The sequence below is a fragment of the Rousettus aegyptiacus genome, unplaced genomic scaffold (assembly GCF_014176215.1).
Source record: "Rousettus aegyptiacus isolate mRouAeg1 unplaced genomic scaffold, mRouAeg1.p scaffold_m13_p_12, whole genome shotgun sequence".
NCBI classification, from domain to species: domain Eukaryota; kingdom Metazoa; phylum Chordata; class Mammalia; order Chiroptera; family Pteropodidae; genus Rousettus; species Rousettus aegyptiacus.
The window spans coordinates 56,744,629-56,816,717 of NW_023416287.1; positions in this window are offsets into that span (position 1 = coordinate 56,744,629).

Here is a 72,089-nt window from a genome sequence, read left to right on the forward strand (position 1 = left end):
CACCTTCGCGGAACATTCTCATGCTTTAAGCCATTTAATTATGTACAGTCTTATGGGCAGGTTAAGCTCACCTCCCCATTTGACAGTGGCTGACACTCAGAAAGGTAAGAAACCAAGCCAAGTTTGCACATTTAACGTGTACAGAGTCACAACTGGACCTGAAAGCCTGGCAGCCTGGCGGCAGAGACTTTTCTCTTCCCCACTCCTTTATGCTGCCTGTGTTTTCTGTTTCACTCCCACTGAGATATGAATTACCTGCTTCAACTGGGAAACATGGTATTTTGTGGTAGTTAAGAACATGGACTCTGGAAACAGAATACGTGAGTTCAAATACCAGTTCCGTCACTGTATTGCTGTATGACTTCAAGCAAGTTACTTGACCTCTCTGTGCTTCTGTTTTCTCACCTGTAAAATGGGGATAATAATAGTACCTACTTTTTAGGGTTGCTGTGAAGATGAGTTAGTGCACGTAAAATACTCACCTGGCAGATGTTAGTGTTAACTATTGTTATTATTTCATCTTTTCTATGTCCAGCTAGCCTAGCCCTAAAGAATCTCATTATATGTTAGTTGAATTAGATTAAGCTCTAGGGGCAGGTCACGTTCTCCTTATATAAGACTGTATACTGTTATTCACTGTTGACAGGGACAGCTCTAACAACATTCATGCCATCCTTGCCCAGTGGTGTTTCCATGGATTTAGAGAGTGGCTGCATGTGTGAACCAAATGCTTCTTAACTTCATAACACAATAAAATGAAAAGACAGGAAATCACACTTGTTGACCATCTTATTGCATTCTCAATTCCAGAGGAAATCCATTTTACCTTATTGGATTGTTACCAAATGTTCGTGTATTTTGGTTCTAGAAAAATATCTTTGGGAAGGTGAAAGAGTTAAACTTTTACTTTAAATGCTTTAAATAATTTCTTTTAAATATAGCCTGTTAGAGAAAAGAGGAAAAAAATGAAAATGTCTCACTTTGCAAAAGAAAAACAGGAAGCCTCATTTGGCAATGTTTATGCATGCGCTTTAGAGGCTGAAAGTCAAGATGCAGAAGGCATAGAGAAGGACCAGGGTTGAGGCTGAGCTGGCTCATGGGATTGGTGCCATATTCTGCCTGTTCCTTTTGCATCTCCCCTGGCCAGCCTGGTTCCTGGAACATCTTCTTCCTGAACCTTGTGGAAGATTCATCGTGGGCTCATTGCGTACAAAGGTCCTGTGCAGCTTCCACAACTGAGCTAGTACAGAACTGGCGGAAAGTTTTCAGGGTCACCTATTCTTAAATATTCAGAGGGGAAAAAAACACCTTTGAAAACTACAGAAAGAGGTCATCTTTTTCAATAGACAAAAGTTATATTATGGCTCCTGGAAACCACAACAAAAAACAGAACAAAGAAAAAGTCAACATTCATTCTGTCTTGGAAATTCAAGTACAAAGCGATGATATATGGTACCTTTGTGTTTCTCGTGGGGCTGACTCTTAATAGATCTGCAGTTCTCAAGGACTTTCTGGATGGTGACTCCGGTCATTGGCAGTGGGGGTGGGTGTGGCCAGGGCTCTCCTATCACTAGCAGGCAGACAAGTGGAGGGGGCATGTGCTGCGGTTGGGCCTGTGGGCTGGCAGCCAGCCGGCCTGCACAAACTGCAGCTCTGTCACTTCACTTTGTACTTGTGGGGTTTTCGGTGAGTAATTTATTTTCTCGGCCTCAGTTCCTTGGCTGCAAAACAGTATGCACCTCACAGTGCTGTCATGAGCATCAAACCAGTGAAGATATGCATTTGATACCTTGTACATAATAGCTATCTAGTAAATGTTATTTATTATTGTGTTCCAATACTAGTTGTGCAACCAGGGGAAAGTTTTTAATTTCTTTTAGTCTTTATTTCCTTTCTATAAAATGAAGTAAAAATACTTACCTTGGGGTCATCGTAAAGTAAAAATGGAATATTATATGAACCAGTGTTTATTGAATTGGATTCAATAAATGGCAGCTTTCCCAGTAAGGGTTTTTTCCCGAATCCTCTACACTTTCATATATTCTCCATGACATCTTTTCAAATGCAAATCTGGTAATATTTCCCTGCTTCCTGGACAAGATATGGTGAGATCCTGAAGCAGCAGAGAGTAAGGCAGAGAGCAAGGCAGGCAGCCCTCTACCTGGGAGAGGAGATCTGAATAAAACAACCATGGAAGGAAACATTTAGGAAGTTGCAAATAGTGCTAGGCACTGTACTGAGCTTATAATGTCTTATTTAAATCTCAAGTATTCTTATTAGCTAGAACTAATATCATTTCCATTTGTAGGTGATGAAACTGTGGCCCACAGAGGTTAAGCAGAAGTGAGATTCAAACCCAGATTGGCTCTGAAGACTGTCCTGAGCACATGTCACTCACTGGCTTGACCAGGAGCTTTCTAAAAGAGAAGACTGGGAACAGAGGGGGAGGAATTGAGAGGATAGGCTGGTTTGAGAGTTGGGGACACCAGGCCTGCCTTTGATTTAAAACAATTTCCTCAAGGAAATATAACTCCAATTATTCTTTGTCATCAAAGCAGCAACAGTCCCTTGTCCTGCGTGTCTTCATAATCATCCTTACCCCTCCCCCCCCCCCCCCCCGTGCTTCATTGATAGAGACATGGACGAATGAAGTCAGAAAACTCCAGTGTCTGCACACAATGTCCTTCTTTGTGGGTCACTTGCTTGCAAGGTCAGCACAACAAACACCTCACTGCAAGGATTGTCCCTGGGAAGCTGGGGAGGGGTGGGACATGAGCTGCTGTGTTTCCTCCAGAGGGCTGATTGGAGGAAGAACATTTGGTGGAGGGCAGGAGGGAGTAGAGGAGGAGATGTGAAATAGGCAGAAGACTTCATTTGGGCATTTTGGAAGACAACTCAGAAGCTGTTAATTGGCATGAGCTTTTGTACCTCTGATACTTTATGGTCACTGAACATCTTGTTACCTTGTTTTGGTAACAACTAGAATTTGAATCAAACACTTTAACACTCATTATTTTGGAAACCACAACGTCAGAAATATAACCCTTATTGTTGATGTTCTGTTTTGGAGGATGTGGGGAAAGATTAGCTAGCCTCTGAATCATTCACATGTAGTACATTCTGAGGCGTAACTAGAAGATCTCATGTTCCTTTTGCCAACCAGAGATACTTCAAAAATCATATTGTACATTAGTGTAACACCTAGTTTGTAAATTACTGTATATGCATTTTTAGGAGAAGAGAAATCATTTTGTTTCAGATTAAAAACCCATTCACAGTAAAATTTACATATCTTTCTTCCTGGGCACGGTTTTCCCAGGTCAGGGCTGCAGAATGGGAGGTCTTTCTTCCCTTCATTTAAAGATTATATGAATCTCAGGAAAAGAAAGCCATTGATTTTAGGTGGTTGAGAGCAAAGACTTAGAAAGAAGAAATAAGACTTGTTTGGAAGATCTGCCTTCTTTGGAAACGAAAAATTTTATTTCTCAGAGACCAGAGGATTTATAGATTACTGTTTCCTCTGTAAGACAAATGATCCAAGTAAATTTTTTTCCACCTCTAGGTCTGACCAATTACCTTTATTACTAAAGAAGTAAATAGTCTTTGAAGAAAAGTAGAGTTAAAAATATACTGAGTTCTAGTGTTTGGGGTTATTTGAAACTTTTTTGGAGGGAGGTGTTTTTCTAGAGTTGCACGTCAGCTATTTCCTAGATATGGAGTAAATTTTTCTTTTGCCAGTAGTTCTGATTCATATAAGACAAGTCAGGTTTAGAATCACAGAATGTTAGGGCTGGGGAGGGACCTTGGAAACCCACTCGCCCATGTCGCGGTTTAACAGTTGAGACATGGGGGTCAAGTGAGCTTGAGTGACTTGTCCAACATCGCCCAGATGGGAGCGCCAGGATCCTTGGAGTAGCTTTAGATCAGGGGCTTGCACACCTCCACTTCTCTGCTTTCAATCCTCACCGAGCCTTCTTTTACAGCTTACTTTAAGACAAAACCCTCTTCCTGTTCCCCTTCTCCCTAAAATAAAACAAAAGATGCAGGCATTTGAATATTCCCACACTGGAGTGGACCGGACTGCGGCCACTTTGCAGTTTTGGGGCTCCAGGAGCGCGCGCGGCGGGGCGCGGCCGGGCGTCTGCAGGCGCGCGCGCGGCGACGCCGGCCCAGGCGGCCAGCCTCAGTGCCCGGCTCCAGCGGGGCGGCCCCGGCCGCGCCGCGCCAGGCTCGCGGGGGTCAAGTCCAGGTTGCGGCGCAGGAAGGCGGCGGGGGAGGGGAGGCCCGACCGCGTCCTCACCTCCTCTCCTCTGTGCCGTGCGCGGAATGTTGGTACGGTTCCATAGGCGTGGTGTGTCTGTATAAACATCGTTAGCCTCGGGAGCTGACACGTTGTGCATTTTTAATCTCACTCTACAAATTGCGGCCTCCTTGCGTTTGAGAAGAAGATGGAGACCTTGCTTCTCCGCCTTTCTGTTGCATTCCTGGGCGCCCGACTTCCTAGACACGCCTCCCCGTTTTCTGTACTCAAGGGTAACAACGGTACTGGATTCTTAATGCACCTCATTTGTAACATTATCTTTGGCTCAGGGGAAAATCTTTCCTACTCACCTGGAACTGGCAAAATGGGGCTTCATATTAAAGTTTACTCTTTAATCTCTGGGGCGAGAGAACAAGATGCCCTGACAAGCGGCAGTGGCTGGTGCGCTTGTCTGCGGGCCGCCGTGCTTCTCTACTCTTTCCCCTGAGTCCCTGCGTCATCCTCACCTGGGTCCCTGCGGCTTTACCATCGCTCCCATTCCTCCCCCTCGCCCTCGTGCCTTGCTCATTTCTCAGAGCACGAGCTTCATTCGGAACTTCCTTTAAAAAATCGGTTTCAGCGTCCCTAAATTCTTTGCTTTCTTTGCTCTCGTGGGAGAAGGGAATCATTCTTTTCATTAGGAAGAAGAAACCTCTAAGCTGAGAGGCTTCTTTCAGGGTATGCATTTTGAGACAGATAATACAAATGACAAAGATAAAAACCCTTCGAAACCTATGGCGGTTTTGACTTTAAGCATGAGGCGAGTTAACAAGGACAGCAGCAATAAATTCAGCCCAGGGTATGACCTGGCACTAAATTGTTTCTTACAGTGTCCAGATTTCTGGCCAACTTGTCAATTTGATGGTCCTCTTCTCCATTAGCCTCCTCAATTCCCCTTTCAGATTGTGTGGTTTTGTTGGTTCGCCTTTGTTTTACAGCCAAGGTATTTCTGCCATAACTCCCCTCAACTCTTTCCCCCTTTTCTGACTCTATTTTCCAAGTTCTTTAAGCATGACCAGAATAACACACCCACAGCTTCTCTGTAAATCCTTCAAGTTGCTTCCCTGGTAGAAATTTTGAAACAAGCTCATGTCAGAACATTTTGTTCATCCCTCCCCACATACAAGCTGATGAAAGATGGAAGGAGTTGGTATTTGCTGGAAATGAAAACATGGGGAAAGCTGCTGGAACGATACCAGAATGTTCGTTTTGTCCTTTGCACAAGGTGATCATGTATCCTTCACATTCTACATAGGAACTGCCTTTAAAGAACACGTTCCCCAACTGGAGATGAGCAGTACTGGTGAGGGGTAACCAGCTGTACTTCATGTGCCTGAGTAAATAGTCTGGGGAAGGATTAGATGATGTTAGACTAATAGGCTGATCCTAGTGATAAAGTTATCCCAAAGAGTCTTTCCACTTTATGTTTAACAGTTACTTTTCTTCAAAGGCAATGGGTAAATGGTGTTGGTTTTATGGCATGGAACCCTCCATTCAGACAGCTACAAACAAGCCTGCATTAAACATGATATTATCTTTCTTTCTGTTAGATTTAGAAGGAAATCATGATATCATTACATACACGTCATACAATATTTTCCTCTTGATGTTTTAAAAGTCACAAGTGGAGAGATCAAACACATTCAGCACACCAAATAAGCACTTCATTGACTAAATTTCCCACAAAACGGAGGTTTGGCGCATCAAACAGATAATTCTAACTGCCCACTGGACAATGTAAGAAATGAAAAAAAAAAAAAAAAACCACGAGGATTTTTCCTGAGCACATGAAGATTTCTCAAAGCACATCTCTGTTTAGTGGTATTAGATGCTTCTTTCTCAGCCATAATAACAATGACAGTGATAATAATAATTAATAATAATAATAATAATAATACCACTAATATTTACAGAACACTTACAGTGTGCCAAGCCCTGTACTTAGTGCCTACATACATGATCTCACTTAATCCTCACTTCAGTGAGCTGGGCTCCTCTTATCCCAATTTTATAGATGAGGAAATGAAGTCAGAAAGAGGTTATGTCATTTGCCCAGGCCCACACAACAAGGAAACAAAAAAATTCAGAGCATCACTCTGAACTCTTACACTCTTCTGCCTCCTACATGATATACTGAAAAGCTGTGGCAAAATAAATGAAGAAACAAAATAAGATCTCTCCAATGTCTGATTCTGAGAAGAGCTGCCATTTAGGAAGGGGGCACTAAATATGAACTAGGCACTAATCCTCACAGCTGCCCCTTGAGGTAGGTGTGTAGTAACACCGCTCATTTGAAGACTGGACAACAGAGGCTCAAAGAAGCCGAATAACTTTGTGAAGATCATGTAGTGGCAGAGCTGATGTTTGATTCTCGAGTCTGGGCTTTTCTACTGCACCCTGGCTTGTATGTGTGTATGTGTGTGTTTGTGTGTGTATATGTACACGCGTGCGTGCGTGCGTGTGCCTGTGTAGGCAGGAGAGAGATAGAGAATTCTACTTAGGGTGGGTAGCAAGAAATTAATGACCTGTCATTCTCCTTAAATTCATATCAAGTGATTGCAGTTGCTGTGAAGAGACTGGTGTAGAGTGACTGTAATGAGCTTCAGGAGATGGGGTGTGGAGATTTTCCTCAAAGGGCAGGTAAAGTCTGGATGGTGGGAGATGAAGGGGCACCAACTTTGCAAAGGGCTAGAGCTAGAAATGAGCATGGCAGTGAAGAACGAGTCTGGCTGACCTGGGATTTGGTTCAATGACTATAGCTGAGCCTGACATCACATCTATTTCATCTTGTCTAGCATATGCTTAGCAAAAAATGCTCAGTAAATGTCAAGGTGAATTGAATCAAGATAAATCAGCTGAATCTTCTCGCCCAGCCTGAGACCTCCTTCCTCCCTTGATCCTCTCCTATCATGATCCTGTGTCCTGATTCTTTCCCTCTTCTCTGTCTGCTTGTCATGGATTAACCAGTTCTATGTCACAATCAGGAGACAGTTTAAAAATGGAGAAATGGCAGAGCTCATTGGCCCAGTCTGTGATAAGAGAAGCGATGCTGGTGAGAATGATAAACATGTAAACATAGCTCTCATACTGTGTTAGCCACTATTCCAAGCACTTTATATGCATTAATTTGTTTAATCTTTTCTATGAAGTAAGCATGCATATGATGCTCATTTTGAAGATGAGGAAACTGAGGCATAGAGCTTGAGTAACCTGCTTAAGGTCCTTTTGCAAATTAGGTGCTGAGCCTTGACTTAAGCCCAGGTGAAGGCTTCAGTGTCTGTATAGCACACTGCCTTTTAAAAGCAGCTGAACATTGGCCCAACTGTATCCAAGCCATACACAGCCACCTCTTTGATATGTATAATTCTGACCTTCAAGTTAAACAAGTCAAAGTGAAGACTTATAGTCTCAATTGGTTCTGAGATATGCTGCCCTCCCCTTTCAGTTTTCTGGATTTTTAAATTTTTCTTTTACTTTAGTGACATGAAATAGTCCCAAGTTTGGGCATCAAATTATGCTCTTTGAAATCCCCTTGGAGAACACGTGCTCTAGATCACGACTATTATAATTTTCTCTAAGATAGGCCTTGTGTGAATCAATCTCAAATCAGTGTCCTAACTATCCTGTGCAGGACTTAAAACCATGGAGAGAAACTCTTTTATATGAAAAGCTTGTCTGTCTTTTTGTCTACTTATCCAAGACTTGCAGAAGTGCAGGGTGAAGACATGTCCTGTTCCCAATATTCCAATAAGAGAGAGAGTTCACTAGGCTGCTTCACCACCTCCAGCTGTTATGCAGTTGCAGAGGGACCTAACTAGTTCTTTCAAAAATGGAAACAGGAAGAGGCTACACAAGAAATTTTGTATTTCTAAATGCAAGTTAATACATCAAGCAGCTGTACTGAATGTGACCATGAACCTGTGTTCCTCTAAATGCACTTAATAGTACAGCCAAATTTGAACTTCCTGTATTCCCCTGCAAGTATTCTTGCAAATCTGGCCTCTCAGTGACATTGGTGAGCTGAACATTTTTAGGATTTGGGGACATTGTGTTAAAGTAGAGTCAAAGAACATGATAGAGAAGAATGACATATAACAGCAACAAGATGATCCAGGGAAAGGATGTGCCATTTTCATATGAAAAATGCCCTCTGATAAGTGTATGAAGTTTCCTGGACATTAAATAAGAACAGGAAATACTTTGCAGAAGACTTATTAACATAATAACTTTTGAATACTCCAATCCAATGTAATGATGAATTAATTGAGATGATTATAGGAATTTGTAACTGTTTAAAGCTTTATATTAACCTCTCATTGGCTGAAGAGAGGGCCTGTTGCGGGCTTAGCAAAGAACCATGGCAAAGTGAGGAACTGTTCAAGGGCTCTTCACAATCCTCGGGATAAAAATCCATATGAAACAGTATGCAGGCAACTTCCTCGATGTTAGGAAGTCAGTTATTTTTGTATTTCTGCCAGATCTAGAAATAAGTATAATACCTTGCATCTTATTTCAGCCTGTGATCTCACTTTTCCCTTCACAAATAGCTCTGTGAGGTAAGTGGACTATAATCTCCTTGATGTCTGTTTTACAGATGAAAAAATAGTGGTAGGGAGATTTAGGGGCTCTGTTCAAGTGTCAGAGTTGTTTATCTATTGGGTCTGGAACCCAGGCCTCTGACCACCATGTGGATACGTCTCCACCATAGTCACACAACACGGGCTGCTCGAGTTTGTTGTATATTAAGTGCAAGATGTGTCTAAGAATGATGGGAGTTCTGGTAATATCTGAGCATTGAGGTGAAGTGAAGATAGTAGGATAGCCTCCTCACACCTGGGAACGATATTCTGCTTGTTCCCAGAAGCTCTCATGGTGAAGAAAAAGGTCAGACCACGAGCATGTGGACCTGTGGGAGTTGGCCAGAGAGCTGAGAGGAGAGTTCAGGTTCGTTCACTCCCATCACATGTTCATTTTGCTTGTCCCCAAAGCTGTCTCTGAGTGAGGATAAGAACCATGATTCATGAGTTGCTAAAGACTGTGGAGGAAACTACTCTTATATAAACACCACTGATGTGGAATAGCTGTAGAAAACCAATTATTCAAAGTTGACTTTTATTGTACCTTCAAACTGAATTTGTTGTCATTCCACATTTCTGGTCTTTTCCTTTATTTGAGAGTGTCTTTTCTTTTTTTTTTTTTTTTTTTGAAAACACCCACACCTCAGTAGCTTAACACAACTAGAACTTATGTTTTGCACACATCAAATCTAAAATGAATATTTCTAATCAGCGGGCAGCTCTTCTCCAAGCAGTGATGGTGGGCAGGTTCTCTGTGCTCAGGTTGTCACATCAACATGAGGCCTCCTAGGTCATCGTGCTCGTCTCCTCAAGCCCACACAAGTGAAAAGAACCTGCAGCCTTACATGTGGAAAGACCATTGTGGACCCTTCTGGAAATGGCACGGGCTACTTCTGCTCATTTCTCATGCAGACTCTGACAAATTGATATTTATTTCCTGGGTTGAGAAGAATTTTAAGGCCAACTTACATTTTGAGTTTAATCCAAGTGTTCTGGGACCAGTATCTAATGCTGGACTTCTAAGTTTACTATGTTTCGTAGGTTGAACTTCTACAGCCATTTCTCCTTTGTAAATACATAAAAATGTTATATTAAAAAAGTGTTCAGAAAATCCTTTCAAGTATATTAACTGGGAAGGAAAGAGAAAGTCCTGGGTTTCAAAAACCAAAAGGGAACACAGACCTAAAGGAAAGAACTACAGCTGGTGCTGAGATGAGCTGGGGGTGGGGCTAATGGATGTGGGTATAGGTTGCAGGAACTGGGTGCTGGGGATTTTAGTGCTTACACTGTGACAAGGCATGGTCTTGAGGGCTGGGACCGAGGCCCTCAGTCTGGGACACTCAACAGGCCACTGGCCTTTGCAAGGGTGGGGAGCTATACAAACAATAACTTTGGGTCAGACTGAAAACTGGGGTTTAGTAGAAGCAAAAATGAAAATTTCTCCAAAGGATCCCTTGCACAAACAAGGGTGCATAGGACCGCTACTAAAAGACAACGTCTACTGAAGATAAGCAAAACAAACAAAAATTAAACCCTATGAGAAAGAATCCCACTCTGATGCAGGGTCAGCAGATGTGATAACTAGGAATACTGACACCCAAGTATGTGAGAAAATAGAAAAATCCAAAAGAGATGTAAAACAAAAATGTTTAAAATGGGTGGAAATAAATTATAGAAATAATAAGATAAGAAAGTGACTTTATAAGAAAAGAATAAGCAGAATTGAAAAATAACATAATAGAAACTGTGAAAATGAAAAATATTTAGTAAAATATTGAAATTCAATAGTTGTGTCAAAGAACAAATTAGTTAAAGATGAAGGAAGAATTATTTAACCAGAAGGTAGAGCTGAGGAAATCACCCAGAATATAGTAAAGAGCGAGGAAACAAATTAGAAATTTGAAGAAAAATTTAGTGATATGAATGATACACGAATGAGATCCAATATATATGAATTCTGGAATAAAGGTTTTCTGAGAACTGAGGAGATGCAGTATTTAAAGACAAAAAAGCTGACCTTTTCTAGAAATGAAGAAAAATCTGAGTCCTCAGAACGAAGCAGCACAGAGTCTCCTGTAAGCAATTGTTTTTTCTCTCTTACTCTCAATCAATGTTTCCCTCTCTACTATCATTTTCCCACTAGCAAACAAGCATATTGCAATAACATGTCATGGTAAAATAAAACAAACTTCCCACCATCCTCTAGATGCTACTCCATTTCTCTGTTATTTTCACAGCAACACTCATTCCAAGAGTTGCCTATATTTCCCATCTATGCTCTCTCTCCTCCTAGTCTTTCTTGGACTCCTTTTTATTCGAAATTCATCACGAACCTTCCACAGAGAAGTCATCCATGATCTCCACATCGCTAATTTCGATGGCGCGTTTTCAATCCTCATTATGTGCAGTCGGCAGCATTTGACAGAGTCGATTGCTAGCTCCTCTTTGAAATGCTTTCCTCACTTGGCTTCTAGGGCCCCACTCTCCCTGGGCTCTCCTAATACTGCTCTGGCTATTTCTTCTCAGTATTCTTGCTGGTTCTTTTTCATCTCTTGACCTTAAACAATGGAGTCATTGAAGGCTTAGGTTCCTTCCCTATTCTTTAAAATAATTTCATCCCTGTCACTTGACTGTAAGCACTAAATGTTGGCAACTCCCAAAATTATGTCTCCATTTTGGACCTTTTGTATGAACTTCAGATTCCTATATTCAACTTCCTACAATATAGCTCCACTAGAATGTCTAATAGACATTTCAAACTTAATGTATACAAAAAGAAACTTCTGATTCCTCCCTACCCCTCAAATTGTTCCTCCTGAAAATTTTCTATCTCAGAAAATGACTATTCTATTTTTTTCAGTTACTTGGTTCAAAAAATTTGGTGCAATCCTTATAATTTCTCTTTATCTCATACCTCCCCTCCCTGCCATCCAATTCAGCGAATGCTATCAGTTCTACCCTTAAAATATATCCAGAATTTGACCACTTCCCAGCATCTCGACCATGACTTCTGTGGTCCAAATCATGACCATTTTTCCTCTGGACAACTCTAATTGCCTGCTAATTGGTTATCCTGCTTCCCTACATAGAAAAAGTCTGTCCTCTGCACAGAAGACAGAGTGAGCCTTTTAGACATATGTCACACTTCATTGTTTAAATCTGCACTGGCTTCCCAGAGCCTTTCCAAAGTCCCTACAGTAGCTTGTAGGGTCTATATGTATTACCTTCCCTTCCACTCGTCTGACTTGATCCACCACGATTTTCTACCTCACTTTTCCTGGCCTGCCACATTGGCTTCTGTGTTATTCTTTGACCACACCAGGCGTGCTCTGACCTCAGGGCTTTTGCATGTGTTGCATCCTCTGTCATAAGGCTCTTTCTCCATATATTTACATTATTGGCATCCTCATTTTCTTTAGTATCTGCTCAAATGTCACCTTATCAAAAACAACTTCCGATCATTTTATTTAGTGCCTTCCCAGAATTCACTATTCTCCCATATCCTAATTTATTTTCCTCCATAGCACTTATCACTATCAGACATAATGTATTTGTATGCACTGTTGTTTAATTTCTGTTTTTTTTTTTTTTTTCCCACAGACTGTAAGCTGCTTGAACACGAGGACTTCGATTTGCTCTCTGCTGATCCCTAGTGTCTGGATCTGGCATGTAGTAGGTGAACAATAAATGTAAATTGGGTGACAACTGAATGGGTCCTGAGCAGAATATATATACAAATCCGCACATAGACACATCACAATGAAAACTGTTAAACATTGGATAACCAACAAAATTTTTTTAAAAATTTCAGAGAGAAAGATAAATTACCTGCAAAGGAATGATAATGTTTGAGAAGAGAATTCTCAAAAATAATACAAAAAGATGATGGAATAATGCCATTAAATTGTGGAAGACAAACAGTCAACCTAAAATGAGTACCTAAGTTATTTGGTCCTTTCCTAAAATCAAGTACTCTACATGAAAATACTGCCAAACTTATTATTTGCCATTCAATAAAATGGGAGAAATTCCAATTAATTATATACTAACCCCAAACCACTAGTTACTTTCCTAAAAGGCAGTCAAAACGCAGCACAACATTGACATGTAATAGTCATCAAATGCTTAAATAATAAATGCTTAAAGTATTATTTCCTACTTACAGAATAGTGAACATGGCTGTTTAACAAACACCTGTTTGGAGTAACACTGTGATGCTTCTCTTCAGCACAACAATGTACCGATGAATACTTGCTGACTCTAGGAGTGCTTTCCAATATGTCTTCACATCATATTTGCAGTTAAATGCTGTACCACTGAGCTATATCTCCTACCAATTGTATTTGGAATAAAACTTTAGACTCTTCTTGCACATTGCTTTGTTTAAAGTGTTAATTAAATTTTGAGATGTAAATCAATTTTTTATAAAAACATTAGACAAAAAGCCATTGTACTAAGAAATACATCAATTTTATAACGTTTGGGAATTAAAAACAGGAAAATGTTAATCTAAGAATCAGTTTCCAAAGTATGCTGGTATTGCAGTAAGAAGGAAATTGAAACCAATGGAAAAGAAAGAAATTGGTAAACATATTAGTAAAACAAATAAGCATTGATTTAAAAAAAAAAAAAAACCCAAACCAGTAACAATAATACTAGCTAATGGGAGAGGGTTACAAACAGAGTAGAATTAGAACACTGGATAATGATATGACTAGTAGGAAGGGTGAGCACTTCTGGCTTTGTTTGGGTGTGGGGGGAAATAGTGCCATGGATGACTTTTGACTTTATCGTGTGCCCATGTTAAAATTATTGAATGATGACATACTAAAAGAATAGAAATACAATTTATAACTTCAAGTCAGTAGAAAGGAGCAAAAGAGAATAAAGAAAGTTGATTCTATACAAGACAGGAACACAGAGAAAAGGAAGCAAGAATGCAATAGAAAACACGAAATAAAATGGTAGAAAGAAGTCAAAGTGTCAGCAAACAACGTCAGTTAAAACATAGGGAAACTCAGATTGTATTGGAGAATATGCCCAATTATATTGTTTATAAGAGGCATGCCTTAAACTTAATGATGCAGAAAGATACAAAAAGATGTCAAAGACTCTTTTAAACTGTTAAGTTCTTTCCAAATGGAACAGGCTTATTGATTTGTCACATCACTCATTAGATTATTCCTTGATTTATCTTTGTCTGTCTCCCTTGCTAGAGTGTGAATTTTTTGAGGGTAGCTATCGTCTATTTTCAACACTCTACTCTAGTGTCTGACATATAGTAGGCTTTGAGTGACTATTTGGTAAATTAATTTATGAATAGACGAATAAATGAAGGCCAAGATAATGTCGCCTTTTAACACTTATTATTTTATCAGTGCGCGTACGCGTGCGCATGTGCGTGTGCATGTGTGTGAAAGGAAACATTCTTTTCTTGAAGTTGGTAAAGAGTTACAAGGATGTTATTTAGATGTTGTCAACTTTATTTTGTTTTTTTTTTTTTGGCTATTATGAATATCTTGGTTATTTTGTAATCTTTTAAGTTTTTATTTCCTATTTTATTTCCCTGCTCATTCAGTTAGTTTAATGTCACTGTCGCCGATTCTCTTCTTGAAAATAAAATGATGCCAAGTACATCAGATTTCGTAAAGCCTGCATTGTTAGTGTATATTGTATCTTCTTTCAGTTTTTCTTATTTATGTTGCCCAAGGTTGTAGTTATGATTATTTTTGAAAATGCAAAAATGTCTCATGCCAGACACACCCTCATTTGTAAATTATGGTTGTGTCACTTAAAGAATATGTACAGCTTGGTAACCATTGAACTTAAAAAAGTTCCTATCAACACTCTCTGTGAAACTATGTCAGATCAGGGAGGTAGTTGGCTAGGGTCTGTAAGGTCCATGAGTGAGCCCGTGGGAGGCTGCCCTATGTCAGTTTCAGGCTGGCCTGTGCAGAATGTAGTGACAGTCCTCATTCCATCCCCTGGGAAACAGAGACAGGAAACACCGTGTGTCGTTCTATTACTAAAGGACAAAACCACTTGGTGGTAATTAATATCATCCTCATGACTAAACATAGGTGTTAACCAAGTTGTTTGGGCATGTTTGCCTCTTCTGGAGAAAATGTTATCTGGATTTGGCTTTTATCATTTTGCTATATTAAATCCAGCTTTACATTTTTGTGTGTGAAATGCTCTAAGAATATTGGCTCATACCCTTAGCTTAATTCCAAATGATCAATGTTGAAGCCGAGACTGCAGGACATAGAACATCTGGATATTTGCAAACATTCAGTTTTTTGACTGAAGTTTCCATTTGTTGGTGTGGGTTTGCCAGCCTTCTTTGACATTTTTGATTAACAACCATCAAAAAAAACCCAACTTTCTAATAAAAGCCATGTAGGTGTTATGTGAACTCAGAGTCTCTTTACCAAGAATGAGTTATTTCTACAGAAAAAAAGAGTGGCCTAAAATGCTCTTTCCAAAGTTTACACCTGAAATACTCATTATACTTGCTTGTGGACACTGAGTCTGGCTCTGAAGGGCACAGCTGAGATGGGCCCAGCACCTGGGCTATAGACTCTTTAGTTCCCATGCATCAGAGATGAGCTCATGACAGGTTCATGAAGAGGCCTAAGCTGGGAACCACTAGCCCCGCTGAGGCTCTCATTGGCAGCACAAACACGACGCATGAATCTGATTTCTGCTGAACCAGACACTCATTCACAAGGAAAATGAATCATGGGGCTGCCTGGTGAACAACTGTCTCAGTGTATCTAGAAGTAGAAGGGTTCCCAGGACACAGAAATTTCAGTGCTGAAACTGGGAAAATCCTGCTGAGCCTTTTGGAGTTGTGGCAAACATCCTATGGAGCCGGTTTGTGATAATACAAAGTGTTTTTCCTGCACCACCTCTCCCATTTTGTGTTTGTTAAGTTCCCTTTATAGAAGATGTATATTACTTAGCCAGTTTTTAAAAATCCTACTGGTTCTTCAAGACCTGATAAGATGTCACTTTCTTTGTGAAATCTGCCTTGATTCAGTTCTCTAGTCCAAATAGACTAGTTCTCTGCTACTGGAACAGGCCATGGTTCCCTCTCTGTACTTTTGAAATCTAAAAAGCTCAGAAAACGGAAAGCTTTTATGTAACTTACTTGGCTGCGAAATGTGACCTTATTGATCTGAAGCCCTTTATAGTCTTTATTTATTTCACTACTATGAATATGCATGTATTTTTGCTGCATAAATATATTAACTTTGAGGGCAGAGGGCATGCCCAGACTCTGATGTGAGTGTTAGTTAATAAATGAATATGTACACTATATTATCTTTTTAAAATCTGAAAAATTTCTACATGAAAGTGTTCCTGAGGTTTCAGATAAGGGAGCTTGAACGTGTACTTCTACAAGGGGATTATTTCATTTAGCCTGTTGTAGTTAATTATTTGTATGTCTCTGAGCTTCAGCTTCCTCATCTGTAAAATGGGAACAACAATTCCTGTGCTGACATATGAAATTAAAAGTGTTGAAAATTAAAGGAAATGATCTACCTTATGATCCAGCAATCCCTCAACTGGATATTTACCCCAAAGACTTGAAATCCCATATCTGAAAAGATATTTTCACACCGATGTTTATAGCAGCATTATTCACAGTGGCCAGGACATGGAAGCAACCGAGTGTCCAATGATAGATGATTCAATAAAGGAGCTGTGGTACATATATGTATAATGGAATATTACTCAACCATAAGAACAGATGAAATACTACCATTTGTGACAACATAGATGGACCTTGAGATAAACATGCTAAGTGAAATAAGCCAGACAGAAAAAGTTGAAAATCACATGATATCACTTACATTTGGGATATAAACCTAAAAGCAACAAATGAACAAGAAAAACAGAGACTCACGGACATGAACTATAGAGTAGTGTTTACCAGAGGAAAGGGAGGGGGGAGGGGGAAGTAATTTGGGGTAAAGGGTGTCAAATATAGGGTAGATGAAGGAAACTGGACTTTGGATGGTAAACACAATAAAATATACAGATGTCAAATGGTAATGTATGCCTGAAAATTATATAATTGTATTAACCGATATTACTCCAATAAACTTAATTTTCAAAAAGTTAAAAAAAAATGTGGTGACTCCTTCAGAGCAAAGTAGTGTTCTCAAAATGAGAATTTGACTATAACAGTCTTATTCAGTTGGTCTAGAATTCAGATACCATCTGTTGTAACATAGAACACTGACTGGTTCAACAGAAATGCCAAAATATAGAAACGTGGAACAAAATATGCATATTTTCAAATATTGAGATACTTGATGTCAAAAAGTTATCATTCTTAATCCTGAGCAATCTAGAAAAATAATTTATAATTTGTCACACTTTTAAAGCCAGTTTTCTTGTATATAACCAGCAAATAACAATAGTATCTTTTTCAAATATAAAGGTGTAGCACAATAATTAGAGTTCAAAGGGACCTTGGAACCTCCCAATGCACCAGAAATTCTTTCTTCGGCATTTTTCCTGGGTGGGCAAATACTCGAAAGTGTTTGTGACGATGGATCATTGATTCCAGAGGGAACCTTATATTCCAGCAATAGTATTTGTCAGAAAACAATTTCTGATATCGACCCCAAATCTTCCTTCTTGTAACTCTCACTCTGTAATTTCAGTTTTGCCTTCTAGAATGTCTGAGGATCAAATGTGTTTTTCTCCCCATGATGGCAGTATTAGCTAGGGAGGTATTTACTTGCAATGAACTGAATACCTAACTACTGTTAGGTTAGGTTAAACAAAAAAGGAGCACAAATCAAGTTATCTGCAGGTAGGCAGTCCAGCTGGTAGAGCTTTCGAGCATACAGGTGCTTCCTATCTTTCTACATTGCCATTCTCAGTGTGATTTCTACTATATCCTTAGGTAAGAAAAAAGAAAGAACAAGGGAGTGAGAGGTGTGCCAGTCAACTCTGTCCTTAGCATGTGAGCAAAAACTTTGATTCATTTGACTTCTTTGTAGCCAAAACTGGGTGTGTGGTCACCTCTAGATCAATCACTAACCACGGGGAATGAGGTTACTATGGCTGTTTTAGACTCAACATGATTCAACATTTGATGCTTGTGTGGGACCAATTTTTTCTGAGATTAAGGGGTCTCTGTGGCAACCTAAACAACCTTCCCTGATTAGCAGGGAAGAAGTGGGTAGAGTGGAGAGAATGGTTAGTGGTAAGGCCATTAGAACACAATCCACCACAACCACATTTCAAATATTCAAAGACGGTCTCAAATCTCCCTGTAATTTTTTCTCTTTGAGGTTAAAATGCATTCAGTTTCTTCACCCAATTCTCCTACCCTGTTTTGGTTGGCCTCCTATATATGGCTCTAGTGTGTGTCTGGAACTTCCTAACGTGCCTGGTATCATCATGTAGTGCAGTAGGACCATCTCTTGTGGTCAGACTCTGCATTTTCCATTCATGTAGTTGGCTTTTGTGGCAGTCTTTTTGTGGGCTGGCTCTTATAGTGTTTGTGGTCAATTCTTCAGTTTCATAGAAACTGTCCACAAGTCATATCTCCTATCCGGTATCTATGTAATTGACTTAAAAAAAAAAAAAGAAAAGAAAAACCTAAATTAAGCCTATAATGTGCTGATTTGGGGAACCAATGTATTAAAACACAGTAAGGGTTTATTTTGGTTAACCTTAAACATCTGTTCACTAATAAAATATGTTTAGAAGACTAAGACATTTTATAAAGAGCCTTTAAAAATTTCTATAAAATCCATAAGTAGCATTGATATATTTATTACTTCATGTGGATTTAAAAGAAAACTGTCACCTCTTTATGTTTCTTTTTGCTTTTCCTAAAACACTTTTTTTTTCTGGTACATTATTGTGTGCTACCCCTAGGCCACACCAACTCAATTTGATTTATGCTGTAATAGGGTGGAAAATAGAAAGTAAAGCACAATGATTTTAGTATGCTCAATAATAGGTGTGTAATGGAGAACTAATACTTTTGGAAATTATTTTATGAAATTTTACAAAATATGAAATTCTAGTTCTAGGTGCATTTTGGTGTAAAGTAGTTTTATTCAATATAGAATTAGTATATCTTGAAAAGCAGCACTGTTAACAGTTATATTGTAATGATCACATTTGGTTTTGTGATACCTAGAATGTATCTAGCAATTTTTAAGGTTGTCATAAGATATTAATTATCAGTGTCAATGATTTCAAGTCACTTGAATTTTATATATATATATATATATATATATATATATATATATGAATAGGTATAAATAAAGCTAGATAAATAGATGACATATAGACTTTACAGGAAAAATGGGGTATGTTGTGAAAGTCTCTGTCCAGGATAAGGTACCAAGTACCCAAACTATTATAAATCATAGTTATGTATTCTAATGTGGCCTTATAAATATTGTAATTACTCACTACTATAAGAAGTATGTGGAACTTAAGGCCTGTCAAGAACATGTTTTGAACATTAGAATTTCTTCACAGTTTGTAAGAGATTATTCTCACTGAATCTATAAGAAGCTGCTGAGATGGTGACAAGAATATTTCACAAAGCTTATAAATATCTCTCTATGCAACTTGGAAAGAAAAAAATTGGCTTCCAAACCCACATACGAAATGGAAAAAATCATGTGTTCGAAGACTTTAAAAGTACATTGTTGTTCAAGAAATGTGTACATGATAGTCATCTGTGAGTTATGCCAATATATTGAAATGAATATATAAAATTACAAGTTTAAAAACCTCAGAATTCAAAACAATATGTATACGCTATTTATAATCATGTAAAATAGATGTGAAGCATTAAAAATAGTCAGGAGAACACATAGAGATATAAGAGTTTAAGGTTTAATAGGCACTTTATTTTTAAAAACTAAGTTACTGGCCTACTCTAACTCTGGCTGAGTGAGAAGAGTGGCAAATTCTGTCCCTAAAAAGCAATTATAAGCACAGACAAAATGAAAAACAAAAACAAACCATTCAGCAATCCAGAAACCAACCCAAAGTATACAACAATCTAGGAAACATTTATGCTTGAAAAGCTGCCACACATGGGTTAGGAAAAATAATTTTTTTTTCTCTCTGAGCAAGTAACTGCTAACAGAATAAAAAGACAAGCTACCAAATGGGTGAAAATATCGAAGGTCATACATCTAATGAAGTATTTACAGTTGGAATATACAGAGAGATCTTAAAACTCAATAAGGGAAAAAACACTCAATTGGCAAAAAGTTTTAACACTTCACCAAACAGGATTATGTAGGAAACAGATAAGTACATGGAAGGAAATTCAATATCATTAGTCATAGGGATGCAAATTAAAACTATAACAAGATACTACTACATACTTACTAGAATGGTTGAAAAACAAGCAAACAAACCTGACAGTATCAAGTGCTGGTGAGTGTTCAGAGCAACAAGAACTTCCATAGATTACTGGTAGGAATACAAACTGGTACAGCCATTCTGGACAAAAAGTTTAGCAATTTCTTATAAAGTTAATATACATTTACCAGATGACTAAGCAATTCTACTCTTAGATATTTAACCTAGAGAAATGAAACCTTATGTTCATACAAAAACCTCTCTCTACATGAATATTTATTTGTAATAGCACTATTCAGAACCACCAAAAACTGAAAACAAGCCAGATGTTCTTTAATGGGTGAATAGATGAACAAATTGTGGTGCATCCATGCAATTGAAATACTTACTCAACAATAAAAATAATGAACTATTGACTCATGCAAAAATGTGGATGAATCTCAAATGCATTATGCAAAGTTAAAGAAGCCAGACACAAAAGGTTTAGGTAAGAGACCTGAAGAGATTATTCTTTGAGCCTCTGGACATTCCTGCATTTGGATGTGGTGTCTAGAGCTTTATAGCTATCTTGAAATAGTGAAGGAGAGCCCCGTGAGAGCAAATCTGACCCAGTGAGGATGGCAGAGGAGCAGGATGGAAAAATGTAGTCCTTGATGATACTACTGAGGCTCGGGATCAACTGACCCTGAAACTTTCCCTACTCTGGTCTTCTGATATGTGCAATAATAAAAGTCCTTATTTTAAAGTTAGTTTGGGTCAATGTTTAATGTTACTTGAAACTGAAAACTTCCTAAGTGATACATCGTTAAATTGACTTTTGTAATGTTATTTTAATTGTCTATAGAGGATGTCTAGACTGTAATATTAATCTTCTGTGACTTAACATTTTAGTAGCTTTCAATTTTCAGCCACGATACAAGGAGAGTCTCTTTTTGCAAATTGTGCCAAGTAAAAGTTGTAAGCATTTTTCTGCTTCCTAAGAGTAGGTAATTTAAAACTGGCAAGATCCTGGTCCTTGTGTAGTTCACGAGAGCTTGTGCTCCTTTGATTTGGAAAAATCAAGGACCAGCCAATGGTCCTTGAGTTATATATATATGAAAGTAATTCTCACCCATTTGTTCTTGGAGAAATGATAATAACAAATGTAGTGAACTGAGAGATTAAATGTTTTGATTAGCAATATTAAGTAAACATATTTTAGCATAAAAATGTTATGACTTCAGACTTTGTAACTTCTTAGGGAAATCCACAATTTTCCATGTATGAATTTAAACTACCTACTTCTTTAAATTATTTATTTGTTTTTAAAACAACTTTACTGAGGTATAATTGACAAACAAAAAGCTTTAGATATTTTGTATATACAACTCAATGTGTTTGGAGATAAGCATATGTCCCTGAAACCATCATTACAGTCAGTCCCTAAACATCCATCACCTTCAAAAATTTCCTCCCCTCCCCCCGCCCCACAAATCCAAACCACAAAGAAAAGGGAACTTTTATACACTGTTGGTGGCAATACAACATGCTGCAGGCTCTATAGAAAACAATGTGGAGGTTCTTTAAAAAATTAAAAATAAGATTACCTTTTGATCCAGCAATTCCACTTCTGGGTATATTTCAAAGGAATTAAAATCTGGATCTCAAAGAGATCTTTACACTGCCATGTTCATTGCAACATTATTCACAATAGTCAAGATACGCAAACAACTTAAATGTCTAGGAACAGATTAATAGATAAAGAAAATGAGATATAGCATATATATAGTATGTATAACCTGGAAAGCTGAGAATGATAGTTCACAATTCTGTTTCCTGTTTGCTGTATGATGTTGGGCAAATCACTACACTACTCTTGAGTCCCAATACCCTCATTAACCAATTATAGAGATAAAAATGAAATTATTTACTTCATTAGATTATTTTGAAAAACAGCAGTATAATGTATGTGAAAGCATTATTAACTAGGAGACAATAGCAACTTTAGTTTTTGTTTATGTTTTGAGGTTAGTTCGGGGAAATTACTTTGAAAGTTGAGTTCCTAGATATTTGTTGTACAAAAATAATTTTTCTATTTTTTACACAATACTACACGATTATTGTTGAACCATAAAAACACCACACGCACGCGCACACACACACACACACACGTGCACAAACACAAACACCCAATTTCAGAGTGTCTGCCTAGTGTCTCACTGATGTCATCCTGCCCTTGGCTTCTAGTCAATGGAAGCCAGCGACACTGTACATACTGTCTTTCTATGGAGTAAAATCTATCACTATTATCCTTTAAGCCTTTCCTTGTGAATCTTCTTAAGAAATCCTTCTCTGTTCAGAATGTATAGTCACCCATATTTTATTTTAGAAACTTAAGGATTTCTTTTGCAAAAATTTAAATTATTAGTTCATCTGGAATTAATTTGATATTGGGTGGGAGAGATGTGTTATATTTTTGTAAATGGCAATCCATTTGCAAAATGGATATCTTTGCAAATGATACTCAACACCACTTATTGAATGACCCAGCCTTTCATCACTGATTAAAACTGCAAATTTTTCCATATATTATGTTACTAAACATATAAAAATGTTTCAGAATGAGCTATATATTCCACTAAATTGTCTGTCCGTTGCTTAGTCACTGTCACATATTTTAATTAATTTTATAAAAAGTTTTAATGTCTAATAAATGAGGTCTTCAATCTTTCTTTTCCAACATCAATTGGCTTTCTAGCTGCTTGTTCTTTCTAAAGGTCTGTAGAATCCTTTTATTTTTGTATTTCAGACACCCACAAATATGTAGAAATGTCTTCAAATTCTTAACAATATAAAAACTTAAGGTGACAGAAAATATGATGCTAGAAGCAAGATATAAGCTTTCCAAATTTTACGGAAATTGGAGCTAGATTTAGAAAACCTCTCAAAGATTCCACTTGAAAGAGTCCCTGGCTTCACTGCCTGTAAATTTACCCCAAATGTACACACTTCTATTATTGCAATGTTTGCATTTTAATTTTTTTAAATGTTGGCTTCTCCAGTAGAGTATGAGCTTATTTAGGGCAGGGGCTATTTCTTAGATATCTTGTGTACCTTTGCTCAGTGATTAGGACATAGTAAATGCTCACACACACAAAAAAAACCTTTTAGTGACTTAATTAATTGTTTACAAAACTCTTCTCTTCTGCAATTCCATGGCTGTAATTTTTCTCTGTCTGCTGGAGTAAAGGTCCCATGATACCAAGGCTTGCCCAGACCCACCCAGCTGCTTCCCCATGTTGCCTCATGAGGTGTACATGACCCCACACCATCACAGGCTTTCACAGACGTTTGCTGATGGATTCTTCACTGGTTTCCTTCTTCCATTTCTTTCCTCTTGTCATTCTAACATATTAGAGTTATATATTATCCCTGAAATAATATGTATCTTGACCAAGGGTAGCCACTTTTTGACCTTTTCTCTATCCTTTCCCTAATTCTAAATTCTGGTAGCCTCGTAGGTAGGTGGGCAAGTTAGCAGTCCCGCTTATTTTCCTCTGTTTCAAAGAAGATATCTTTCCTCCCCAACCGGGCATGTAATAGGCACTCAACACATGTTGAATTCTGCCATTTCCACACCTTCTATTTAGCTTCCCTCTCCCAGTGACAGAGTGTGAAAAACAAGGCCTCTGTATAGTCTTTTAATGCTTCCAAAAGAAAAGCTGGGATGGCTACTGTGAGGACATGATAGTTAAAAAAAAAAAAAAGTCCCAAATGTTTTTGCTTCAATGCCTAGGTGGAGATTGATGCCCTGAAATAACCTTATCAAGGCTGGCGTACCTGACCTTATTTTTGTAAAGGGTAAAGAAATGAGACCTTCATTATGACTTTGAAGTTTGTGGGCTCTGGTGGAGATCAGGAAGTAGGTGCAAGTTGATGGCATGGGTGAGGAGGCCAGGAATAATAGGTTATGCTTTTGAAGTTGATTTCCCCATGGGTTACTGTAACATGTCATTGGCAGCTTTCCTCTTAGAGTTTCTGGGAACCCTACATACATAAAATGAAGAACTGAAAGTGTTCTCTTGAACCGCAGCATCAACTGGTCAGACTGGTAATGGGAGGCCCTCTGCAGGGATCCACTGATAGACAATAAGTTAAACCAGGTGCTCATTTTTGGTCAGTTGAAACTCTGGAACTGCTGTGCTTTTAAAGGAAGAAAGAAAATGAAACAGTGTGATTGAATTCTCTACTGTCTTCTCAGCTTTTCCACAGCAATTTTATTTAGCTCAAAGCTGAACTTAAGAGAATTCCTAAAACCTACCAATCAACTTTGAGGCTCCAAACAGTTTAGGTGCTTCTCGTGCTTATGCTGATGACAGTTTTGTCCAGATGGAGCCTCTGGCCCTCTGGGAGACCTCAGGACAGAACATCCCACTCATGTCTCCTGGGTGCTCTTTCCAATCCTTCCTTCGGGTACTCCCTCCCTGAGGCACTTCCAAGCACACCCTGCTCCTCCTTAGTTGAAGAGGCCAGGCCTGACTGGATCACCACCTGTCCAGAGCCACCGGGAGAAAGGGCCACATTTTTGCCCTGTATGGTTTCCTGCTTTGCCAGTTTTCCTAATTCTTGGTTTGCAGTGGAAAACTTGGGTTGCTCAGCTTCTGGGAGGGAATATTCTTTCAGGCCCATCTGGAAGATGGCACGGGCACATCACTTTCCTCTTTAGAGCATGAAACCAGGCCTTAAGGGCTTCTTTTGGATTGGAGCAGAGAGATCAGGGCCTTGCGGACAGCCGCCTGGTGGGTGACGGTGCTGCCTTCTAGATATTGACCTTGAATCTCAATTCTTCAGAGGGAGCACTTCACAGTCTGAAGATCAGCCCTGCCTCAGATTGAACAGGTCATCTCTGACCAAGCCCAAGGTTCGCAGTGGAGGAGAGGGGCACCTGTGCTAGTTATGACTAATTAATTCCGGTAATCAGTAGGGTGACAATCTGTAGCAAGATCTCCCTCTCTGCAGGAACAGATGAGAGTTGAACGGGTTATGGCAGACACAGTGGTTTGCCTCTTGTCACCCTGGAGGTAAGTTAGGAATAAAAGCCCAAGAGCACTTCAGGATTAACCTTCTTGCACTTAACTGCTGGAATTCTCCATGGATGAAGATGATGTTGCTTGCCAGTGTCCACAGTGGGCCATGTCTCAGATATTATGTTGTTTCAATCTCACAAATGATATTATTTAACTAAACTTAAAACCGAGATAATACTAGTGCTTATTTTCTCTTTTCTTTTTGTTATTTTTACTATTAAAGAAACTGTGAGGCTCAGAGAGGTGCAGCAACTTGTTGATGGTCACAGAGCAGAACTCGGACATGTCACATTCCTAGAATGCTATCTATAAATGCTTGTTGGTGATGAAATTTAATTTAAAGAAAAACAGCTGAAAAGAAAAAGTGAAAAACAGGTAACTTTGTGTTTTTAATCACTTATATTTATTTGTTTACTACATCTCAGGAACAACCATTAAATTTTAGCATCATCCTAATTTGTTATTCCATCTAAGAGTTGAGCCATTTTTAGTTTTTAATTTTTCTCTTTTATCTCCCATTCCCATTTCTTTCTCCCTTAGAGGCACCACAGTTTTCTGTTTGATAGATTTCTTTGGATGTGTGTGTGTGTGTGTGTGTGTGTGTGTACTTGAAAAAAATATGTATCGTTATTTTATATAAGGGTATGTTAGATTGTATACATAGTATTGTGTGATACATTTCATTCTATTTCCTTCCTTTTCTTCAATGAGTTTAAGTTCTCCAAATGTGGCTTTATATCTATCTAGTTCACTGCTTCTGAGTGCTACGTTTTATTCCACAGTATACGTCTATATCCCCCTCGTGATGTGTACCTGCACCACCTCTCCCTCTCAGCTACTCAAATAACGTGGTGTTGGACATCCTTGAACATGGGAGAGTTTCTCAGGAGAAAATAGCAAGTCTCTGTACTTTTCATGGCAGGTCAAAACATGAAAGGAGAGCTAGACAGCTGGAGGTGGTGTAATATTTATTTTAAATTCAACCAATAGGAACTGGAGGGCATCCCCCATTAAAGGGACTGCTCTATGAAGAGAACCATTAAAATGAATGTAAATCACAGTAGCTTCAGGGACAGTTTAATAACAATCTGACTTTTTATTGGGTGAGCAGGAGATGTGCCAGCTTTTTCCTTACAGGGTCTTCTGGATCTTTTGCAGAGAGATTCTATCAGAACTGCTATGGAGATTACCGAGGGCAGAGGGCTGCTTTGGGACTAATGGCAATAAATCTAATTAGTCACTCACTTTCTCTTTTGCCACAGCCTCCTTTTCCCCCAAGCACATAGAAGATAATTGCATATTCTGGAACCTGGTAAATCCCGAGGGCTCCATGATATCGTGCCTCCAGGACACAAAGGTTACTTGTATGAGGAAAGGACTGGAATGACACACATTAAACTAGTAACAGTGGAAGCCTCCACAGAAGGGAGGAGGCAAGGTGCTGGCGTGGGTGGCTGGGAGCCTTGTCACACTTTATTGTGTATACTTGCATATTGCTTTAAACAAAAATTATGTTCCTAGATTACTTGTGAAATAAGGAAATGAGGAAAAAAACTTTAGGGATCTCTGGAGAATTTTAGCAAGATTAGAAATTGTAGAAACCCTCCCTTTTATGGATGTGGACACTAAGGCAGCTAGGGAACCAAGAGGGTTACGAGAGCTGGCTCCAGATGAGTGGGGCCGCTCTGGGGGCTGGTGCCTGACTCCTCTGCTTCAGGGCCAGGTCTGCTGGCGTGGCCAGTCAGCAGAGCCACCAGAGCTGGTCAAGGGGCCCGGGGGCTGAGCCAGAGGAAAAGGGTCTTAGATTCCAGATCACTACTTATTTAAGAACTCGCATACTTTAAGAACACAAATTCTCTAATGGCTAATCTTTGAGATCCCAAGTAATGAAACGTCTGTGATTAAAAATATGTACCGGCTTAATTTTGATTTTTTAAAAATGATGCGTGATTTATTTACTTTAGTTTCCCCTGAGATTGAAAAGATACATTTTGGCTTTTCTGGAGGTTGGAAACAGTCAAACAAGGTTCTTTCTTTCTCTTATTACATCTACACTTGTAACAAAGATCTTTCTGTGAGTTGGTAATTTTGTTATAATTAGATCGAAATAAAGATATGAATGACTAAACCACACTTTTGCTTGAACTTATGGAAGAAAACACAAAATATTTGGATTTGAATTTCAGACCTTTCATTTATTAGTAACCTCGAAAAAGTGATCTAATCCTCTGAAGTTTTAGTTTTATTATCTTTAAAATAATATAAATAATATATAATTTACATAATTAGTGTGAGAAGTAAATAAGATACTATAAGTACAATGCCTGGCACATGTGAGCCCTCAATAATAATGCTATTGGTATTTTTAACAAGTACATCTTGTTATTATTATTTTCCCTTGGATGACTCCAGGGATCAATGAGATATTTGTTAGGTGCATGAATATCTTGAATTCCTCAAAAGCAGAGCCTGAGACAAAGGTTTGTGTCCAGGGTGTCTTTCCAGAAGGTGATCCCAGGACATACAGTGAGAAGTGAGTCTGAGAAGAGAAGAGAAGAAAGTCAGTAAATGTACCACTGTGGACAAGTAGACACAATTCTGAGGACTTTCCAAGGGACTGCATGGAATATATTTCGAAGAGTATGAGGTGGGCACCAACAGTGTCTCCTACAACTACGTAAACAAATCTCCATTAGGTTTTGAGTATGTGTCACCTTTGTACTCAGAAAAATGTGTCATTGTTGTAAGTCAGACAACTGTCTCCATTAGCTGACTTTCTCCTAGGTTGGACGGTCACTCTGTGACTGCAATCTGCTTCCCCAGCTGCTTCTCCATGACCTGACATAGGGCACAGTTTATGCTACAAAATATTTCAGTGTGGTAATATGACCATATTATGAAATTATTAACATGGACATGCAAACACATGCACATATCAGTTGAATCTAATTCGCTCTTTATGAGTTCCCATGAATATTTGTTTGCTAATTGATCATTAACTTGTTATCTGATGGAATTTGCTAGCAGATAAGCAATAATAGACACCACAGGTTTAAGAAAAATATGTGAAGTGAAACGTTAAATGTGGATAAAGTTTTAATGACTTTTTTTGTTGTTGTTAATCTGAGACAAAGATTCCATATTCCCTTTCAGTGAATAAACTTCTCTGCCTAATTTATAAAACACTGGCAATTGAGAACCCATTTAAAATATCAATTAAATCACTCTAATGCCAGTTTTGGACAATGCTCAGTAATCGGAATGAGGGAAATCCTATAATTCCAGGTGACTTGGAAGTTTCTACTTGGGAGAATGCACAGGTTCTACCTTGTAGCATCTATTAGAGCAGAGTCTGAACTGTGACCAGACTAGTGGGCAGACACTTGACTCTCCTATTGGGTCACTTGAAACTGTGTGTGTGTGTGTGTGTGTGTGTGTGTGTGTGTGTACACACACATTCGTATAAATATACACACACATATACATAGATGTACATATAAATAAATATATTGCTTGTATTGGGAAAGTTTTGTTTATGAGATATTTGCTCATAAATTAGGCAGTAAACAGCTAAATATAACTAACACACCTGCCTCTTTTGCTTACACTATTTTTTTCCAGATATCCATTTCTTAAAACTGGAATACCTTCTAGCATCATTACTTCAGACCTAACTCAAATTTCATATTCCTACAAAACCATACTTGATCATCTCAACCATCTGAAACTGGGCCCTCTTTTGGATTTTTATGATACTTTCTGTACTGCTTATTTGATACTTAGTGCCACTATGCATTGTTAGTAATCTCTTTCTTTCTCTTCTCTCTCTCTCTCTCTTATATACACACACATACACATGCATGAACACATGCACACACGCACACACCCCATCCCTCTATTTTCTCTAATTAGACATAGTTTGCATTTTACCACTGTTTGTTCCCAGCAAATACCTTGTGTGCAGCAGGCCCTTTTAATACATTAGAATCATGTAATCTGGCATTGCCTTCAACACTATTTACAGCCTCACTCTACCAAACATCAGTGTCTCTCAAAATTTAACAATGTAAAGATCCCTTAAGAAAAAATTTGTGTACCCTTAGTGTTGGCTTAAAGTTTTAAAGTATAAAATCCTCTCTAAAACCAAGGTCAATGAGTTTAGTACCTATGTTTTCTTATATACAATTTATCGTTTCAGGTCTTTGATCCGTTTTGAGTTAATTTTAGTGTACAGTGAAAGATAGCAGTTTAGTTTCATTTTTTGCAAGAAGCTTTCCAATTTTCCCAGCATTATTCATTGAAGAGATTTTCTTTTCTCTGTTGTATGGTTTTGGATTCTTTCTCAGAAATTATTTGCCCATATATATGTGAGTTTATTTCTGGGCTCTCAATTTTTTTCCATTGGTCCATATGTCTGTTTTTCTGCCAAAATTATAGTGTTTTGATTATTGTCACTTTATAGTATAATTTGAAGTCAGACAGTGTGATACCTCTAGCCTCGTTCTTTCTTCTGAGGATTACTTCAACTGTTTGGAGACTTGTGATTCCATACAAATGTAATGATTTTTTGTTGTTGTTCTATTTTTTAAAAAATACAATTAGCGTTTTGGTGGGGATTACATTAAATCCCCACATGTTGCTTTGGGTAACATGACTATTTTAACTATGTTGATTCTTCCTATCCATGAACATGGAATATCTTTCCATTTCTTTGTGTCTTCAAGTTCTTTTAATAATGTCTCGTAGTTTTCAATGTATAAGTTCGTCATATCCTTTGTATTTGACCTCAAAGGCAAAGGAAATAAAAGCCAAAATAAATGAATGGGACTATACCAAACTAAAAGGCTTCTGCACAGCAAAAGAACCCATTAAGAACACAAAGAGGCAACCAACTGAATGGAAGAAGATATTTGTAAACAAGACCTTCAATAAAGGTCTAATATCTGAAATATATAAAGAACTCATGCAACTCAACAACAAAACAATCCAAATAAAAAGTGAGTAAGAGACCTGAACAGACACTTTCCCCAAGAAGACATACAAATGGCCAACAGACATATAAAAAGATGCTCAAGTTCACTGCTTTTAGGGAAATGCAAATCAAAACCACAATGAGATAATAACCTCACACCTGTAAGAATGACTTTATCGACAAGACAAATAAGTGAGGTTAAGGGGTAAAAGGAACCCCATATTCTGCTGGCGAGAAAGTAAATTGGTATAGCCAGTATGGAAAACAGTATGGAATTTCCTCAAAAAACTAAGAATAGAATTACCATATGACCTAGCAATTCCTTTTCTGAATATTTACCCAAAAAACTTGAAAACATTTATATGCAAAAATATGCACACCCCGATGTTCACAGCAGCATTATTCATGGCGGCCAAGACATGGAAACAACTGAAATGCACTTCCATAAATGATTGGATAAAGAAGATGTGGTGCCTATGTACAATGGAATACTACTTGGCCATAAGAAAAGATGAAATACTGCCATATGCAACGACATGGATGGATCTTGAGATTATCATGCTAAGTGAAATAAGTCAGACAGAAAAAGCTGAGGATAATATGACTTCACTCATATGTGGAATATAAAACTGAAATCAATAAACAAACAAGATAAACAAACAAAAACTCATGTAGATACAGAGAATAGTTTGATGGTTACCAGAGGGAAAGGGGGGAGAGGAGAGAAAAACAAGGGTACAGGGGTCAAATATATGGTGACAGAAGGGGATTTGTCTTTGGGTGGTGAACACAATGCAATATACTTATGACATATCATTGAGTTGTATACTTGAAACCTATTCGATTTAATTAACCAGTAATTTTTAATTTTAATTTTAATAAAAAAAAACCCGAGTGGAAAACTAAATGCAAATAACTATTTTCTTTTCTATCAAGCTTTGGAAAAGTATCAAGTGCATTGTTATTGTCGTTAATGAAATATCTATGCCAATGTGTTGGAAGAAGTTATTGCTATTACCAACTCTTGGCTTTTTCAGATGATACCTAATTAACTGATATCAATCTCATAGACAAAACTCCTTCCCCAAACAGCCACATAACAAACTAAGAATGGTCTAAGGAATTAGCTAGCCAGTATAAGGGTAAGGGTTATCACCTAAAATATAGATATTTGATAGATGAGTAGACATTAGAAAGCAGTGAACCCACTCTAATACACACCTGCAAACTCTTGACATGAGAGCAGATAGTAAATTAGAAGAGTTTGACAATTCTTGAAGAGTTGAGCCAAAACTGTTGTAAGATGATTATAAAGATGTTCTATGTTATAGAATTAGAGGTAATTGGCAGTCATTTTATAATTTTTGTGAGATTACCCAGTATGCTCTGGATTTGTTTTTAGACAAAAACAAGGAGATGTGATGAAGTTGGCAGGAAATCAGAGGTCAAGATAAACAGCAAAGGTAAATGGAGATGCTTTGTGTGACTAAATATTCACAAAGGGGAGAGATTGGCAAGAAATAATTTGGATATCTGAAGGTTTTAAAACCTAAGGAATGGAAAAAATATTTCAGTTTCAAGTGCAAAAATAATGCTAAATACAAAAAAGCTTCTGCAGTTGGTTCCTTTCTGCCTTTCCTGGTTTATTTCCTAGTACACCCTATGGACACTGCCTTTTCCTAGGGAAAGACTTAGGCTTCAAGAGAAGAACATAAGTTCCGTGGAGCAGATTTGAGTCTGTGTTTTTCACTACTGTTTTCCCAGTACTGAGGACAGTCTCTGGCACAGAATAGGTTCTTGGTGTATTTTTGCCATGTGGATATAGAAATTTTCCTATAAAAGCCCACTTGTTTCAAGGTAAAATTTAACTCGATCCCACTTCTTTCAAGAAACTATAATTTCTCCATCAAATAACATGTTCTTTATAGCTCTATAATAGTTTGTACCTTGTTTTAGTACTATTTTTTAAAATATAGATTTCTTTGCCACGGGATCAATAGTTCCTGCTAGTTTTTGTCAAAATATAAGCCAAAGATTTCCTGCATCAGTTTTAGCTGTGGTGTTAGGCTCCACCCCAGACCTACAAAATCAGAATCTCTGGAATTGGAGCACAGGAATGAACACATTTTACCAGATCCCAGATGATTCAAGTGCACACTAACATCTATAAAGTAAACAAGGAGACTTCATTCATTTTTATATTTTCCATTATATTTACACAATTCTTGGGTTTTCAATTCATGTTTATTATGTAGACTAGACTAGACTTGACTACAACAGAACTAAGTGGTGGTCATAGTGATGATATGACTAATTCGCTTGTTATTTTTGAAATCCAACCACCTTCATAGAGGAAACAATGCATGGAATTAAAGTTAAATGAGTATTTCATTAGGAAAATAGAACACCAATTTAAAAGTAAACAAATAAAAACCTGATTTTTAAGTAAATTGAATTGATGTAAACACACATAGAGAAAACTGCACAAAACCACAATGTACATCTTAATGAACATTCTCAAAATGAACACAACCATGTAACCAGTACCTAGATCAAGAAATAGAACATGACTAGTACCACAGAAGCCTCTTCCTGCCCCTTTCCTATCACTACTTAACTTCTGAGGGTAGCCACCAGCCTGACTTCTAACATCATAGATTTATTTTACTGCTTGTTTATTGTCTATCTATCGTTATCTCTATCTATCATCTATAATTTCTCTCTTTCTTTGTCTCTCTCTCTCCTCCTCCTTTCTCTATTTATCTGCATGTTGTAGTCCATTTCTTCTCACTGCTGTGTAGTATTCCACTGCATAAATATAGCACAGTTTGTTTTTCCACTCTACATAGATAGATATTTGAGATTTTTTTCAGTTTGAGGCTATTATAAATAGCACTGCTATGAATATTTTTGTATAATGTCTCTGCATGAACACATGTGGAACTTTCTGTTGCATATACACCTGAGAGTAACATTCATAGGATGCATAGGGTATAATCTATGACCAGCTTGGGTATGATGGCCCAATCTTCATGCCTCTCTGTATTCATGCCATCATACTGCCTTCTCACACTGACTCTTGGCATGGTCATGGGACTTTCTTTGGCCAATGGGACAGTAAAAATCTTGATATCAGTGGAACTCATAAAAATACTTGCCTATTTTTGCTTTTTCTCTTGATTCTCTGTGCTCACTGGTCCAGGCTAGCCTGCAGAAGGATGTGAAAGACATAAGGAGGAGAACAGAGTCATCCTGCACAAGGCCATCCTGGTAGCCTTCAGCTATCCTGCCAGCTGACCACAGGTGCATGAATAAGCCTAACTCAGATCAGCACAGTTGCCCACCTGTTCCACAGACCTGTACAAAATAAGAAATAATTGTCATTTTAAGTCATTAAGTTTTGATGTGGTTCGTTACATGTAAATGGATAACTACTACACTGCCAAACAAATTTGCAAAGGGTTACGCCAATTGACACTTCAACAATAGTGTCTGAAGTTCCATATCCTCGTTAATACTTAGTGTGTAGATTAAATTCTATGAAAATGTTGATATTTTGTGATTTCAGACCTACAAAAATTGCCATTTCATATGGTCCAACTTAACCATTTATTTATTTGTTTGTTTGTTTGTTTATTTTTATTTTAACAGATCTTGCAAGTGTGTAACAGTATCACATTGTAGATTTAATTTGCATTTTCCTAATAGCTAAGGATATGGAGCACACTTTCATATGTTAATTAGCTAGTAGTATATCAGTAGTATGTCCTCTTTTGTGAAGTACCTGTCTAAGATTTATTATTATAGCGACACTGGTTAATGAAATCCAGTAAGCTTCAGGTGTACAATTTAGCAGTAAGGCATAAGGCATACATGTATGTATGTATATATATATGCACGTATATACATATACACACAGGTATATATATCATTGTATATTCACTGCCCAATTTACTCATTTTTAACCTTCATGGTTGTCAACACTTCTTCGCCTACCCCAAGATATTCTCTTATGTTTTTCTCTAAAAGTTTTGTTGTTTTGCCTTTCATATTTGGATCCATGATCCACTTTGAATAGATTTTTAAAGTATGGTATAAGGGATGGATCAAGACTCACCTTTGTCCTGACTGAATATCCACAAACCTGGACATTTATTGAAAAGACATTGAGTTGTTCACAGCTTTCATGGGGAGGCAGCATGTGTATTATAAAGTGGTCCCTGCTGGAGCTGGTTCCAACTCTGCCATGACCTCATTGCTCTGTGACCTTGGGCAGGTCACGAGAGTCATCTCCGTCCATATATAATATAAGGAAATTAGGTTAGATAATTTCCTTTATTCCTTCCAGAAGTGTAGGATTAGGCAGAAGCGATATAATATTCTGACTATGTATGTCATTATTAGTTCTAGAACCTCAGGGAACATATTTAAAATCTAAGTCTCATTTTCCTACCTATAAGATGGGACCAATCATACTCATATGTAGAGCTATTATGAAAATACAAAAAAATACAAATGAAACTCTGTACTTGCTATATTGTATTATTTGACAAGAAGTACCACCCACTGATGTTAGTAATCATGCTGCAGAAATCAAATAGAATTTACCTTTATTTAATTTCAGTAAAAATATAGTTGGTACCCTTAAACTTAACTAGTAATAGAAGTTCGCATATATGTTTGCTTGACAATATAGTTAACTAGCCCTTTGATGAGATGAGAATCTTAGTTTGCCTAATTCTCTCTCATTTTTTTATCCCCTATAGACATTATTTAGTAAAAACAAACAAACAAAATGAAACAAAAACTAGAAAGAGAAAAGTCACATGATAAGAAAATCAGCTTTCTTAAAATTGCTTTCCATTATCCTTGAACTCAAAAGTTTATCCTGAACATTTGTAGGACCTAGGACAGGACAGAATGCCATAGCAATAGTTATCCATGATGAATTAAGAAGCCTTAAGTCATCAGTTCTACAGAGAGACCCAGGACTTTCCTGATTTCCTGCCCACCCCATTTAAAGTAGCACCACTCCATCACTCACATCTCACTGTGCCTTATTTTATACTAGTTACCACTGCCTGACATAGTTACCTGCCTTTTTGTTACTCATCAGTCTCACTCAACTGAATGTAAACTAAATGGGAGCCGGAGCTTTGTTTAACTTATGTTTCAGCACCTAGAAGAATGCCGGCACGTAGTAGACATTCAGTAAATAGTGTTAACTAAATGAATAAAAGCAATATAAGAATTACAAAGAATATGTATCAAAAGTAGAAATGACATTCAGTTAGGTCCATGTTATACTTAATATGATACAGAATCAAAAGTATTCTGACTACAGTACCTCTGTCAACCCTAAACTCCTATTAAATGTTCAGTAATAACATTACCACAAATATATTAGTCCTGTTAATAATCAACACATTTTTCTCAAGTGCACCTTTGGGAATTATGAGAGGAAAATTGATATTCCCCACACACATGTGCTATAATTATTTTTAAATAGAAAATATTTAATAAATATGGTTACTGAAAATTATTCAAAAATATTTTTATTTTCTTTAAATAAAAAGAGGCTGGGAATCATTTTTACTAAAAACAAATTTTATTTTATACAAAATTTAAATATTCCATGTTGACTCTTAGAAAGTTGTTCAATTTTCCTGTACCAAAATAAATTGTTAATTAAGATAGACAAAAACCAGGAAACATTGAAGTCAGTCAATTTCCTTACTTATTCAGAGCTGCCTAGAGTCATTTCCTGCAGGAATTTCATGTCTTCCCATTGAAGTGTTTCAGCAGCTGGTAATGAAATCAACTCAGGCAATGGGTGATACTCCAGGCTCCAATTTCAAATCAGATGTTTTTTTTTAAATATTCATGATAAAGCCAGATCAACTTTAGAAATAAACCCAAATGCCTTTTAGGATGCTGTTTCTGTATTGCTCTGAAGAAGCAATTTGTTCTAGTGGGAGTAACTGTAGACAAGGAAACCTGACTTCTAGATTTGGCTCGGCCACTGATTAATGTTGTATGACCTCAGATTTCACCTCCTGTGCCCTAACAACCTTGTCTACGTGAGGCTAATAACACTCCAATTTTACCAAACCAAATTGTTTTTAAAGTGGAAGGAATAGTAGCCAAACTCTGACTCTAGCTATTTTTGTTGATGTACACGACTCCAGCATATACTAATAAGCTTGTGATATTCTTAAGGATAGAGACCTTGTCTTATGCTTCATTGGGTCCTACCTTGGCCAATGCAATGTGCTGGGAATGCAATAGATGACTGAGAAATCAGAGAAATCAACATCTTTTTACAGGTCTAAAATGTACAAGTGTTTTGCTTGGAAAACAGGGGCCAATAAATTAATCACACTTTTTTTTTTCTTTTAAGAATAGCAAAAGATTCGACCAACTGTATACTATGTCTTTGAATTTGAGGTGGGGAAGCAGAACTCTTTAATTTCCTAACTGGACCAGTCGATTGAGCAAGGAAGGACACCAGTAAGAAGTCATATTTTAAGAGTTTATTTTGCTTATTATCCAGTCATATTTTAAGAGTTTATTTTGTTTATTATCCAGTCTGCTTTATTCCTCAGAAGGAATTTAATTTACAATTAAATTGCATTTAATTGTAAACCATTTTATTTTCATGGTTTTATTTTCATGGGTGAGGCCATGCTTAATTTTGGAGAAATTGAATCAATAAGCTGAAAGAAAAGTTCAAACTCCAATTTCAGGAGAACTTGACTTCTGCAGGTAAACTGTGGATTCATGGACTTCTCTGCTTCATGGGTCAACTTCACTCTCGGCTATCCTTGACAGCTTGTGCTGAAGTTAATTATTGAGAATCAATAAACTTATTAATAAAGACATTATTTGAACAATATAATAGGAGAGTATGAAATACATCATCCAATTCTTTTGAATATATTACATTTATTAGAACTACAATTAAGTTATACATTTTTATCAGTAAAGCGTTTCATTGATTATGGACATGAAGGGGAGTTCTTTTATATTTTGGTTAGCTATAACTGCTTCTGCATTTAGCGGCTCAAAAAAATCTGTAGGTATGATTACTGAGCACATGATGAATTGTGGATTTATGGGAATATCAAAAATTGGATCATGTTATTCTATATAACGCTTATTTTAATTTTGTATTTATTTTAATGATAACTAAACAAATTGATATAAGTATTGTGTTCAGGTTCTGGAGTCAGACTTTATGAATTTAAAGTTTTGAATGGCATAGATTTGAGAATGCTATTGAATTTTTCTGAACCCCTGTTTCCCCATCTGTAGAATAGTGATAATAATAGCATCTTTCTCAAGGGGTTAATGTGGAAATTAAATGAGATAATCTAGATATATAAATAGTCTGCAAATATTAGCCATTAATATCATCAGCATTATCATTTGAACAAGTACCTTATAACAAAGTACTATCACATGATTGCATGGTATCTTTATGTGAGGCCACATTGATGCTGAGAAGTGTAATCATTGTCATAGGTTAGTGAGAAAAGAAGTTGGAATAATACATAAATAATGTATCTGTGCCAAATGAAGTTCAAATGACACGATATTTTATTGAATAAATGGTGATTTCAAAGTGGTACAAATAGAGAAAATGGATGGGAAAATGGAATGGTCACAGCAAACTTTAGTATGGGCATGCTGAATTGTAAAGAGCCTGCATTGTAGCGGTCAGTACCATATTCACATTCTGAAGAACGATTTAGTTTCAGCAAAACAGCATCATCTGTCTTGCTAAATTAATGTTAATTTGAATACATTGGGTTTATTTGCATTTAATTGTAAACCATTTTATTTTCATGGTTGTATTAGAAATATAAGAATAAGGAGTTCATACTTTGTTTTATACTTAAATGTATTGAACTAATACTTTAAAATTTTTTATTAAATTTATTGGGATGACATTGGTTAATATAATCAAATAGGTTTCAAGTGTACAATTCAATAATATGTCATATGTGTATCACATTGTGTGTTCACCACCTAAAGTCAAATCTCCTTCTGTCACCACATATATGACCCCCTTTACACTTGTTTGTCTCCCCCTTCCCCTTTCCCTTTGGAAACCTCCAATCTGTTCTCTGTGTTTATAAGTTTTTGTTTGTTTATTTTGTTTGTTGCTTTCTGTTTTATATGTCACATGAGTAAAATCATGTGATTTTTAATTTTTTCTGTCTGATTTATTTTGCTTAGCATGATAATCTCGAGGTCCATTTATGTTGTTACACATGGCAGAATTTTATCTTTTCTTATGGCCAAGTAATATTCCATTGTATATACATACTACATCTTCTTTATCCAATCATCTCTGGAAGAGCATTTCGGTTGTTTCCATTTCTTGGCCACCATGAATAATGCTGCTGAATAATACATGAACATTGGGGTGCGTGTATTTTTTCAGATAAATGTTTTCAAGATTTTTGGGTAAATATTCAGAAAAAAGATGCTAGGTCATATGGTAATTCTATTCTTAGTTTTTTGAGGAATCTCCATACTGTTTTCTATACTAACTGTACATACAAAACCTCTCAGGTTTCTCTTCACATGAAGGAGGTATATCTTTCTTTTTCTTTTCTTTTTAAGATTTTATTATGGTAAGAACACTTAACATGAGACCTACCCTTGTGATTTTTAAGTGTAGACTATGGTAGTATTGTTACTTATAGGCACGGAGTTGTATGACAGATCTCTAGAACTTACTCATCTTGTATAACTGAAATTTTATACCCACTGATTAATAATTATCCAGTTCCTCTGGTAGCCATTTTTTGCTTTGATAAGTTTGCCTATATATATTTTTTTACTTCATATAAATGGAATTATCTAGTATTTGTCCCTCTGAGAGTTGTTTAATTTAGCAGAATGTCCCAAAAGGTACTTCATGTCATTGGATGTTTTAGAATTTTCTTCCTTTTTAACTGAATAATATTCTATTGCATGTATATACCACATGTTCATTATCTATTCGTTGAGGGACATTTACATTGTTTCCACATCTTGGCTACTGTGAACAGCGCTGCAATGAACATTGAAGAACAAATATCTCTTTGAGATACGGATGTCAATTCTTTGGGTAAATATCCAGAAATGAGATTTCTGGATTGTATAGTAGTTCTATTTTTAATTTTTTGAGGAACCTCAATACTGTTTTCCATAGTAGCTGCACCATTTTACATTCCTACCAACACTGTTGGGGCGACCACCCACCTGAGCCCTGAATCCCGTTTCTCCCAGCTCCTCAAGCATCCCCTCTCTGTCTTTCACATTCTAGCTCTCTCACCTAGATACCACTGCTCTTGTAAACATGCATCTGAGGGATATCCCCTAATCTCTGCTATTTTCTTAGTCTCCTTGAATGGGAGGTTCCTTACTCAGTGATAAGTTCCTATCACTAAATCACTCTTCACATGCCTTCTCATCCTTAATTCAGTGCCCGCGCATAGATGCAAGTTAAGGGAGGGAGCCATGAAGCTAGCTGCTACAGTTTCTTACCCTCTTTTCATCTCTAAACTTACTGCCCCTGTTTCCTCATCTCTCCATCTAGCCTCCCTGAGCACTGGTTCCCCGGTGGGGATGCTCTCCTTGAAGGTGCCACTCCCACACTGATCTCAAGGGGCGCTATTTCCCCTTCAACACCCCAGTCCAGATGAGGTCAGACAATACTATTTGTAATTCCCCCCAGCACAACTGAGGCCAGTCAGAAATCTTTAAATAAAATTGGTCTGAAGATTTGGGGTAAACAAACTAAAAAAATAACCTGAAGTCAAATTATCTGCCCAACAAAGTAAGGCCCCCTCACAGATTTTCAGCTTCAGGATGCCCCCTTTCTAATTCCCTGTGGCTGAAAGCATCTATTTCCTTTATCTAGGTGCTTATTCAATTCCTCCTTAAACTCCCCCTAAATTTCAGACTTAAGAAAGTGAAACCCAGAGAGATGTAGGAGTTCTCTCCCCTGTTAGCCTTCTGACTTTCAATGTCCTCGCTGATACCTGAATGCCCACTTCATTCATGAAGCATGGGTAGGACCTTGACCCATGGCTTGAATAGAATAAGCCCTTCTTAATACAACATAACAAGTCCAACCTCTGTAAGAGGCAGAGCTATGTGGGTATAATTTTGTTATAGAATCACTATTAAAGACTACTACTGACCACTTCATCACTAAAATCGTGGCTTCCCCTTGGTTTTCCATCTCCTCCCTCTCACTGAGGCATTGGATCCTGCTGCTCCCATTCGACACTCTTCCCTTTCTTGGCTTTTGTGATGCCGTTCTCTTCTGGTTTTCCTTTAAACTCACAGACCATATTTTCTGTTTTTGCTGCCTATACATCCTCCTCTTACATGTTGGCATCACCCAAGATTGAGTCCGGGTCCTCTTTTTATCTTTCCAGTTATTCTCCTCAGATGAGTAGGTGTGTGTTTCCAGACAGTGGAAGTATTACTGACTCTTCTTTATGAATATATGTTCCTTTCTCCCTAGTACATCCTCAATCTGTGGGAAACTTACCTCTCAGATGTTTCAGATACGACCTCAAAAAATGTACCCTTTCCTTTTCCACCTTTTCCCACTCTAATGTCACTTCTTTCCTTGAATCCACATACATTTTAAACCTTTGTTTGAACTGCTCTTATGTGAAAGGCACTGCTCTACTGACAACACATTTGCTGAGGCCCAGAGACCTGCTCAATTTCAAACAATAAGTAGTGGACCTAGGACTCTGAATATAAGCAAGCCACACAGCTTTATTTGTGCCTTCTTGGGAGCACCTATCTTACTCTGTCTTCTATAGTTATTTTTGTGATTATTTAATTCTTTTGTATGTAAACTCTTGAGGAACTTTCTTATTTTTATTTCAGCTCCTAGCACCAAGCTTATAATTTGGAATTTTGAACACATTCTCAATTTCAAGTTTGTCTCATTATAAATAAGTACTTCGACCCAATTTGGGGCTTGTAAAGTGTGTTCAGTGTATACAAATACCTTGAAAATTGTAGCAACTCAATAAATATCTATAAAATTGAACTGAATAATTTGGGCAAACAAGCTAGCTTATTTTGGATTTGAATTAGAGAGAAAAATGATAGGAAGTATATATCTCAATCCAAATATGACGCTTTATTAAAACAGCAAGCACTAGTGGCCACTAATTACTAGCACCTGTGTATGTATTGAAAGACTGATGCAATGTAGAATAAGAAAGAGCAGCTTTCATCATCATTTCACTTCCAACATCAAAACAGAGGAGAGAAAAATCTGACCACAGAGAAAAACTTTCTCTATGCTTGGTCTGTGGCTATCTGTTTTTACCATAAAATTATTGCTCTCATCTAACTTCCTCTCTTTTTAATTCTCATCCTTTAATCTTAGGTTAATATATCTGCTAATTTGTAAGAAATGCTTGCTACTATTTTCTTACCATGATCCTCTAAACCTGCTCTTATGGGGAGTGTGCCTTTTCTAGACATTTCTAGAAATTGAAAATTAGAGGTGTGAAACTATTTCTTCCCTCAGTGTTAACTCTGACTACCTTTTATAGCTTTCTTTCCCAATAGCATATAGAGATGTCCCATGTTCTCATCAATAGCATTTCCCAAATCGCCTACTAGGATGGGAAGGGTTAATCTTATCAGTAAAATATGAATTCTTTCTAAATGGAGACAGACCAGGGTGTGACCTCTCCTAGAACTTGGGACTATTTTATTTCAGAGTTCAGAGTCTGTTCAACTTTTGTTATAAAAATCTCAACATGGAGTAACTTTCTTCAAATGCTGAACTGCAAGAGACTGCTGCTTGGGGAGGATACTTGCCATTTATTTGTAAATAATTGTAGGATTTTCTTTATACCCTTCCACTCTACTCAGCTTTTACACTTTCACCATTCTAAATCCCTCCTTTGAAGTGAGATCAGTTTTTGTCCTAATAGATAAATCCAAGAACAGTTCTCAGAATTTCTGACAATGCGGCCATGGATAAATTAAATCGCACTACATGTTGTCATTCAGCAAAGCCCTTTACAGACAGAGCTATTTTGAAGCCATTAAAAAATGCTATTCATCTCGAACTTGCCATCTGCCTCTGTTTCTGGTCTCCACTATAGCGTTAGCTAAGAGATGAGTCTTAGCGGCCAACTTCCCTCTAGCTCTCCCGTGACACTCAGGGAGACTCTTATGGGAAGAAGGCAATTTATTTTAGCTGAACGACCACATGGCTAACTATACACGGCAATTATACAAAGCAAATGTATCAACTTCTGCCACAGGAGGCAGGAGTTCCCTTTCTGATCATTAATAATGAACGGTCTTCAGTAAGTAGGAAAACATTTACCAAATAAAATGGCCTATTATAGATGATCTCCCAGGCAGCTGAGAACCCATGTGGCCATTGAGGAAAGAGTGAAGCCAACAATGCTGAGCTGCCACGGGACCACACGTGGTTGTCCTGGAAGCATCTCCCGACCGGCAGAAGATGTGACCCATTGGCTCTTTGTGCAGAAATGTCTAGTCCGAAAAGAAGTGGCCTGGTCTTTTCTACATTGCAATTCCATTGCTTCCTTTCCTGGCAGCTGCATAATTGGGAATGCCGTGAAATCAAAATGAGGAGGAAGTAAATTAGAGCCGGGAAGTGTCAAGTTGATCTACTGCGGCATTGCGGGGCGGGAGTGCCGGGCAAATTCAGATTTCGCCCTGAGCCCCCTCTCACCACTTCATTCACCATTTCAATGCTTGTTCTTCCCACTCTGGAGCTCTCTGGAGGCTCCTGTTTGCTCTAATGCTTAGACGATGACTTGGTCTATAGTCACTCATTCAGAACCTGCTTTTGCAGCTATTTTAATGAACAAAATCCCTGAAAAGGTGCTGACATTTTAATGCCTCTTATTGATACTTTATATTGAGAGAACAAGCTTTGTACTGTGTTCAAAGCCCTTGCAAATCCAAAGGCTCTGGGGTCTTAGCTATCATGCTTGCACGTGGGGTGTAATTAAACGGGATGTGGAACATGTACACTTACACGTGGCTTTCATATTGAAGACAATTGACCATTGCCTAATTAGTTTTCAACACCCCTATGAGGTAGGTGTGTATTGCCCTTGCTATACAGATGAATGACTTCAGGCACTGGAATGATAAAATCGAAAGCCTCAGGGCAGAGATTGTGCCTTTGATGAATTCTGCAAAGGGCGGAATGGTGACTTAGTAATGGTAAAAAAAAAAAAAAAAAAAAAAAAAAGCCATTAATAATTGTGTGATGAAACCTGTGGCTACTCAGCTGGTTCAAAATGTAAACTAGCTCTAGTTTTTAAAACTCCATTAAAAATTTGGTCTACTTGATCATAGTTCTGTGTATTGAACCCATGAATACTTCTCCAAAAAATCACAAAGGATGGCATCATGAGAACCCAGTTGGGAACTATATGCTGTTTTTGAACTTCAAATCATTTTAAAAAACTTTTAAAATGTCATTAAGTTTTTTCAAATGTAGTTATGAAACCCATATTCATTGAGGGGAAATTACATGAAAAGTATTGATCTGGGTGTTCGGTCTCTTTCCTCCTGGACTTACTGTCTAACAGGAAATAAAAGGACATAGGCAACCATCATATGGAGTGATCAGTGCAAATAAGGGTACATACAGCATGTTGAGTGGCCATAATCCAGTCTTGGGGAGTAGGAAAAACTTCCCAGATAAATCATACCAAATAATATATAAACTGATAGCTTAAGAACTAGTAGAAGTCAAACAGGGGAAGGAATCAGATTGTGAATGGAGTATTGGGCCCAGGGGCTCCCATTTTAAAACTGCAGAAGAGAGAATGGACATGAAACATTAGTAAGACCAAGCAGCTCAGTTGGTTTAACCCAAACTGTACCTTGGTAAAAGCCTCCCTCTCATCCTTTTATACTTTTAGAAGGGAGTTCTCCTTCTAAAAGAGATGGTGCAAGCAAGTGATTTGGGAAATGCTGCTGATAAGAACATGGAGCTTCTCTACATGCTACAGGAAAGGAGTAGAAAAGCCAATCTGTTAAAACTGAGAGACTAAATAAGTTCAGATCTCTAATGTTCAATTTCTAGAAATGTCTAGAAAAAGACATACTTCCCACAAGAAGCAGATTCAGAGAAGCATACTAGAGTGGTGCAGAGTTCCCTTAGAAATTAATGGGAAACTTGGGTGATCATAAAGAGAGGTGCAAAGAAGAAAGAAAGGAAAGAAGGTAGGAAAGAAGGAAGGAAGGAAGGAAGGAAGGAAGGAAGGAAGGAAGGAAGGAAGGAAGGAAGGAAGGAAAGAAAGAATTGGCAACCCAGTTCATACGTAATGTGAATAATCAAACTGATAAGACTATTAATGTGTTATTCTGATTTTTTTCTGTGCATATTTAATTAGTTGTGATAATATGTGCATATAAATTTGAAAGTAGCATTTTTAGAAACTTAACGAAAGCATTATTCTATAGTATAAACACTGCAAAGAAATTATAATAATAGCTACCATTTGTTGAACAGCTACTATTTACCAAGCTAGTGTCCAATGTGTATTAAACACATTATTCTTAAATGTTACTACGATCCTATAAATCGTGGTTTTCTCCACAAACTGAAGATAAAACTTAGGCTAAAAGAGGTTAAGCAACTTGCCCGAGGTCACAATTTGGCCAGAGCAAAGAGTTTGGACTTTTATCTAGGTGAGGTGCCTTCAAAGCCCAAGCTAGTGCTCCAGTTGAGTCTAGCAGTCTTCATCCTGTGTAGATAGTTTGACAAACGTTAAATCTGGAACACTTCCACAAAGCCAGGAGCAGAAATTCCCATGATTCTCTGCCAATTAAATAGACAGACCAAAAAAGTAAATGGTCTGTCTTTCCTCAGAAGGAAAATGAGGACGGTTATAGCAAAATTTTCCCTCGTGTGGCTAAAGTTTGACAACTATTATTCTTCTTAGGTACTCATTATGCCATTGCTTACCTCAGGAAAGAGCTGAAGGAAATATGGATGCTTCCTGACAATAGCCAATATCCAAGAAAGAATATGAAATAGCTTCCCTTGCCAAACACCATCAGAGATGTTTGATGAATAGTTTTATATTGCCGTCCAGGTCCTTAGTTGGACAACAACAACAAAAGCGGTGATAACAAAAGCAGCTATTACTTACATAGTATTTGCATGTGTATATATGCAAAGCATTGTTGGAAGCAATAATATCATATGTAATACAGTATTGTCAGAAGCAAGAACTTGATCTCCAAATACTGGCATAATTTTAAAAAATCGGTCAAATTCTCCAATTAGCACACAGCCTCAACTCAAAGCCCTATATTCCTGACAGTCATTCACAGACCTACAGGAGAGAAATGATGGCACTGGGTTTCCGATGTGTGACTGCAATGACATAATCTCTGCCTGTGCTGAGAGGGGACTGTGCTAAGTCTCCACATGTGGCTGAACAATAGCCACGATGTTAATATTATTGATCCATTTAGCATTTGCAGCCTGGATGGCAATTCTGAATGATTTTTAACTAGGACACAGATAAATTGTTGATTTCAAGGCAGGGGGTAGTCCTATAGGTGGATGTGATCCTTCTATTACTACTGAGCAGGGGAAACTGGCCAGTCTAAAATTGCAAATCTTACTGATTATGTTTATAACATAATTCCATACAAGTGCTGATTATTAGCAATATGCTCCTGGCCCTCAAGAAATAGTTATGTTAAGAGAGAAGGAGCAAGTAAAAGTAGTCTTTAGTGCCACCTATTTTCTTGGAGGAAATAGAGATGTATTTTCTGTCACTTGAGGGTGATTTTTTAAGAAATAAAAACTGTGTGTCTAACTAGTAATTGACCCATAATTAGCCCCATTTATCCCTCGAAGATAAATATCATGTGTTTTCTCCACTAAACAAATGAGAGAATTAGTGGCTTGCCCTTCCTTACACTATGGAAAGTCAGTTCTATGAAGCCTTTGACCCCCAAACCAGAACACTCTACTAAAGTTAAGTGGAAGGCTGAGCAATGACTTAGATTACTTGAGAAGTATATAGACAAGCATTACAGCTCATGGGAACCAGAATTCCATCAGGACCAGAATTTCTTAGGAATCTCAGTTTGTAGGTATTTCCCTGAATTTTCTAGAAGAGTGATTCACACTCCAGAAGAACATGCTCCCTCACCCCCAATAAGTATATTAGAATTTCAGGGAAGGGGGAAAAGGTTAAAAATGAAAGTTGATTTCATGATGCAATTTTATATATGAGAAAGAAAAGAAGATGCATATTTTATACATGAAGATAAGTAATCAAAATCAGTCTCTTGAGGATAGCTGAAAAATTTGTTTTTTTCAAAAAGCGGGTATTGGTTTAGAAGTATTGCTCTAAAGTTTAGACTTTCAAATCTAAATTGTTGCTTGATATGTAGGAAGTTAAAAGATTAGGCATGTAGGTTTTGGAGCCAGACTGTCTGGGTTCAAATCCTGGTTTAAGGCAAATTGCTTTAAACTTTCTAAATCTCCACTTCCTCACTTGTAAAGTGAAGGAAGATGTCTTGGCAATTAAATATGTTCAGTATGTAGAAAAGTGTTTGACACATAGGACATGCTCATTGATTGTAACTATTATTATTAAACATCATTCTTTGATTTCCTATTTTTCCATGGTTCTATTAAATATTTCTAGGAACTTCAGACTCTTGTCAAATGTTCAGGGCTATTCAAAATGCATTTTTCTAGTTCATCAGGGATAGTGAAATTTATCAGACAAATTTCTAAAGATACAATAATATACTTTGTGTTCTTTGTACCTGTTACTACTTATAAATTAAACTTTTGAAACAAAAAAGTATTCCGTTCATCTACAATAAAGCAGACACTGTTAGTTGCCTATCTGATATCCATTTATTCTTCAATCTCTATGCCCTTCTTAATGAACTCCCTGCCCCTCCTCTCATCGCCACTAATTTCAGGGGAAACTAAACCTCATTCCCAGCTATAGAGGATGAATCCTGGGTGGTTTAAGCCAACTGTGGTAATTCCATTTTCCATGGTGAATCTCAGATAGACATGAGAGAAAAACATAAGAGTCTCTTCGTTATTCATAAGCCCCAGACTGCTGTTATTCATGGGAAGATGTGTGTGAACAATATCACAGTAAACACCACACGAGTCCAATGGAAAGCCACTTCTTTTAATTTCTAATTTTGTCCTTCCTCTACTCCTACTCCCAGCTTATTCTTTTTCTCTTGGTATCTCAGTTCCATTTGAATAAACACATAATTGTTTTTCATGAGTCAAAAATAAAATAAAATTAGAAGTAGATATAAAATATGCTCAGAAATCATTGGGGATCTTCTACTTTCTTTATTCCTAAGAAAGTACATAGAAAGGGATGCCATTTCTTCCCCTTGTCATTATCTTCCTTGTATGTGACTCTTGGAACTGTTGTTGCCATCTTAAAACCGTAAGGATGGCCCACGTGAGGACAAAGCTGACAGACGGAAGGTAATATAGTGGAAAATATTAAGAACCTGGGCCCTTGATGACATGCTAAGCTACTATTGTACCAGCATAAAGCCCTTACTGCCCTTAGACTTGCTTTTATGGAAGGTAATAAATTTTCTACTGTTTAACACAGACTGAGTTGGCATTTTTTATTAATCATAGCCAAAAGTGTGCTAGCACTTGGCATACAAAATCCATATTAGAATGTCTTAAACTAGAAATCAGAGATGTCTCTCTTAGGGTCCTAACATCACCCTTGATTTATCTCAATTATTCCTTCTGTTTACACCAACTCTAAAGCAATCCTACTGGTTCTATCTCCAAAATACGTCTGAATCCAAACACTACTCCCCCATCTTTACTGCTGCCACTCTGATCCCTGCTCTAGAGCAGGGATCAGAGTGGCAGCAGTAAAGATGGGGGAGTAGTGTTTGGATTCTCATGACTAGAGCAGTAGCATTGTTGCCGAACTCCTCCTTCCATACTTGCCCCCACTCCTACATTCTAATCATTTTCAAATTGAGATAAAATTCACATAACATAAATTTCACCATTTTAACCATTATAAGGTATACAACTTAGTGGTTTTTAGTATATTACTAATGTTGTTCCACCAATCTTCATTGTCTAGGTCTAGAACATTTTGATCACCAGCCCCCCCAAAAGAAACGCCATGCCCATTAAGCAGTCACTTCTCATTTCCTCCTCTCCCCAGCCCCTGACAGCCACTAATGTGCTCTATTCTTAGCACAGCAGCTAGAGTGATGTTTTACAAAGACAAGTCAGATCATGCCATTTCCTTGCTTAAAACCCTTCAATGACTTTGAATAACATTCAAATTCCTTAGTCAGACCTATCTATACTCCTCCAATTTCATCTTGTCCCGTTCTCCCACTTTTTGGCCTGGTTCTGGGTACAGAAGCCTTCTACCTGTTTCTTAAACGCGCCAGCTCATTCCTACTTTAGGGTCTTTTTTTCACTTGTCCCCATTCCTCAGATGGTGCCTTCCCATCAGTCAATTCGCTGCTTGAACATCTCCTCATTGAGGCTTCCCTGATGAAGGTGCAACTCCCTAACTCCATCGATCTTCAGAATCATTCTTTTTAATTTTCCTTATCACATTTATCACTATCTGAAATTATGTTCACATTAATTTATTAAGATTAACTGAAGTTCACAATTTATTCAAATTTTCTTATATTTTGCCTAATGTTCTTTTCTCTTCCAGGGTCCCATCTAGGATTCCACATTACATTTAGTTTTCTGTCATGTGTCCTTAGCCTCCTTTTGGCTATAACAGGTTCTCAAATTCTCTCTTTTTTTGATGACCTTGACAGTTTTGAGGAGTATTGGTCAAATATGTTGTAGAATACCCCTCTATTAGAATTTGTCTGATGTTTTTCTCACTATGAGACATAGCTATGGAGTTTTGGGAGATACAACACAGATATAAAGCTCTGTTTCATTATATCACATTCATTTTTTATTAGTTGTTCACCTATCTTTCCCATGGTTGGAAGGTTAAGCTTCATGAAAGTAGGGTCCATTTTGATCATAGCTTCATTGCTAGGACCTAGAATAACATCTAACACAGTGTAAGCCTCTTTAATTATTAATTGATTGAATTAATGAATATAGTAGAAAAATGACCAATACATTACCTGTTTTTGCATATAAAATGAAATATGGATCAAAAAGATTCATTGAGCATAGGTCAAAGGCACTAAAACCCTTTCAAATAATCTGGCATGTCCGTGAGATAAATCTAAACATCATGCAAATAAATAATTAACCCAAGGCCAATGGCACACCCAAAATCATTAATAAAGATTGATTTTCCTTCTCTGTAGGGCTGCCTCTCTCTGCTGCATCACAATCCCATTTGCAGAGTGAGCCGCAATTCATTGCATTTTAGTTCATTTCTACCCTGGGCCTTCTTTTTCCTGAATGATCCTACCTTCTATGAATTAAAAAAAATTATATATATATATTATATATATATGTGTGTGTGTATGTGTTGTGTGTGTGTGTGTGTGTGTGTGTGTGTGTGTGTGTGTGTGTGTGTTTGGCCTATACATCAAGAAGGCATGGGTGATTTCATGTAGGTAAGTTCTGGAAGGCAGCAATTCTCCTCAGAACAATGAGCTATAAAGCATGATGGGACGTTCGGCTTGCCCGGGAGAGGATTATTGAGCCCCTGTGGCTAAATGAAGGGCTCTACCAACTAACTTCATGGATGTATGGGAGCAGGAGAAAGAGTCTGCCTGCTAAATGCCTTTCCAGGAACATGGTGAAAACCGATTAAATATATATGCAATCACATGGTTTGATAGAGGGAACCTAGGGGATGTCTTCAGATATTAGAACACCAAACACCAATGCAGGCTCCCTAGTGATCATAAAGGAAATTTATTTTCAGGCCTGAGCTCTCTGAGAATAAAACCCCTGAAAGGAAGAACTATTTGTATTCTATTCAGATTTCATTTAACCTTTTCTTTTGGAAGCCCCAGTAAGCAAGAGCACATTTGTCAAGGCTTCAGGATGAATGAGGAAAGCTTTGGTGCATTAAACTTGCAGATATTCAGAAGGATTTACTGGAAAGGCAGCCCTGGGCTGGGAGTAGGAAGACATGTATTCTAGCTGGCCAGGCAGTGGGGGTCTCTGCTATTATCACCTCCAATTTCCTGAATGTATATAGTTCCCCAATCAATTGATTTAAACATGAATTAGCATTGGGTATTGCTGGTCACAATATTTATTTTTCCTAGCATCCCTCAGAATATATGATGTACAGGTCAAATACCACAAAATGTCAGAAGAAGTTTCACATATTTTAGTTAACTAACTGATACTACTATGAAATAGTTTGTGTTTTCTTGAATCTAAGGTACCATTGATGGCAGCACTATGGATTTAAAACACAGCATTTTGGGGGGAAAGAAAAAAAATAAAAAAAAACATTGCAATTTCAAAAATGTTAATATGTGGGAAAATTTACAATATGGAGTTGAAATTTGGGATGTCAAACACTAAGTGAGTGCTAACAGACACTGAGGATTCCTGGTGACCTCAGTCTGCAAAGCACATCCATCTCACTGGGAACCATGATGCTTCCTGGGTGCTGGTGTCAATGTTCCATGTTCCAGGTTTCCTAGGACTCCTCAACCTGAGCTGGCCTTGGCGGCAGCCAGAAGGACATTTAGGTGCCACCTCCCTTCTTATCCCTCTGCTTGCTCAGTAGAAACGGTAGTAATGATCCGTTAGCCCTCTTCATCTCTAAATCCTTCTCTAGATGCACAAGAATTCAATCCTACTATCACTGCTGACCACCTTTCTGCTTCTCATCCATCTTGTTTCTCATCTTGACCAGCATCAGTTCTCACTCTCAGTAAACTCTCCACAGTCCCCTCTGTCTATTCAGTCTTTAGACCCCACTCTTATCTATATTACATCTTGTACTATACTACTAATATACTTCTGATTTTACCCAAGATAGGCATTCTTCCTCTCTTACAATCAAAGAGGCATTATGTGGTTTTATATGTTTGGTATAGCATTCTATAGAACCACCAACACAACCACATCAACAACTAACACTTACTGAGCACTTACTATGTGCCAGACTCTGCTCTGTGTGTGTATGATCTCACGATTCACTAAGCCATCTCTCTGAGGCAGATACATTAATATCATCTTTCAAAAATGAGGAAAATAAAGCCTAGTGGGTAGGTCACTTGCCCACATTGATACACTTAGAAGAGCCAAGACTCCATTGGATCTGCCTGGCTGCATAGAGCAAGTTCATAACCAGTGCCTGAGTGGCCTCTCTCCTTTGCTCAAAGAGGAAGCTATTGTACAAACAGCCCCATGTGAGCAGGATCCTAGGTTAAATGCAGGGATGGAGAAGAGAGTGGATTGTAGGATTGAGCCTGGGGTCTCTGTTGGGTAGACAGTGGTATCTTTCATCCATGTTGGAAATTTAGGAGAAGAAGGTGTGTGAAGACTTGGGTATCTACCTTCTCCACCATGAGTCCTGTCATCTTCTCGAAGAACTTCAAAGTCCAAACTCAAAAACTGGTCCAACACTCCAGCCAATCCTTTTCTTCACCTCTTTGACTCCAATGGCCTTCACTTGGACTCCATTTCAGCCATCTGTTTGTTCTTTGCATTTCCCAGAACTTCCCTATAGAAGAAATCCCACATTGAAATGGTCCACTTTCTGTCTGCCTCCAGGGTCCTGTCAGCACTCTCACTCTAGTAACTTGCACCATATGTGTTCCTCTGCCTCAGCAAGAACATCAAGACTTCAACTTGTCTTTTTTCTCTGCATGTGTAAACTCTATCCTTTCTAATTCTTTTCCAAAACAGCTCAACCCCATGGATCATGATCCTTACTTACTTTTGCAGCCTCTTCTCTTACCATGGCCTTGTCTTTCTGTCTCTTTGTTTCAGGCAAAATAAGTTACTGGATATTTCCCCGATACTGAGATCCTACCCATTGAAGAGGCAATGAAGTTCAATAACATTTCAGAAGAAAGAAAACTTTGCCACATTAAATGTGCACAGCATTCTAAAAAATCTCTGTAGTTCAGGAATTATAAAAGTGGAAACAGATCTGTTTTAGGGTGGGTGATTATGACACTTTCAATTCCAAGGACTGTACCAACCTCTTTCATTCCCAGGACTCTGCACATACTATTCTCTCTCCCTGGAGTAGAACTATTGTCTGATTTATTTTTTGACAACACTATAAGATGGGCATTATCATCTCCATGTTATGTAAGGGAAACAGTTTAGAAACTTAGCTCTTTTCACTCAGAAGGTAGCGTAAGTAATAAGGAATCAAGTCTCAAACAGGTTTCCTAACTTCAATTCCTATTTTGCTTTTATTCTAGCATACCACAGCCTGATCTATTAATTTCTACTTGTCCTCTAAGGCTCAAATTGTGGTTTCCATACTGAGAAACCCTCCCTGGTCCCCTTTTCCAGGTCAAGGCTGGGCACAATGCCCTCTTCTTGGCTTCCTTAGGACCTGTACGTTCCTCTGGTTTGGCCCTTTCCACAGTGCTTGAGATGACTAGACATAGAAGTCAAAGTCATATTAATTTTGTATCTTTAAGGCCATCGTGGGCTTGGCACATGGTAACCCTTCGAACAATTGTTTCCGTTCCCCAAAGTTTTCAAAACCCTCATTGGGTATTAAAATTCAGCTTTATCTGTTTTCAGGATCTTTAGAACTTCAAGAACCACATAAATATCATTGTTTCTTTCAAGACCTTCAAAAACTCCTAAGCCTATGCTTTTAGGAAGCCTCAAATATCCACCTTAGAAAACTCTGTTTGGCATGATGAATTAAATGTATACTCTCCTGGCCAAGTTATGCTATAAGTGGAATATTTATATACATAACACCTGAAAAGCCTATTAGATAGGGAGAAAATGAACATCTAAGTTGTTCAATGTTTGTGTCTGACTTTTAAAAAAAACTCACAAGTAAATTTTACTGGTAAAAATAAAGGCTTGGTGATAGCAAAGTCTCCTGGGTTAATAACAGTGATAGGGGAGAATGAGTGAAGGAAGTCTCTCAATGTATTTCTTCCTTAAAAGAATTGGACTGGCCAAGGCACTGCCTGGATGACTCATTGATTTCCCGCTTTGGCTGGTGCCACAGCTAGCCTGCTGGATTTTCTGGGTTTCTGGTGAGGCATTTAGTGCACCAAGCAGGAAGTGAGGTCATGATTGTTTTGGCAGTTTGGGTGGCGTTTATCCCCTGTAGCAGCTGAAGTTTATCAGTAGGTTTAGCCTTTGCACTTTGAGAAACCAACTATTATCTCATGAGCAATTTAGAATAATAAAAAAGTCCATGGCAGAAAAACGTGCAGTAAGTAAAGATAAAGAACAAACGAGAAAGAATCTGGTGTTCCTCTCGACATTAGCTCCTAGAGCACACATCCTATCCACAGTCTGATAGGGTCAACGAGAAAGCTTCTCCTGCATTCTCTCCCTCTCTTTATGGTATTAGTATCCAGTTGAGAAAAATTTCAGAAAGAATCTGGGTGTAGGAGAAATAATGTTACATCTTAAGTTAATCATTTACGCTCAGTTGCTTATTGAAGTGACCTATCACGGGGATAATGGGGTTTAGGGAGATCACTTATTCTTTGTTCTGGTGGCTAGTTTTCTCCCTGCAAGCTATAATCAGAGCAGTTAAAAAATGGAGTGGGCCTCCACCGTAGTTTCTAGAACTGACTTGAAGGACCCGGGGACTGCTGGTCAGGGATCCTGCATGGAGGGAGGTTTTCTGCACCACATGGGACACCAACTCAATTTTCTATTTGGTTCTAAGCCTGAGATTTTATAAGCTTATGCATTATGATTATGTAGAGAAGTAGAGTTCTTCTATAACACTTTGCTTTAGAAGGGGTCTCAAAGACTATGAAGTATGTAATTGCAAAAAAAAAAAGTTATTGCAAATCTTTCTTTAAATATCCAAAGGAATGGAAAAGTAACATATTATCATCAAAATTATCTAAAATTGGTTAAACAGTTGAGCCACTGTATATTATTAACTGGAAAATATACACATAGATGAAGTTGTTAAATAACTCAATAATTTACAATCATTCATCAAGCACATGGGAGACTTTTAATACAAATACAGAGATTCTGGCTTGACTACTTCGAATGCCTTTTTTCTGAATTTTAGATTTGGAATATACTGTAGGATTTTGAGCATATGGTAAAAAGGTCAAAACATATATATGCACTTTTAGGGTTTAGGATCTAAACACTATTGTTAAAAATTATTGAAAGTATATAATGTTGAGAGAAACAAGAAAATAATAGCTTGATATAAAATGTGGACCTTATAAATCATCTTATTAACTTGATGTTCTTTAATTATGCTCTGTGTGAGAGGAGCATAGCCCACGGTAGGATCAGGACACCCCAAAGGGACAATGAGTTTCACTGGATCGGTCCTGCCCCAGTTGGTCCAGAATTGAGATTTCTTCTGCTGGCTCCAGTTACAGCTGGTTGGAGTCAGCCCCTTGCTTAGAAGCAGACTGGAAGTTACTTACAGTGTCTGTGGAATGTGTATAATGGCGCTGAAATGCTAGATGTGGAGATAGGCAAAGTAAGTTTAGCTATCATGTCTGCTTCTTGCTTTGTCATGTGACTATGGATGAGTTATTTAATATTTCTAAACCCCAGTTACCTTGTGGGATTATTGTGAAGTTTTAATATATCTACAGGTGGCCAATTCACTGACTCTCTAACTTTCTCATTATCAGGCCCTCATGTACTCACATCTTCACTTTTCTGGCTTGGTTCGTCCTCACCTGGAAAACCCAGAACCCAAGATGAACCCATCAAGCCACTGTTCATAATATCACCTTAATTGTCTCACTGAATGGATGTGCAAAGTCATTCATCCAAACCTCACACTTTTCCAGCCTCATCTTCCTTAGCTCTCTGCACCATTTGACCAATCTGGTCACTTCCTTCTTGACTTCTTAACATTGCTTCGAAATATACCTTAAAGTTCTTTGTTTTGTTGTTTAAATGAAATCTAGAGTTTTTCCCTTTTCAAAGGACTATGATATTTTTCAGAGATGAGAGACACAATAATTTTACTGAAGAGCATATCACAAGAGGACAAAGTCTCCAGTCCCTATAAACCCTCCGAGTCAGCCTCAGAGTTGACCATCAGCTAACTCCCCTGCATTATTCTTTAAAGGTTGAGACTTGAGGAGACAAGTGGATTGATTCCACCAGTGAATCACAGGACTTCATAGAGAGATTTATAAATACCTATTTGCTTTTCTTTCAGTTTCTACCAAGGTCTAAGTGGGTGGGAGTGGAGCTGGGGAATGTCCAGGTATCGATGAATAGGGAGCAGACATGATTCATGGGCCTAGTCTCTCTGTGAGAGAAGCTCTCTGGGCTATTGCTAGCAACAATACTTCCACAGATTCTCTTCTGGTGTATTTTCTGTCTGCAAAAGTCTGCATTCATTTGGATAGTTACTTTTTTTCAGTGTCTTTTACAGCTATAATAACTTCTACCTTTAGGAAAGAGGGATTTCACTATGTTTTTGCCAATAGTCCTGGAGGAAAATGAACCAGTCCTCGAAAATAAGTTACAACGTGAATTCATTGAGTAAATAAAAGCTGAATGCTAATGAGAAGAGTTATTTATATACTGTAACAAACACTCACATACCATCTGGATTCTTCATATCCACGTTGCTCCTTACTCTGAATGAGGTTAATGGGAATTAATACATATTTATTAGGAAAAGTTTTAAGAGAGGTCCTTGGGAACATTAGCTAAATGTTAGCACAGAGCTATTCTCTAGGTAGACAACAAGGATGCTTGAATAATGGTTGAAAGATAAATTACGTATAGGCTAGTCAATATTTTACCAATTAAGCTTACTCTATTTCTAAATAGGACATTTCTGAGAAAAATACTGGCATCTAAGCAGTTCAAACAGTTGCATTTTGTTGTGCTGTTTTACAGGGCAATTTCTTTCCACATAGACTTCCATACAAATACATAGTAGAAACATATTTCTTCAATCTACAAATAAAAAGCTTCAAAATTGTATCTGAGAGAATAGCAGTGATTGAGTAGGAAAATCAGCCATCACAAGGCAATGCTTGAAAAAGAATGTCCCTAAAATATGTGATATGCTTGGCCAAGCTGTGCATTTCTATCTTACCCATTAAGAGCAGAGTATTTGAGCAGAACCTCTTGCATACTGTCTCTCTTGTTCATATCAGTGCTGTGTCTAGTCTGTACTATTAATTATTTAAATAATGCCCTTATTGTAAAATATATATCATGCATTATGAGCATTAGACAGTGTTTCTCCATGACTTATATCACAGTACTCTATCAACCCACTATATAAACAACCTCTCTCATGCATAGGCCTGCATAATTATCCTGATAAATTGATCTTGTTCAGACCCTGTGTACATATTGGAGCAATGTTTTATCACTATATAGATATATACACACACTCAATATTCACTGGTGTTAAAATAAATATTGTGACTTTGTAGAGAGAATGGCCTCACTGCATCAGATGGTCCTTATCAGCCATACAGATAGGAGTGCGCCGGCTTGTAGCTTAGTTGTCTTGTTATTTGGGGTGCTTCCTCTTTTCATCTAACCCAGGACAAGATCTGTTCTTCATCAGATAAAAATCCTGTGGGATGGTCTAAGTCTGTGTGTACTGGAAAAACCTGAAAGCATCTTGTCTATTCAGTCACCTTAGTTTGACTAAAGTTTTTACTACATTAATTAGCACTTGCTGACTACTTAGCAGTGTATCTTGAACACTATAGGAAATATTGAAGAATAATAATCCTGTAAAAAATGTAAGTGTGAATAGTTCAAGATCAAAATTGTTCTTTTAAAAATAGTTTTACTGAGATATAATTTACATATCATCCAATTCATTCATTTAAAGTGTACAATTCAATGTTTTCTGGTTTATTCAACACTGTGCCACCATCACCACAATCAGCTTCAGAATATTTTGTTACCCATAAGGTAGACCTTGTACCAGTTAGCAATCACTTATCATCTCCTTTCCCCCCTACCCTCTTTAGCCCCAGGCCACCACTAATATACTTTCTGTCTCTATAGATTTGCTTGATCTGGACATTTCATATAAATAGAATTACAAAATAAGCGACCTTTGTGATGGGCTTTTTTTTCACTGGGCATAATGTTTTTGAAGTTTATCTGCATGTTGCATATATAAGAACTCCATTCCTTTTCATTTTATACCTTTTTACAATGGAATCATATTTTAATGTATGGATATACCACACTTTATTTATCCATTCATCAACTAATAGATATTTGTGTGGTTTCCATGTTTTACTACCATGAATAATGCTGCTCTGAACATTTGTGTACAAGTTTTTTTCATTCACATATGTTTTCGTTTGTCTTGGGTGTATAGCTAGGAGTGGAATTGCTGGGTCATATGGTAATTCTATGTTTAATCTTTTGAGGAACTGCCAGACTGTTTTCCAAAGTGACTGCACCATTTTTCATCACTGTTAGCAATATACAAGAGTTTCAATTTCTACACATTCTTGTCAACACTTGTTATTATCTATCTTTTTAAAGTGGGTGTGAAGTGTTATCTCATTGTGGGTGTGAGGTGTTATCTCATTGTATTTTGATTTGTATTCCCCTAATGACTAATAATGTTGATCATCTTTTGGTGTGCTTATTGGCGATATGTATACCTTCTTTGAAGAAATGTCTATTCATATTCTACTGTCCATTTTTCAATTGGGTCATTCTTCTTTTTATTATTGAATTGTAAAAGTTCTTTATGTATTTCTAGATACAAGTCCCTTATCAGATATATGATTCGCAAGTATTTTATCTCATTCTGTGAGTTGTCTTTTCACTTTCTCAATGATCTCCATTGAAGCACACAAGTTTTAATTTTGATAAAATCTAATTTACTTAGTTTTCCTTTTATTACTTGTGCTTTTGATGTTATATATAAGAAGGCTTTTCCTAACCTCAGGTCATAAAGATTTACTTCTACGTTAAACTCTTCTCTTTCTTGCTGATCTTCTTTCTGGTTATTCTCTCTATTACTGAAAATTAGGAATAAAAGTCTCCACTTATTACTTTTGAATTGTCTATTTCTCCTTTCAAGTCTGTCAGTTTTTGTTTCATGTATTTCGGGGCTCTGTTGTTAGGTGCATATATACTTATAATTGTTATATCTTTCTGATGAATTGATGTTTGTATCATTATAAAATGTTCTTCTTTGTCTCTAGTAACAATTTTATTTTAAAGTCTATTTTGTCTGGTAGTAGTATAGCCACTCCAGCTTTCTCGTGGTTGCTGTTTGCATGACTTACCTTTTCCCATTTTTTTCTTTGCATTCTGAATATATATACCCTACAAAACAGTAAGAAATTGGCAAACAACCCATATACATTTCCTATGATCCAGTAATCCCACTCTTAAGTATATACTCAGAAGGGATATGTGCATGTATTTATACATGCACTATACTGTTCAGAGAAGTACTATTTGTAATAACCTTAAACTAAAAATAAATCAAATGTTCATCAACAACAGAATGGGTAAGCAATCCTTGATATATGCATACAATAGAATATTATATTTCAATGAGAATGGACTGTATACAACCACAAATGATAATATGGCTAAATCTCACAAATATAATAGTGAATTAAAGAAGATTAATACAAAAGAGTACATATGTATGAGTCCATTTAGATAAGGTATAAAAACAGATAAAAATTAGTCTAGACTGTCAAAATTCAGGATAGTGGTTACTCTTAAGTGGAAGGGACAGTTACCCTTACTCTCTAAGGATACCTTAGCTAGTGGAAGAGAAAGTGAAGGGAGATTCTGGAGTTCTGATGTTGGTATTTCTTGATCTGGGTGCTGGTTACTCAGGTATGGTTATTTTTTAATAATTAATTGATATATGTACTTTTTAATACATATACTTCAATAAAAAGTGTTTTTAAAGAGGACTATGGCTTGAATAAAATATAGAATACTTTGCATTTTTTAAAAAAGTTAACATATACTGAAACCTGACAAAGATGGTGAATATTTTTTTAACGAAGCTCACTTAGGAATACAAATACAAAACACTAAGTAAAACACTAGCAAATCTAATCTAGCATTATATTAAAAGAATAATGCTCTAGGAAACCATGAATGATTCAATGTTAGGAAATCTAAAAATATCATTGATCACATTAATGGGTCAAAAGATACAAACTTAATGTTCATCTCGACAAATGTCAAAATGTATTTAACAAAATTCAATATCTATTTCTAATAAAAAGTTAAATAAATTTCAAATAGAATACTTTCCCAACATGATTAAAAATGTATCTCAAACCAATAGCTTACATCATACTTAAAAGCACAATAGAGTATTGTTTTCCAAATTTATTTTGTCAAGGAACATGATTTAAATCATGATATATTGAAGAACTACCGGTAAGAGCCCATGACATATACATAATACTATGTTAGGATAAAACATTCCCCATTGACTCAAAGTTTTAGCTGAGGCCTCAAATCTTAGAGCAAATATAATAGTTGAATATTTCCACATCCTGTACCTTTTGCAAGGTGTAAGACTCTCTGTGCAGGATGGATTAAGAAAATGTAGAATCCTCTGCTCACCATTCCCTTCTAGGCTGTAAAAGAAAAGACAAAGATTTCTTGTAATTACAAAGGCCTGTGTTGACTTTTTTTTTAATGGTTAATAAGCTGTATCTTTCTCCCATGGAGGAAGGGAGGAGGGCCTTCAAATCAAGAGGTAAGGCTTGAAGAGTATCATTTTAAAAGCTTGACATGGGACCCTGGTTAGGAAGAGAGAGGAGCCAATATCTGATTGACTCCTGAACAGTTTAAAAGGAAGAGGCTGTGTAGCTCTAAGATAGCAAAGCCAAGGGAAGATATTGCATCAGAAAAAAGACTGATTTCCTGAGCTGAGCAAGGCAAAGAATGCATGAGTTTCCCGTGGGCCAAATGGAATGGAGCTGGATTGTATCATCTTGAAAAAAAAAACTCTGGCCAAGGTGGCTCCCAAGGAGAGATAACCCTATAAGAGATAAACCTATCATGGTGCTGGTCATTAGTGGTTAGAGGAAGAGAGCTATAGGTGAGATATCTTAGCAATAGTTACCATGGGTCAGAAAGAAGGGAACCATGAAGAACTCACAAGAAGATATCAAGAAAGGACGTGTCATTATAGGGAATCTATCATATACAGAGGACGTCTACTCTTGGTTACAACTGTACCACCTACATAAGGCCTTTTTCTCCTAAACTCCCAGCCTATGACCAACCCTAGAGGAGTTTAAAATAGCAACTTGCAAGTAGATAGGGTGGTAGGGCCAGATGGGAGAAAAGAAGTAGGCCCAAACTCCTGCCTCCCACTCCAGGCTTTAAAGCCACCAAAAAAGGGGATACATTTTGACTTAGATAACAAATTGAAGATGTGCAATTGTTATACTAGACTGGACTTTCACTATTGGAAAAATACAAGATAAACTATATATAGAAGTGGGCAAAACAAGTGAAAGGACAGGTTAAAAGTTGGGTATTGTTACTTCTGTGTTTTTGGAAATACAGAATGAGATAGATAACCGTGTCTTTGAAGTGTTTTGACAAACAGTACAGGGCCTATTTGATTAGATGATTTAAAACCCGTAAGAGTACTTTTGTTTCATATCTGGCTTCCTTCTGTGAGTCATGTTTAATTTTATTGTATATAAAGAATAATTGCTAATATTTGTTCATTGTTAGGTGTCAGATACTGAGCTAAATCTCTTACAAATATAATTTAAATTAATACTTAAGCCTTATGGTAGACACCATTATTAATAATGGATGAGGAAGAAGAGGAACAGAGAAAACAATTTGTCCAGCTAAATTCTACCATGACTCTATATGGACTCCAATAAAAAACACAACACAACACAGCACAACACAACACAACAAAACAAAACAAGACAAGACAACTTATTTTTAAAAAATAACACTTAAATAATACACATTAATGTACACATAATCAGTGATTATTAAATAGACAAGATGATAATAAATAAGATGTGTATTAAATGTAAAGATTGAAGGCTATTTTTTTATGTAGGTATTTAATGCCCTCTTATACAACTTTCTAGCATTCTCAAATATCCACAGTTTTATAAATTTTTCTATGTGAGAAAAACTACAAAACTCCAATGAAAGAAATCAAATAGGAACTAAATAAATTGAGATATATTCTATGTTAATGGCTAGAAATATAATATTATCAAGATACCAGTTCTTTCCAATTTGATTTGAGATTCAATGCAGTTCAAATAAAAATTTCAGAAAGTCATTTTTTGGATAGCAAGAAACTGGTTCTAAAGTCTATATGGAGAATCAGATGACCTAAAATAACCAACACAATATTGAATGAGAAGAATAAACTTGGAAGACTGATACTATCTGACTCCAAGGCTTACTACAGTAATCAAGACAGTGTTGTATTGGTGAAAGAATAGACAAATAGAGCAACGAAAAAGAATAGAAAGCCTACAAATAAACCTACAAGCATATAGTCAACCAATCTTTAACAAAGGAGCAAAAGCAACATAATGAAGCAGATAGTCTTTTCAACAGATGATGCCAGAATAATTGGATATCCACAACAAAAAATATAAATCTAGAAGCAGACCTCACACTCTTCACAAAAATTAACTCAAAATGGATCACAGACCTAAATGTAAAATAAAAAACTATAAAATTTCTGGAAGATAACATAGTAGAAAATCTGGATAACTTTGGTTTGGGTGATGAGTTTTTAGATATGACATCGAAGGCATGATCCATGAAAGAAATGTGATAAGCTGCACTTCATTTAATTAAAATTAAAAATTTCTGCCCTATGAAAGACACTGTCAAGAGAATAAAAAGACAAGCCACAGACTGGGAGAAGAAAGACCATTATCCAAAATAAACCAAAAACTCTTTTTAAAAAACCACATAATTCAATTTAAAAATGGGCAAAATAACTGAATAAACATCTCAGCAAAGATGTGTAGATGGCAAATAAAACTATGAAAAGTTGTTCAATATCATATGTCATTAAAGAATTGCGAAATAAAACAACGAGATATCATTACATGCCTATTAGAATGGTGAAAATTCAAAACACTGAAAATACCAAATGATGGCGAGGATGTAGAGCAAGAGAAACCATTATTTATTCTTGGTGGGAATGCAAAATGGTACAGCCACTTTGCATGACAGTTTGGTGATTTCTTACAAAACTTACCAGATGATCCAGCAATCATGCTACTTGGATTTACCCAATGGATTGAAAACTTACATTCACACAAAAACTTACAGAGGTTTATTCATAACTCATTATAGCAACTTTATTCATAATTGCCAAAACTTCGAAGCAATCATAAAGGTCTCACTAGGTAAATAGATAAATAAACTATGGTACATCCAGACAATGGAAATATTATTCAGTGCTAAATAGAAATAAACTATCAAGCTATGAAAAGATATGGAATAATCTTAAATGCATATTACTAAGTGAAAGGAGCCAATCTGAAAAGGCTACATGCTGTATAACTTCAACAGTTATGACCTTATGGAAAAGGCAAAGTTATGGAGATAATAAAAAAAATGGTTTCCAGGGGTTGAGGCATGGGTGGATCAGAGGGATAAATAGGGGGAGCACAGAAGATTTTTAGGACAGTGCAATTGTCCTGTATAATACTATAATGGTGGATACATGTCATTATTCATTTGTCCAAACCCATAGAATATAAGTGTGATCCATAATTTAAACTTTTGACTTTGAATGATGATGATGTGTCAGTGTAGGTTCATCGATTGTAACAAATGTACCACTCTTGTGTGGAATGTTGATAGTGGGAGAGGCTGTATATGTGCTAGGGCAAGGAGTAGATGGGAACTCTGCAATTTCTGTTCAGTTTCGCTATGAACCTAAAACTTCATAAAAAAATAAAGTCAATTTTTAAAAAATATGTTTGGAAACATATTTTATTTGCTCAGTCTGCTCAATGTTTGGTAGCAGCCAAAGATGTTCTTGATGAAATCGATATTGTTCTTGACTTAAATCAGAGATAAGTGCATGAGTATTGATATCAGTTTTCTCTTACCAGCACCATTACATTTGAGGAGTAACTCATCTTTGAGTCTTTTTACCATCTGTAAAATGGGATAAAGTATTTTTTTCAAATATATAACAACCACAACAAACAACAACAACAACGACAACAACAGAATCCTGGCACTTTCTTCTCTTTTTGGAATCCTTAACAAAATGAATACCAACCAAGGTAAAATCAGATGGCCTTAGGTGGTCATTTGTTTCATTTATCTTATCTTTGTGTTAAAAACTAACTTCAATGAATATTCCAGTACTTTGTTATTCCACCAACAGTCAGAATCAAAATATATTGGTGTACACTTTTATGTGTCATATTTTGGGATAATTCTGTACTTTACTTATTGAAAGTTTGTTTAAATGCCTCAATGGTGTTATAACAGTAATTGTCACAACAAATCTGTTTCCTTATGACTTAACTATACATATATTACTCTATAATTCTCTAAAATCATAAAATGGTTTTAAATATTTATACAAAAGAAGATAGTTTATAGGTATATATGCCTTGGCACCAGAATGATCTGTGTTTGAATTCTGATTCTGAAAATACCGACTGTATGGTCTTAGGCAAGAAATAACTTTTAACTTTCGGAGGCTCAGTTAATTCTAAAAAATAATGATAAAAATCTTCACCTACTGACTGTGAAGAATAAATATGATGTTCATGAAAATAGAAAGCTTAAATATGTATCTTTATTATATATTATATATTTGTGAATATATAGATCTGAATAGAGTAATAAATATATTAAACAATACCAAGAAAAGTAGATTGAAATTTTATGAAATTTCAGGAGGGACATGAAAAAGTAAAAGTAATTTTAAAATCAACTTTTAAAAATAAGATGGAATAAAGAAAACTAGATGCAATAAAAATAATAACTTTTTTAAAATTTAAACTTAATCTTTAAAAACGAGATGCAATTTGAACAAGTATGCTGAACATTAAAAATAATTATAAAGTATAATAATAGAATAGTACAGAATAGCATTTTAAAACAGATACCATACATGTATATTTACTATAAAATAAAGTTAACATCATAAATCACTGGGGAAAGAACAGTTTATTCAATAAATTGTGTTGGGCTATTTGGCTATCCATTTGGCAGGAAGTAGATTTAATCTTTTCCTCAAATCATATACCTAAATAAGTTCCAGATGAGTTACCATTTAAGTGTAAAAAAAGAACCATAAAAAATTCTAGAAGAAAATATAAATGATTGAGGAAGACATCAAAGGCAGAAACCATACATTAAAAAAATGACAACACAAAAATGAGTGCATTTTGAAGATTCTGTAAACAAAAATGAAAGGCCAACAAAAAACTAAAGGATAACTGCAACTTTCGTGGTTGGGAGAGGAACAATACTTTTAATATGTAAAGAAATTTTTTAAACATTATGGTGGACAAATTTTCAATAGTAAATTGTACAGAGAAAATAAACAAGTTTATCATAGAAGCAAGATTACAAGTGGTAATGAAAATGTTTCATTCCACTATTGGTTATAAAAATGCAAATTAAAGCAACATGAAAAGATAGATTCTTCCCAAATGTGAGAAGAAAGAAATGGAAGAAATGGCAGAAGCTGGGACCTGGGGGATAGAAAAGGATAGAAAAGTCAGCAGATTAGAGGTAAAGGTGGGTACTGAGTTCTAGAGCAAAGGCAAATCGTGCCAGGCTTGACTGGGACTTAAGAATAGTATAGCAAAACTAGGTATTTGAGTGGTAGAAGAGACTAGAAAGATATGGAGGATATCAAAAGTGGGTTTTATTATTTTCTCAAGATGATTTATTGGTTTTCTGGGCTTGGCCAAGAAAAAATGAAAACCAATACACCAACATATACAATGGAAAAAACTACAACAGTAAAAAGTAAACCAATCAAACACAGAATTTCCTAGGAAATATCATCATGAAAGGGTTTTTTCTTTTGTTTGTGTTTATAGAGTTGTTACTGAAACATGAAAAATGTCACTGGCTTCAAAGAATGGTTTTGAACCCAAAAATCAGTGGGTGGACTAGACAACCCCTGGGTTGTGTTGGATCTAACCCCAGAGCACCTGATGGTAGAATCCTAAATCATTGCTCTCCAAGGTAGAGAATTTTTAAGCCACACTATTCAATGGATCATATTCTTTTATGGTACTGTTTGAAAGCTATCACAGAGCCCAAAAGAAAGGATGCCTTTAAAAGTTTTTTAAAAGCTCCTTTTCAACATATTATTTCAGAGGGAAACTTATGTTTGCAATAATCTATAAGGAAACCAGCAACTTCTAAACTTTTCTGAAGGTGAGAAGTATGAGGAGAAGAGAAAGAGATAATGAGAATGAAGAAAATAAATGAGAATAACTGCAGAAATGTAAGCCCTGGGAAATCTCCCTTCTAGTCTGGCCTCATAAGACTCTGCTGGACATTTCTGGGTGGGTGTGCCCTCATGCTAGATATCTCAGGATCTGAGATGTAGTCAGCTCTCAAGCCAGGTTTCTTTGTGTGGACACTGGCAGTCCTGTGTACATAAAGCTCAGTCAATTTCCTTTATAGCAGTAATTTTTTGCTATCTTTTCCCCAAAATTCTTTACAATAACTTAGCCTAATTAACCTCCTAGGTATCCATGTCACAACAAGGTGCATCTCATCCAACTCTCCTATAAGGATTATTCCAAAATTCCTCAAAATTAGATTGTATCTCATTTCTTAATTATAGTTGTTTATATGCACAGTTCTGTCTATCTTAGAAATTAAATTCACTCTTGCAAAGAGGCATTCTCTCCTTTCAATAAGGGGCCATGTTATACGGATACCATCTTGTTTATTGATAGTTGAAAGACAAATTGGTCCTAAACTTAGAAATGATTGTTACCTAATGGTATATAAAAAATGTGTTAATATCAATAAGCTACTCACCTTGACCTCTATCCCAAAGATTTGTAATGAATTTCTAACAAGAATCTGACTCTTCAGACCCAGCACGGCAATATCGAACGACTGTTGAAAGAGCAATTTCAAAGGCGCAGTTTTTCAGAAATGTTCTTTTCATTTCTGTAGCATCTACGTAACCACCTTGAAGATTAGACACATATCTTGCTCTCAATGGCTTTTTATTACTTGAAAAGGAGATTGGGATCCTCATTGATTTCCCCAATAAAAAATACTCTAATACAGGGGTGCTTATTTTCCTGGCCAATTCTCAAGGCCTTAGACACTGCTTGATGAATTGGTGGAACATTTTTGCAATCTGGTATTGATTTACTATCTTCATCTCAAACTCTGCCAAATTATTATTCTATTGGGGAGGAAAATAGGGATACCACAAAGTGACACATATTTCTAGGAAACACTGGCAGACAGCCCTTCCTTACCAGGATACTGCAGTGGCCCCCATCTGTCTCTCCCAGAGGGACAGCATGTACCACGTTTCCTTGCAGGGCTACATCAGGATCAAAGAAATGATTGTTCTTTCCTCATGTTCATGGAAAATAAAATCTGACACTCAGTTTTCCCAGTGACCTAGGTCTGAGTGTCTGTGGAGTTTTCCTGCCACCTAGTCTGCAATAGAGAATGGCAAGGGTTTACCCTAACATAGTGCATGAGAGCTGGTTGGGGGACTCATGGCGACAAAGTAAGGATGAATGCTGACACTCAGCTCTAATAAGAAGTAGAGGCACAGAAAATGGTGAAGCAGTGAGTGATTTTCAAAGCGGACAGGTTTATAATAATTCTTATTATGGTTACTGTTGACAAACGCATGGTGGCTTCAAATGCTCCACAGGAGGGAGAACCAAGGATTGAGATTATGCAAGAACTTTTGAGACTAACATTGTAGAAACTCATAAACTCCCATGCAGGTGCTGGGGTCCTGCTGGCACGTATGAGGGGCTACATCTCAGACAGTGAAGGGATAGCACCACTGGCAGGCTCTGATGGTGCTGGCAATGTTGAGAGGTTGCCAAGAAGAAGCCATTCTTTTAGTTGGCAAACTCAAGGGCTCTGGGACTGAAAGACTTCAAGAGAAAACCCCATCTTAAAATGGGAGGTAATAGGATGCTGTGGAAAGGATTTTGAACTTAGGATCAAGAGACTTTGCTTGCAATTCCCACTCTGCCTCTAACTGGCTGTGCCTCATCCACATTCTGAGCTCCAGTTACAGCTTGAGGAAGACTGATGTTAAGGTCTCCTGCAGAAATGGTGATGCTATGTTGTCACTGGAACTGACCGGAAGCTCTTACTGCAAGGATGTGGCACTGATGTGTTACTAGAGAAGTTCTGATTCTTATAGAGTTTGCAAAGACCTTATCTTCAGTTGTAAGCATTAAAGTATCATTCCTATGCTTATTGAGGTAGTGGCCCATTAGCCATCTTTCAGTGTCTTATATATGTCAAACTCTTTCCCCACCTCAGGGCCTTTGCTCCCACTAGTCTCCCTACCTGGAATGCCATTTCTCCAAATCTCAACCTGAATAACTTAAGCTCAAATTTCAGCTTAAATGTTACTTCCTGAGATTAGATTTGGGGCCTTATCAAATGTTCCCAGGGCACCCAGCACTCTGCTTCATAGCACTTATTACAATCATAATTCCATCCTTATTTGTGTAATTATATGGTTTTTCTCTATCCCACTAGACTAGAGCTCCATGAGGACAGCAGCCATTTTCTGTCTTATTCAATATAATTTACTTCAATAGCCAACACCTGTGACAAATGTATATTGCACATGAAATAAACCTTTGTTATAGATTGAACCTATGGGAGCAATAATCACTTTTCTTGAGTACCTGCATATTTCAGGCTAAGTGAAGTCTTGGATTTATTCACTCTCTTCCAAAAGAAACAGCCACTGTGGTTAAGATATTTGGATTAATTACATCATTTGATGTTTTAGTTTGCATAGCACTTTGACTCCATCGATGTGCTCAGCAACAAAAGCTCCTTATAATGCTTTCCAGAAGGCCAAAATTTTTCATAGAGGATTTAGTCTGATTGATTGTAAGCTGCTCACAAATGCTGTTTTAACAGCATTGAACTTTTTCTCAGTCAACTTGAAAGTGCATTTCCTTCCACTGAACAGCAACCAACAGATTATTCATTAGATTTGAAGTAATCTAATGAGATATGACATGGAAGGTAACTATACAAAAAGCAACACGGCCAATTGACGAAGTTTATTTTATGAATTTTTAGGTTTCCGTGGCTTAAAATATTGCATATGTGTGAAGTTGGCATCTGAAGATTTTTCCCCACTGTAAAAATGCTCCGAGGACAGCAAACATACTCTTTTGATTAATGAAGTAACAAGACTCACAAGTACTAGAGGCTTACGGTAACCAACAGGGCTGAAGAGTTTTCTGAGAGGCAGAACTTTTGGTGCTAAAACCTCAGGAGTCTCCAGCAAACCAGGAGGGTTGGTCACCCTAGCCCAGAGCACCAGGTAGCAATCCCCTTTCTTGGGTTCTAGTCCCAGCCCTACCTGTAGGTTATTCTTGCCTTGAGAAAGTTTTTGGAATCCTGTTTCTTTATCTGTAAAATGAAACAAAAGATGACTGATACTCCTGTCAGCTCTGAAATGAATGGTGTTCAACATTCTGCATCATAGGTTAAATTCATCTACTTATTTATTCAAGGAGTATTTAGTGTGAACCATCCAGAGTCTTGCGCTAGGTAGTGGGCACAAAGATGACTCAGGACTTCACACTGGTACACAAAAGAGGGGTTGGGCAGGGGACCCCGTGTCCAGAGAGCTGACTGAGTGCAGAAGACTACACATGCATTTGCTCGTTTAGTTAACTTGTTCCTCATAACAATTCAATGGGTTAGATGGTTGTGATATTGTAATTACAATAAGAAGTATATATTTGGTCTTCGTCCATGTTCCTGGCATAGAGCTTCTAAAACTTTTTCCATTTACTAAGTGATAAGAGTGGAAAAGGAGTCTTTTGTTATGTTAATGAAGCGGCTTTTGGAAAGCTCCTGGGTAATCTAAGGGTGGGGACTGGTCACCAGAGGAACCAACCATGTGATTAGAGGGTTGGACATTTTAGTGCTACCTCTTCTGGGGAGGGAAGAGAAGTTGAAGATTGAGTTTAATCACCAAAGGCCAATCATGAATTCAATCATGCCTACATAATGAGGCTTCCATAAGGACTCAACAAAGAACGAGGTTCAGAGAGCTTCCAGGTTGGTGAACAAGTGGAAATGCAGGGAGAGTGGCTTATTCAGAAAACATGGAAGCCCTATACCTTTTCCCCATGTCTTGCCTTATGTATCTCTTCCATGGCTATTCCTGAGTTATATCCTTTTAAAATAAACTGGTTAACATGAGCAAATGTTTCTCTGAGTTCTGTGAGCCACTCTAGCCAATTAATTGAACCCAAGGAGGGGTCCTGGGAACTTTCGATCTACAGCCTGTCTGTCAGAAGCACACAGGTAACAACATGGACTCGTGATTGGCATCTGAAAGTAGGGGGAGGCATTCTTGTGGGACTGAGTCCTTGAATTGAGTCAAATTGTAGAACACCCAGCTGGTGTGGGAGAATTGCTTGGTAGTGTGAAAAAAAAAAAAAACCCAAACATTGGAATTGGTGTCAGAATTAGAATGGTAATCTAATGATACCCATTTTGTAGGTGAGGATGTAAAGGGAAAAGAGGTTAAGTAAAAGCATGTCAGGGAGATCACCCAACGGGTAAGCGGTGAGCCTATTGATAGCTACATCAGGCCCACTTCTGGCCAGTCTTGCCTAAAAACTCGGTAGTCCTTCAGAGAGAGCCGGGGGAGCAGTGGCCACACCTTCTGCAGGTTCCTTTGGTGTTAGCTAACTACAGCTACCATCCTCACAGAGCAGCAAGGAGTTGCCCAGTGGCATATAGTCCAATACTGGGTCTCCAAAGAGAAGAGCCCAGGCCCAGGCAATTCCTGCTGAGGGGGTGTGTCCCAGACTGTGTCCTGTGAAAAGATAAAAGGCAAAAGATAAGCTTGAACATTTTCAATCCAGAACGTGATTTTACCTCAGCCGTTGCCCAGGCTTTCATAGAATGAGGAGGCCAGGAGTATGCATGTGGTTTCACAGACTTTGGAAACATGGCTCAGAACCCCAGGGATGGAAGCCCTCCTCCACCCCCAGGAAAATGTAGAGTGGGAGAGGGAAGCCCAAAGGAGAAAGGCACAAAGGTTAGTCCTGCTGGCAGGGAGAAGATAAGGTTGGGGTGGAGAAGGAGAAAGGTAATGTCAGCCAAAGGCAATAAACAGGCCTTCCACAAGTGCCTCAGAGCAACACCCAGGAGTTGAAAAAAATAAGCCCATTAATAAATGAGAAGGGAAGGAAATGACCGCTTCAAGAATGTCTGGGGCACTCAACTATTTTAAAATATCTTTAGCAAGAAAACTAAGAGGCTCTGCGTAAAGAGCAGGGGATCAGCGTCAACCTGACAGCCCTAAGAGCTAATGCTATGTGAGGACAGCTGAGAAAGCCAAGTAGCCAGGCCTGCCTGTCAGACAAGTGAGATACAGAGAACTGTCATCTTAAGGAAAAACCTGCCAAGCTTGGTTATTTTTTCAGGGGTAGAACATCACAGTAGCAAGAGCATAGGCCTTGTGTTGATTTGGGGACACTAGGTTTGAATCCTCTTGTAGCTCTATGACTTCAAGCCATTTTCCTATACTCTCCATTCGAAGTTTCTTCATCTATTAACACCAAACTAACAGTACCTTCCTGTGCAGGTCCTTTTTAGGATCACAAGAGAGCGGAAGAATGCTCGAAAAATAACAGCTATTTGCATGTACAGGCCCACAACTCTTTTTAAAATCTCAAATCCAAAAAAAAAAAAACCAGAAAACCGAAAGGGTTTTTGGTAACTCATTTGGCAACAAAGACTGGTCTGAACTAGTCATTTGATAGACAAAGCTAATCTGAATTGATGCTAGACTGTTTCTATCTTATATTTACTCCCACTTAAGGGGAATATTCCTATATTTAGCTATAGAAATATTAATGTGTTTGATTAAGGGGTGCCACCCCAAGTCCCAATGGGAGATGTTGCATAATATATAGTATATGCACACTTCTTCTCTGAAATCTAAGAAATTCTGGATTATGTTGGTTGAAAGGGTTTTGAAGAAGAGCTGATCCACATCAGGTGCCTCTTGATCCACCTCCTCTTTAGGAGAAGCAGCTCTGATGGAATCCTGACCTCATAGCCCAAGAAGAGGATCTGCCTAAGAATAAATTTCCCCCAAATTCCATGAGCTCTCGGCGCCACTGGCTCTGCTCAAGAAAATGGCAAGAAGGAATCTAATTTATTAGCTGTTAATGTTGTTATGTAACAAACTTGATGACTGAGTTGCAAAAACCCAGTTGGAAGAGGTAGAAATGTAAAGTGACCACAATGTCTCAAGTGTTAAACTCAGAAAATATAGGCGTTTCATGGGAAGAAGTTTCCAGAAGTCAGAATGAACTAAAGCTTATAAAGTTTTTTAAAAAGTGCTACTTTTATTCTGCATTAAGTTCTTTTTCTATTATGATTTAATTTCATTCCTATCAATATTAGC